The 72089-nt window shown below is 39.2% G+C and overlaps 1 protein-coding gene across 2 annotated transcripts; it reads right to left on the bottom strand.

Annotated features, from left to right (window-relative positions):
• Positions 1–4364: 4364 nt before the first annotated feature.
• Positions 4365–31477, bottom strand: LOC149005072 (protein SCAR3-like). 2 transcript variants are annotated; one of them, XM_089169372.1, is made up of 9 exons: positions 31067–31477; positions 24239–24402; positions 19393–19516; positions 19184–19316; positions 18398–18465; positions 14932–17440; positions 14734–14826; positions 4747–4848; positions 4365–4654 (listed from the first exon to the last, which is right to left on the bottom strand). In XM_089169372.1, exons 1-9 carry the CDS (start codon positions 31219–31221, stop codon positions 4604–4606), a joined length of 3399 nt encoding a protein of 1132 aa, XP_089025498.1. In that variant the 5' UTR covers positions 31222–31477; the 3' UTR covers positions 4365–4603. The 2 variants fall into 2 exon arrangements, with proteins under 2 accessions (XP_089025498.1, XP_089025497.1); XM_089169371.1 differs by having other exon boundaries at positions 14932–17494.
• Positions 31478–72089: the final 40612 nt, after the last annotated feature.

Genomic DNA, 72089 nt, shown 5'->3' on the forward strand with positions numbered 1-72089 from the left:
TGTAGCTGACCAATAGGGTTGATGAGTCCGTTTCACCATTCGAAGGACTACCTCTACCTTCCCTTTAGTCCGAGTTGGTTGTAGCCATAGGATATGCTGACTCTAGGGAGAAGGATACCGGAAAGGATCGCCCGGGGCGAGGAATGGAAGTTAATATAACTAAGACCAAATGGAGGCGTGAGAGAGTGTTGACCTAAACCCCAGCCAAGGTTGTCCGAGAAGGTTTCATTACCCATTGCCAACCGGAAGAACCCAATATACCGAGATGGTTGAGGGAGAGTGATATGGACCCTACCCATGGGAGTATGGTGCTATGACTTAAAGCATGTCTGCCAATAGAGACCAGGATATATAGAGTTAGAAGCATATCTGCATTGTCTGTTTCATATCATATTGCATTCAGTATGATTTGCTATCATGTGTTATTATGTTATTATGGATTGAACTGCCTTGTTGAATTCTTTTGAACTCACTCCTTTTTGCAACATCTTTTGTTAGACTTACCTGCAAGTATTGTTGATTATGATGGTCAATACTATGAAGACCAAGTTGATGACTCTTACGGTACTCAAGGTACTAGTTATGGTGACTATGATGGTGAAGACTACCAGTATGAGACTGGAGCTTATCTGGATTAGTTCGACTCTAGCACTTGTGTGCCAGCGATGGGACATCGTCTCATTCTCTTTTTTTTATCTTTATTAGATTCGTTAAGACCTTAGTTTAGTTTTGTTTTCCCTTCATTTTGGGAACTGGTTGTAATCTTTCTTTTTTATCTACTTTTCCGCTGCTACTGTAGAGTGATTTCCGCCTCACTCTATACTTGATTGGTATCATTTTCCGCACTCTGATGTTCTTTAGTGATCCTTCTGAGATCCTTTCTTGACTTTTATTATTAAATTACTTGAAAACAGTGATTTGTTCTTGCTTTTAATTATATTATTGTGCTAAGTGGATATGACTGTTCTTAAACTTGATCTTCGGGGCTGTGGATCACACACTCAGGTATTCCAGATAGGGTACCGGCTGGGTGGATGTGACAATTGTAGATTTGGCATTCATGATCCGCAGGTATATTCCTTTGCTTTAATGCTTTTCCAATCGCTAATCCTTGTGCATAGGCCCCTCCAAAGAAAATTTTGAATTTTTGGCAATGAGGGACTAGACTAGACCATTCTCCATACCTACTCATCTATCTCCTCCCAAGCATGAGTGTGTGGTGATGATGCTTTACTAGCTTTCCTTGCCATGAGAGATTCTACGATCAGATTGTACGCCAACTTGACGAAAAACTTTCCATTCGGAGACGTTGCCTAGAATAGCTGATTTCTGAGTTGAATAGACTAAGTGGGATCTTGACGATTTCCTTTTGATCTGACTCATTGAAGATTTGGGCTAAGAGCAATTGATTCCACGATCGGGATTCGTCATAAATGAGTTTTGATACCCATTGAATATTACAATTATTGAGCTTTGAGAGGTGGGCTTAAAACGGCAATTGATGGTATTCCACGGGTCATCCCAGATATGGACCCTTCGCCCAAGCTTGTTTTAAGGTCTTCCTTTCTTCCAACAAGCTTGCTGCGAGCCCAACTTGGCATTGGAGAAATCACTTTGAGGAAATAAATGCTTTTAGGCTCTTTTTGTTATCAATTATCATTCTCAATTATAAGATTTTTTTTTTCATTACTTTAAATAGTTTGGCATCTATTATCAGTTTTACTTTTAAATAATAGAAAAACTTCCAAAATCCATGATAGACTTTTTATCTATTATGGATTATGGTGAAAATTTCATTCTCTTCATTTATATAAAAATTTACTTAAAACATTATAGTTAAGATGAGGGTAAAATAGTCAATATACATTCTTTTATAAAAATCATACTTTTTCCCTCTTTTTTCACTTGCTTACTATCATTTTCTAATAATATTTTATTTTGACACCAAACTTAATTTTCATTTCATAATTTATTATCCACAAAATTCACCAAACCATTTTTCATTCTTGACCAATAATGAATTCTTGTACTTATTCTTTTAAATAGGCATAATAGAGAATGAGAATTGATATAAAAAAGAGCATAAATAATCACCTCGGGCCATAAACTTCCTGGTTGGGCCCATATGCGCCACGCTAATTTTGTGTTGCCGGATCTTTCGTCTTGGGTTTGCAAACACGATCCCACGAGTAGGGGTGTAAACGGACCAGATTCGGATCAGATAGTGGAAACACCATATCCGCATCCTATTATATTCGGACGGATTCGAATAATATCCTATAGATTTTCGGACAAATTTAGTCGGATTCGGATGATAATCCGATAGTTATTTTCTTAAGTAGATTCTTCTAAATGGGCATGAATACAAATTGAATATAAGTTTTCCACTACCCGTTTACATCTTTACCATTTTATTTGAGAGGGTTAGGTTTGAAATTTAAGAATTTATAAACTTTGGTGGTTATTAGAGTAGAAAATCTAGAAAAATAGTCACATATCATAGGTAAAAAATTTATAAAAATAAATAAAAAAAAATCTAAATAAGTGACCCAATCGGATAATTTTAACGGACGGATAATAATCTGTAAGAAAGGGGTATATCATATCCACATCTTATTAGGAATCAGATGGATTCGGATACCCCTAAATGGATGTGTATGCAAATTCAAAAGCAAATTTCGGTTATCCATTTACGGATTTATATCCTCTATAATTCCTTTATCTGCAATTCCCTACAATTCCCTCATAGGATTGTGCCATGTGGCATTTAAGTAATCCATCGGTTACCCAACAAACTAGAGTTTCAATAAAATTCAAATTTATGGGTGGGTTTAAATACAATTCAAAGTTAGTTTAAATTGGATAACCATTGGATTACTTAAATGCCACATCATGCCACATCGCACAATCCTATGAGGGAATTGTAGGAAATTGCAGAGAAAGGAATTACAGAGGATGTGAATCCGGATTTTACACCCTTACCCACGAGATACAACGGACCTTGTTTCCTTTTTCACCTTGACCAATAGGAAATTCCTAGCTACCCTTTTCAAGTCCTTAGAAAAGCTGCTGGGACATCAAATGTGAACAGATGTAATTTGGCAGCGCAAATCCCACCGATTTCAGAAGAGTTTCTCGCCCTGCTCGTGATAGAATTTTATGCTTCCAGCTTTGGAATCTAGTTGCCACCTTTTCCTTAAGCTCAGCGAACGCCTGCTTTTTCGAGAATCCAATTTCTGTCAGCAATCCGAGGTATTTTCAGGCCCGTCACCATACGGAACTTTAAGCATTTTTGAGAACCACCGTTTGAACTTTGAATGCGTGTTTGCGCTGAAGCTGAGGATTGATTTTTTTCAAATTTATATCCTACCCGCTAGCCTTGCAATAGAGTTTCACGCATGCTTTAGGTTGTTTATCTCCTCCACTTCGATTTCCGCCAACAATATCACAAACATTAAATGTGTGATGCTCGGGCATCTATTTCTGACTTCCATGCCTTAGATAAAGCCAGTTTGCTCCGCTTTGATTCCGATATAAGGATAGAGCCTATGCGCACAAAATAAGCAAAGCCGGAGACAATGTTGAACTAAAGAATTCCTCTGATGAATAGAGGGATAAAGTGGAAACTCACTGAAAAATCAGGTATCTCAACTTTACCTAAACTTGATTGAGGGCTTGTGTTTATCAATCCTAATCCATACTTAGGGTTGAAAAAACCACTCTATTGTGACTCAATGCTGGCCAGGGTGGGTTCGGATTGTCAGGGTCTACACCCCTATTACCAAAGAGCCCCTGCTTTTACAAAAGACTTTCCAGAATTGATTTGTGTCGCGACAATACAACTTTAACCATTGCATTGAGCCCACCCTCTACATTAGCCTTATTAGTCAAAAGTAAGTTACCATTATGTTTATTGGCCTCAAGTTAAGGCGTACACAAAAAACCAGGTGAGAAAACCACTTAAAACCCACCAAGACATCTTGCCAAAATTTCAGTCACTAAAATTTCAGTCACTCTGAGTTGAAACAAAATTTTAAACCTTGTCCCATGGTCAAAAGAACAGCCTTATCTCAAACAAGGCTTGTTACCAAAATCTGTTATTCAGTTTCAGACGTTCATTTCCAACATGAAATAACGTTAGATCATTTAAAACATTTGACTATTAAGACTCTAAACCAATATCTACAATCTTCTTACTAGAGAAATCCACAACCAAAATTCAGCAATTTGATTTTCCCACGAGAATTATTTATTTATTTTGGGGGGGGGGGGGTGTTTAAATTTCATGACGGCCAGCCCATATTTTGCCATTATGAAGAAATTATTTGGCTACTTAAAACTTCTTCTCAGAAAGAGAGGGGGGGGGGGGGGGAATATCCACAGAGAATTAGAATACATAAGGATGGATCAGGCATTTTTGGCTTGTCTACAGCCTAGTCTGATATTAAATGTTAAAAATCGTATAAAATACAATATGCACACTATGAACTTTGACTACAGAAAGGAACTGACCTTATAAACATTTATATTACAGGTTCACCTGGAACTCATCAACTGCAAGATGCAAGAGGGTGGTGGCCCATGATTTATTGTCCTGATAAAATTAACTATCGCTCCACTTATCATCTTCTCCCTCATCACTTCCCACACAAGCCTGAGGTTTTGCAATTGTTGTAAAATCAGATCTCACAGCGCCTCAATAGCAAGATGAAAGAAAATAAGGTGAAAACAAACAGGGAACACTACCTGGCGGATGGCATTTGCCTTCTTCAAAATGGCAGTTACATTGGCTGGTGGATCTGGCATGACAGACTGCCTTGGAGGTATTGTGCGTCTGAGGCTGAATTGCTGAATGTTTTACAAGAAAAGCAAGGAGCAATATTAGACATAAGCAATATTTTGTACAAAGGTCAAGAGCAGGGAAAAGAAAGATCTGATGAAAGCCATAGGGAAGTTGGCTCTTGATTGATAGTTATTGAATTCAGATCAGCTACCAATCCAAGAAAGAGCCCTATTGGCCTCAGTGATTTATGCATTATCATAAAAGAATGTTTATATGGATTAATTTCTTCCTTGTGTATAATTAACCTTATCTTGTTGCACATTAACTTCACTCCACCCTATGTCATGTGAAAAGAGCTAGGATGAGCAATGGAGGCGTCGAATGCATGAGCACACAGAAATAGCAAAGACAAGCAATGATAGCAACAGGGTGATCAGTGTGCAGAAAAATTGCAATGCCCATCTCTCGCACGCTTTGACAACCATGTTAACCGCCATTCGTCTTATCTATTTTCTTTTTTTTCTTTCTTTTTTTCTCATGGAATATATAAGTGGAGAATTTCCTTTTTCTTTTAATTGTTGAGAAACCACCCGGAACTATTGGGAACCCCATCCAGTCAAAGACAAATCCTCAAAACCTTTCTTTGCAAGCCAGCCTTCCCTTGTTAGAGAATAGCCAAGTAGTTGGTTGGCTAAACAGTCAGGATTGTTCAAGGCCTAACCACCATCCTAAAAGTGTTGGTATATGTTAGTGCAGATTTTGTCGAGGTCTGTGAACCGAGAATCTTGCACCAAATCTATCAGATCTGATTTGATCAGACCGGAACTCACACTCTCCTGCAAAAGGAACGAAAGACTGTTAGAAAGGGAGCTGATCCGCTGGATCGGCGCTCCGTCTCCAACAATCAAATCAGTGATTGCTGAGAATTAGGGTTGTAGAGCTCTCTAAGAGCTTCTAGAGAGCTTCAATGAAAATAGGCGGGAAGAGTGTAAGTTCCAGTAATGGGAATTGAATGTCTTACCTCTTGTGAGTGTCATAACCCTATTTATAGGCTCCTTCTGTCATCTTGTACCACTGGTGACCGTCGGTTGGATGGTTTAGATCGAATAGCCAAGATTGGATCCTTGTTTGGCCTTAGGGCGGACCTGTTAATTGAATTGATTCACATCATTAGTTGATTCTGGTTGAACCGGTATGAACCGGAGTCAAGGTGATTTATCCACAACACGAGCCTCCAAGTCTGCTGATCAGGTTGAAATCAAATTGAGACTCTGATCAGGAGGCTTTGACTTTTCTTCTGATTTGCAAAATTGTTTTTGTTTGATCATCTTCGATTCACCTCTTCGCTTAGCCTAGGCTGTGAGAATTCTTCAGTACTTGAGCTCATCTTCAGTTACAAGGAATCATTTGAACGCTGAGTTCATCCTTCAGTTGAGAGAGTTCACCAGAAATTCTAAGTTCAATCTATTGCACCGTAAAGCTCATCGTAATCCTGAGCTCATCAGCCAACCTGCGGAGCTCATGAGAAACTTCTGAGCTCGTCCTTCGATCAAACGAGTTCTTCAGAAATTATGAGTTCAATCTATTGCATTGTAGAGCTCATCATAATTCTAAGCTCATCGTTTGATCTTGGGAGTTCATCGAGTATCATCAAGTTCAACTCAGCTAAAGAGGTCATCAATGGATACTTGATTCAATCAGAGCTGTTCTTTTTGCATATGCTCTTGGAGTTGATCGCTCTCATTTAAGTACCCAACTTTGAATGTTGATTCTCGATTTTACCATGGTAAAGTACGGATTTGTCAACGTTCGAACTTTCAACACCACCAGAATTAGTTTTTGAAACTATAATTTTGGCTTTTCAAAATCTAAGTTATGGTTTATGGCTTGAACTCCATTGAAAATGAACTTTTCTCATCTCGGGAAGATATTTAATCATTATAATCATTAATCAACTGACCTCAACCCCCAAACCATTTCGAATATCTGCTAAAAATCTTCGTCTGTCAACCTTTTCCATTCCTTCATAAATGCAAGCTTTCAATTTTTCACAGATGTTATTTTCCCTCTGATGCACAATTCCAAATGTTACTTATCCTCCAACACACAATTCCAATGTTTTTTCTTGACTTTCCTGTGCCTTCCACTTGTCTAGTTGTACCGTTCCAAAATTAAGTGATTAATTTCAGGCGTTGATTCAAATCAATCATAGCCGTTGATTTTAATCGTGTACCTTCCCTCCAAATTTCAAGAGTTTCCAATCACGTCACCTTACTCCCTATATTTACTTGTCCCTTGTCACCTCTCTTCTTCCATATCCTTCTTTCGACCTTCTTTTATTTCCTCAATTGTCTGCAATTTGTTTCACCATTCTACTTGATCAATACTTGAACCTTTATTCTTTTCCTTTTTTCCTTTCTCATGGATCACTCTCCTAATCCTTCTAGTTCCAATTCTTCAACCAAGGCGGGAGCCTTCTCAAAGGTTAACATTGAAAAAACCTTAACTGTTCGTTCTTCTGACCAGACTCCGTTAGATTGGAAGCCTATCCCTTATGCTCATGATGAGGTGATAGTTCCTTATTACCTTGTAGGCGTTGAAGTCGAAAAGAAGAACCCAAAAACTGCTGGGCCAGAGTGGTAGCCTTTTAAAATAAAAAAATCCAAACTATCTTCTAATTTGCGACCCCCCCCCCCGAAGTTAAAAGTTTGGATTCTAGAACCTTCTAATCGTGCTTACATGACTAACCCTGGAGTCATTGTTGTTTACCTTAGCCATCTTGAAGCCGGTTTCAGAATTCCCTTGATTCCTTTAGTTCAATCTCTTCTTGACTACTACCGAATTTGTCCATGCCCATGCCAACTTACTCCAAATAGCTGGAGACTTGTTTACTGCTTTTTTGCTTTTGTTCAGAAAATGGGACGCAATCCCTCCATTGATCTTTTCAGGAATTATCACACCCTGAAGGTTGGACGTGAGTGTGGTTATCTTCATTTTTCTAGAAGAACCAGCATTAGCACTAAGTTGGGCGATTGCTCCATCTTCGCTGACTCCTCCATCCCACATGATAATATGGGTTGGAGACAGAAGTATTTCTTATGTGCCATTCGATCTCCAAATTATTGCTCTCCACACTCTAGAATTTGTGTTCCCCTTGAATTAGAGACCTCCTCTCAGTGAATATGACCAACATACCTAGAGTTTACTCCCCACTGGAGAGCCAATTAATGTGAATGATTTCAAAACCAATGAAGGGCTGGCCAGTCATGGCCTTTTACTAGGTATACTCCTCTTCTTTCCTCCTTTTACAAGGTATTTCTTTTATCTCTTTCTTTGTTCTCCATTTTGACTTGGCATTTTCTTCAAGAGTTAGGGTTTGGAAAGCCCCCACCCTATCTAAAATTCAGAAAGATGATCATGATGAAAAAGAAACTGGATCCAAGTCTAGAAAGAGGAAGAGAAAAGGAAAACATTCTTCGAATCATTCGATTGATGACAACAATTCTGGTGAGGATTCGGACCAATCCAAGTTGGTGAAAAGGAAAACCAGGAGTACAAAGAAGAAAACTGTGGAAGAAAAGGATCAGGCTGAAAAAGAATTTGCTGATGTTGAAAATACTGATGAGAATTGTCGAAGTAATAACTGATGAGGACCTTGCAAGAAAAACCAGGACCTCAAGGAGGAGACTTCAATCCATGGGTCCCTCTTCAGGCCAGGAATTGACTGTGACAAAGAAAAGCAAGAGTGGAAAAGTTTCTACCTCACCCTCCATCAAGGAGAATGTTGAAGCTGGGAAAAAGAATACAAAGGGGGCAGCTAAGTCAGTCCAGCCGTCTGGACAAGAAGTCTCTACTCCCCTAGCCCCAGTTCATCCCTCCGATGGTGACAACCATTGCTCTGAAAAATCGTTGAATCATAAAAACAAGGTGAGGAAATTTCTGACAATCTGATTAATCAGTTGAAGAAAATGGCCGAAGAAATTGTTGTTCATGTTGCAGGTGAGATTATTGAACAAATAGCTAATTAGTTATTTGATGAAGATAATCTTGACCAATCATTTTCCATTCTTGACCCTTCTTTTGAAAAAGTTCCTGATGAAAATGTTGATCTTGATGATAATACTTTTGATGTTGTTCCCCCTACTTTGGATGTTATTCCTCTTGTTCCAAATGTTATTCCAAATGTCATTCCAGGTGATATTCCAAATGTTATCCCAAATGCCATCCCAGATGTCATCCCAGACCATGTTCCAGTGCAGTTCCAGATGTCATCCCCTTAGCCCCCGTCATGCAGATGAACCTTCTGCTGGGACTGGAAGTCAAGAAAATCTAGCAGCTGAAGTGGTTGACTTACAGGTCACCTCTAATGGTGCTGCTATAGCCCCCAATCCCCATGTAATAGTTGATAATGCTGCTAATCACCCTGCTGATCCTGCCATGCTGGAAGATACCCAGAGTGTTGCTGACTCTGGAGATCACTTTAAGCCTTTCCTGGAATCTGAGAGAAAACCATACAGCTAAGCTAACTAGAATTGGGAGGTTGCTCGCGAATGGGGAACCAAAGGTAGGATCCCCCGTGACAAAAGAGAAACAGCTACAATGAGCGACTTTGGTCTTTACCCTCATGCTTGGGGGTAAGAAATAAATCTCTTCTTCTCTTTTGAATTTTTCCATCAATCTTCTCTTTCAATCTCTTCTCTACTGATTTTCTGATCTTACTTGCAGATGTTTTGGTGCTGCCTTTAATGCTTTTTCTAAAGTCTTGGAAAGAGAAAAAAATTCTTTCCTTAGAGAATCAAGATCTAATCAACAAGAATTTTGAGCTGATCGATGAAGTACAAGATCTCAAAAGTAACTTGAAACTTTCAGAGAGAAGATTAGAAGCTGCACAATTGAAGGAAGAGGAATTGTGTTATAAGATTGATGGCTTACAAGATGATTTTGCCTTATGTTCTGACCTCTGTGCTCAATTGCAGGAGGAAAATTCGAATCTGAAAGCTTCTGTTATGTAACAGAGAGAAGAACTCTTACAAGTGGAAATGTTGAAGAATGATGCTCTAGAAAGAGCCAGGTTTGCCAAATGTGAGAGAGAAGAAATTCAACAGAAGTTGGAAAGAGCCATTGCATGGTCTCATAGTATTGAGAAAGAAAAGAATGAATTACTGATTAGATCTCACAAAGCTGAGAAGAAAAATTCAAGCCTGGCAAAAGAGGAAATAAGCGGCTACAAGAAATTATTGACTCTCTTTCACGAGAGAAATCTGAATTGGAAACGGAAAGAGACAACTTGTATGTCAGCTTAAATAAGACCTTTCAGGAAAAGGCGGCCTTAGAAGAAACTTTTAAGAAAGAAAAAAGCCAAATTGAATTTGAGAAAGAAAATCTACAAAATGATTACAAGAACTCCATCAAGGTCGTTACCGAAGCTATCGACCAAGCAAAAGATAATCCAGCCTTCATGGGATTCTGCAGGAACATGTTAAAAGTTTGTTCTGATGAAGTTTGGGGTGAAGTCCTAAAGATTTATTCTAAACTGGATTTTAAAGTGATTCCTTCTCGTTTTCTTCCAACTAGGAGGTTTTTTGACCTTCGAGAAATTAAACACCCTAAGGATGATAGTTCTTCAGAGGAATCTGAGAGTGAAGAGTCCATAGAGGAAGAAACTTCTGGCTCTGACAGTGGCAATTCTGTCGGCAAGAACTCTGCTGAAGAAGAAGATACCAGTCATCCCTCTTAAAGAGAAAAATGTTTCTCTGTTTCAAAAAATTTTCCTGATCTCCAAGATTTCCTTTTTATTCCTAATCATCTTCAACCTTTTGTTCCTTTGACTAGTCATTCTCCCTTTTTTTTAAGTACAACCTTTAATTCAATGTCATCTTTTGTTCAACTGCTTACTGCTGATACTGATTTTGAAGAATTTGTACAACTGCATAATCCTTTATTTAACAGGTGGTTGATCAGGAACTTTAACCAAAACTTGCTGATGTGATGCTCTTAGAAATGAATAGTTGATGTGGTCCTTGAGAAAATGACTGATGATGACCTTAACAGTTGAACAAATTTTTATTTTTTTTTATTTTATTTTATTTTATTTTATTTTTTTTTTGGAGAAAACAGCTGATGAGAGCCTTAATGGTTGATCAAAAACCTTTATATAACTGAGGGCAGGCTGACTCACGGAAAGTCTAGATAGCTTACAAAAAGCTTAGTTTATAGAAATCCTAACTTACATAAAGTCTTTGATCAACTTCGGAAAGCTTGGCTTACGGAAAGCCTGACTTATGAAAAGTCTTTGATCCGCTTCGGAAAGCTTGATCAGCTTCGAAAAGCTTGGCTTGTGAAAAGCCTAACTTATGAAAAGTCTTTGATCAGCTTCGGAAAGCTTGGGTTACGGAAAGCCTGACTTTTAAAAAGTCTTTGATCATCCTCTATCTATATGAAAAATGGCTGATCAGAAGCCTTTAGGGAAAACACTGATGAGGATGATTCGAAACAAACAAAACATTCTAGATAGCAAGAACTCCTGTTTTTATTACTGATAATACTTCTTGAGATGAATTACATTCCATGGTCGTCTCAAACAACTTCCATACAAGTCCTTGAGCCAATAAGTATTTGAACTGACGACTTTAACTACCACATAAGGTCCTTCCCAATTTGCACATAGCTTTCCACAATTTCTAGGATCTGATACTGATTTCTTTCTCAAAACCAAATTGCCAACTCAAAAGAACCTGAGCCTTATCTGCGTGTTATAATATGCTGTTGTCCTTCTTTGGTATTCTATATTTCAACACAATGCACGCTCTCTAACCTCATCTATGAATTCCAGGTTTGCTCTCAGACCATCTTCATTCGCTACTGGGTTGAATTCTTCTAATCTTTTTAACCCTGCTATCACCTCCACAATAGCTAGAGCTTTAGATCTATAAGCCAGTTTGAAAGGTGTCTCCCCTATTGGAGTTCGAACAATGGTTCGGTATGCCCAAAGTACATACGGTAACTCATCCACCCACAGAGTGTTTGCCTCATCCAACCTCCTCTTAATTCCTTGCAGAAGAGTTTTGTTTATTATTTCGATCTATCCATTGCATTGAGGATAGGCTACAGAAGAATTTTTGTATTCAATATGATAATATGCACAAAACTCTTTGAACCTTTCATTGTCAAATTGTGTGCCATGATCTGTAAGCAAAACTTTAGGTAGACCAAATCTGATATGATTTTGTTTCTAGAAAAATTTTCCATTTGACTTGTGGTAATTGTTGACAAAGCTTCAGCTTCAACCCATTTCGTAAAATAGTCAATTGTTGCTACCACGTACTTCCTTTCTCCTGACACTACAGGAAATGGACCAAGAATAACCATTCCCCACATAGCGAAAGGTATAAGATTCAAAATTGGAGTCAACTGATCAGTAGGTTGTTTCTGTATTGGAGCGTGGATCTGGCATTAATGACACTTCTTCACGTAATCTATTGCCTCATACTGCATCCGTGGCCAATAAAATCCTTGCCTTAGAACTTTGTAGGACAAAACTTTTTCTCCTAGATGACTCCCATAAATTCCTTCGTGGACCTCTGCCAGTGCATATTGTACATCAGTTGGTCCAAACATTTCAGAAGTGGTCCAGAAATTGTTCTTTTATAAAGCAATCCATTTTTCAGAATAAACTTTGCTGATCTCCTTTTCAAAGTTCTAGAATTTTCTTTGTCAGTAGGCAGAATGTCATCTCTAAGATATTCTACTATAGGATCCATCCAGGATGACTCTCCATCTATCTCCGACTCTTAAGTATGCCAGAGCACTTAGTTCGTTCTTCAATGTATACTGCTTGTGGCAAAGAGGCAAACTTTGCTGAGGCCAACTTTGCTAAGGAATCTGCCATCATGTTTTGGCTTCTTGGTATTCTTACTATCAGAAATCGTGAGAACCACGCTTTGCATTCAAGCACCTTTTTGAGATAATTGATCATTCTAGCATCTTTTGCCTCATATACCCCTATCATTTGACTGACCACCAGCTCAGAGTCATTTTTAACTTCAACATCTTGTACACATAAAGATTTGGCCAGACGAAGTCCTGTAATTAGAGCTTCGTATTCTACTTCATTGTTAGAAGCACAAAACTTGAAGCGGAGTGCACTTTGAATAATAAAGTCAGCTGGGCTTTGAAGGATTAAACCTGCTCCAGATCCCTGAGAGTGACTCAAGCTGTCTACATGGAGAATCCATCTACCAGGGATTTCACTGGGATTTCCTTGATCCATGGGTGGCGAGACACTCTCAGCAACAAAGTCTGCTGGGCCTTGTGCTTTTATTGCGGTTCTAGGCTTATAATCAATATCACGTTCTGTCAACTCTACCGCCTAGGATACCATCTTCCACCAAGGTCAGGCTTATGAAGAATTTTCCTCATAATCATGATGTTACTATCTAAATGCAACATTGGCATTAAAATTTAGTAATCAGTAAGTTACATGCGGCTTAGAGGTGCGGGCATAGGTCCAGCTTCCCAGAGCCTCAAGTGAACGTCGAAAAGCTTACATTTCCTTTCACCCAGATCCCTTTCCAACTGGATCAGCATTGAATAATTCAACTTGCTTTACCAAAAGATTTTATCAAATAAAATGGATGATTTTATTTGTGTATGTCAGCAGCTGAGATCTATAAAGGAAATCTGAAGTCAAAAACAAAAGAATCAGGAATAGACGCTGCTCTTGGAAGTATATGAAAAATGGATTCAACATTGGGGGTTTTCGTGGATGCAGAGCATCATATCAAGTTGAAGAACAAAATTGTCAAGATAGAGCCCAATAATCACCCTTTTTATCCTTATGAGTATTCTAGAATCCCCATATTGCAGAGGCCAAACTTCTTAGTTCTGAAATCTGATTCAGTTTGCCAATTTTAGATTTATCTGGATAAATTCTCAAAAATAACTACTATGTCCTTAAATATAGTATTGAGTTCTCCTACACTAAATTACAAATTGTGTACAAAAGTCAAAAGCCCCCGTAGTAGGTAGTGTAAAAACCCAAACCATCAGGCCGCCGTAAAAACCATATGTCCCTTTCCACAGTAGTCAGTGAAGAACTCTGTTGCTTTCTGGTGGATCAAAGCTCTGATAACCCCCTCTGAAAAGAAAAAAGACTCTATGATGTCTTCCCTCTTTCCATTGACTTCTGTAACATCTCTTCACTTTGGTAACCACCACCATCAATATGAGAAGAAACTTCTTTCCCACAGCCATAAATCTAGGCTATCAAACCTTGTAGCTTCCATTGAAGACCTTATCTAGCCACCTGATGCAGTAGTGTTGTCGTGATTGTCCCACTGCAGAAGCCTAAGCCAAGATGGAATTGACCCAAACCCAACTTTAGGTCAAAGAAGTATTTACTAGATAATCATGTAATCTCTTCATGTTTTTTGGTTAGTTAGAAGGTCAGGTTTCCCTATTTGAGTTTACTTCAGCGAATACCATATTTTAGGTGTTCAGTTTTCCTGTCAATATGCAGTATAACCTCAAATGACAAGAACAAACTGTGTATTGATAAATTTGAGATTTAGTGCTGTGGACCTTCTCCACTTTCCCTCTGACTCCTGAACTGTTCTCAGGTACCATCTTCCTTCCCTCCTTTTCCTTCTTAGTTAAGCCTTCCTTTCTCTCCCTCTTATTCTTCTACCCTACTTAAACCAATTCTACTTTTCCCTGTTATTTCTTCCATTCTTTGTCTTATTTATTTTCCTTAGTCTGAAACAAGAAAATGAACAAGAATAGTTGCTTAATGTAGATACTTCAAATCGCACAAGCATGCATGTATTTGACTGCAATTTTCTGCACCCTACTTAATGAATATAACTATTTAAATCAGGTACTATGTACCAAATATATTTTTATTTCCTATATTTACTGCCAGCTTTATCACCATAAAATAGAAATTTGCTCACCTTTGTTCTGATCTGATGCAGAAAATCACCCCTCTCATCAACTTCCTTTGCATTTGTTGCATGACTAACTTCTCTGTGTCCACTAATCTTCTCCTGATACAGCATTATACGTGGATTAGAAACCAATTTGATTCTTGTAACACTACTTCTCAAAATGAAAAAGGAAAAGAACAAAGGGTTGAAAAAAATCCTGATCACCTTGTTATTCAGTGGGTGTTCATTGCCCTCCTTAACATGTGGTTGCTTCGGTGAGGCTGGAATGAGTTTTAGCAGATCATGTGAATAATTGACAGCTTCAGTGGTCTCCATTTGTTTACCATCCACTACAGCCATGTGGTGCTTCATTGTATGCCATCGCGGTGGAGGTAGTGGTGGTGGTGGTGCCAGTGTGTCATTATGGTATGTTAACTGTGGTTGTAGGAACTTCTCTGAAATAGAATTGCTTGTACTCACATGCTGATATTTTAGAGGACTCAAAGCATCGTAACTTGGAAGGTCGAGTGAACTTGAATGAAAATTTTCAGGGCTATTCTCAGTCAGTGGGTCTTTTAATCCACAACAAGGATAAGAAGGTATCAGCCCCTGCAGTTCTAAGTAGGCAGGGATGGATTCAGTTGATGAGACTCTATCTAAAGCATCTTGAACTTCATGGCCATTACTTCTAGTGGAGTCACCAGAATCCCAGTGCTCAGAACTTGATATAGAATGATGGCTAAGCAAATCCTCAGGCATACACGGGGATGATCTACAGAATGTGTCATCATCAGATTCTGAATCAATATTCTGCTTTGGAGTGGAAGGCTCTGGAAGTAGCTGGAATGAAGGAAATATAACATCTCTACCATTTTCATGGAAATAACTACTATCAGGAAATTTTAATTTCAATTTGGAAGTCTCAAAGCCATTTATGGAGTGAAAAGAGATGTTCATATGTCCCAATGGTGGTGAGGAAGGTGAGTTTTCCAGGAATTCACAATCAGTCTCTTCAGGTGGAGCTGTTTGATGTACAACGCTGACTTTCCCATTCATCTGATCATTGTGAAGATGTTCATGCAACATTACTGGACCAACTTTCACCGAACAAGCAGGTTCAGATGTCTCAACTGATGCTTTCCTTTGGAAACCATTTACCAGTAATCTGTGGCCAAGGTCAAACATATTTGATGGACTCTCGGTATTTTGTAGGTGGGCTTCATCAAATGGGATTTTGACAACTGGTAGAACTGGCAACTCAGGTGCATGACTAGAGATGTTATGGGGTGAACCTTCAGATTTCTCAAGATTGGTTTCTGGGACAATGGATTCACAAGGAACTTTTATCCAGGAATCACCATCATTTTGGTTATTATTGCCTATTTTGGAGCTTCGATATTGATTGATGGTTTGGACCATGTTCTTCTCCACATTTCTGACCAACCTAAGTGGGGCAACAATATTGGGTGATCTAAGTTCTCCTCTGGCGGACTCCAGCTCCTTTTCTAGTTTTCCTACAGATTCATCAGAATGGGATCTTGGCATAAAACCATGTCTTGAAACATTACATGACCCATCATTCATATCACCTGGAGATCTCTGACTTGGATCGTTTGACAAATTGTAGTCTGGAGGTTTTGATGGCTCAAGCCCTAACAAGCCACCATTTGTCCAAAACTTATTTGGAGGTCTACTTGGAGCTTCAACATGTGATTCTGGAGAGCCACAATGGCTGCTTTCAATCTTATCACCAGAAGGAGCATGTGAATTGGGAATGCTGGAGAGTGATGAATTAGGGCCAACTGATTCAGACTCATTTTCTATTGAAACATTCAGAATGTCATTATTTTCAAAAAAGTTGGTTCTCGGTGGGCCTTCTGGACCAGGACAAGACATCCCAGTAATTCGCAGTGCATCTTGATGGGGTACACATTCCACAGCAAACAAGTTGACAGAGTTCTGAGGCACTTTTTCATTCAAGGAACTGTAATGACATTCATTATCAAATGAATCAGAATCTTGACCACTGCTCTTTTCAATTTTGGCGGATCCACATTCCAATACAGTACTTACAAAGTTGGATGGGGTTAAATCTACTTCACATTTGGTCTGGCCCTCAAAATCACTATCAGCTTCTGACTCCATGGTATTAAGTGCATCCATATAATTGTCTAACTCACTTTCAATCTCATCAAACTGATTGCCGACAGATACTGATTCTGGCATCTTTACATCAATAATCAAAGTATCATCTGAATCAGGATATACAGGGATCAGAGTTTCCTTTGCAAACTTACTCATTTCAGAGCTCACTGGGTCCAACTTTGAAGCTTCAAACTTTTCATCAACAGTATTTTCACATTGTTGAATCTCAGATTTTACTATTTCTGACTTTTCATCCCAAGTACCAATAGATTCATTCGCAATGCCTGGCTGTTGCACTGAGCTATGCGGCAAGTCACCAACCGCATCTCCATTTTGTTTAGGAAGAATAGAATCAAGGGTTTCAGGGCACTGCATCTTCAACCTTGAAGTAACAAAAAAATTGTTTTCTTCTTTTTCAGTTCGCATAGAAGAACTTCCATCATAAATGGAGTCAATGAAACCTGATTTATTTCTTGAATCAAAAGATGAAGAATGATCCTGAGGTTCCGAATTGGATCTCGCATCAAACAAAAAGACTTTCTCAGCATCAGAGCTTTGGCCATATACTGTTGGGGAAGCAAGTTGCATGCTGCTCGTCCATATCAACTTGTTAGCTTCATTTAATTGATGACACAAGAGGCAACTATAAACCAAATGTCCAAAATCAGCAGCCTGGATGGATTTAATATAGCCTGAGCAGATACTCAAACTATGTCAAATAAAGCAAGAAATCCCATAAGTACCACTTGATGCTTTAAGGTTTGGTTGTACCCCAAGTGTTATTTTGGGCTTTTCCACTTTATTTAGCATGGTATCTGAGCCAGGTCAGTGTTTTGTCTTCCATAAGATGTATATCCACTTGTATGCAAAAACTACGAGAGTACCAGGAAGTCAAGATATGCAAGGCTGTATGGTTTTTCACATGTTTTCCCTCTTTATTTAACAAATGAAAAGACATGAATTGGTCATACAGTTCTGAATGTGATCTAAAAAAAATCATAAAAGGGGACAGTCTGGTTCACAGAGCTATGGCTATATTCAGAGATTCAACTGGGTTCTGTTCATTCAGATGCCAATTTGCTTGTTGTATTGACTGAAGGAGGAAATAGTTACTCAGGGTTACATGTTCAAAACAATTCCTCATTCAAAATAGGGGTGTAACATGTTCAAAACCATTTCCCTCCTTTTTATGACTAGAGCCCTTTTAGGCATCAATATGAAATACTGGATTAAAATATTTGCTAATTCACAGTATATGAGTCATTATATGTGCTAAAGGACCCACAACATGTCTGATTAAATGAACTAACCCATGTATGGAAAGTTGCAAGTGTCATACTTCACCAGGCATTGTGACTGGGAGCTTTAAAATCCTACAACTGCTCTATTGTACCTCTACGTATGCCTCAGTCATATAAAGAAAGGAATTTCTGTACCCATACTTCAGTTTATACAAAGGAAAGGAATCTCTCTACCTATCTTCTGTTTATACGAATAAAAGGTAATCTCTTTCTTTCTAACAACATGCAGAGACACAGAGACATACCTTCCATTTTGATGGGGCATTGACCCAATACGTGAGACTTCTCCATTCCTGTGCCTTCTTCCTCTTTTCTGCCAAAACAATTTAATAGCTTACAGACAGAAGCTTCTATATGCAGGAATAACAAAAAATAATAGGTGACTTTTTCCACCGAAGATGCACATTGCAGTGGGATAAACAATGTTAACATAAGGAAATCATCTATAGTTCATACTATACAATTTATTGAAGTTCAAAATCGCAAAATACCGATGCTTCCATATATTGTTGGAAGACTACTCTGACATCAGTCACCCCTAAAACTTTTACCCAATTTACATGGTATGAAAGCAGGATTTCCAGCCTCCACATGTTTTTTTGTCTATAGTCTTCTCTTGCCTATTGATGACTGGAAGTATTGGGAGACTAGTCTCACAATGGTTACTGCTAAAACTTAATATCATCTCATAAACCTGAGTTCCTCTGCTCAATAGTTCAAAGTTTCAGGTTGGATATTTATACATATGTTCAAAAAAAAGAATTGAACATTCCTTCAGTTGAAGCAAAGACAATAAGGAACTCCAAGAATTAAAATTCATCACATACAGAAGCAAGATGTACAACCATGAAAGTTAGCACATACTTCCCCAAAAATATGGCAATTAATCAGAGATTGGAGAATCCACATCATCCATTTCATTAAACTTAAAGTGGATTTAAACTAAGTATTTCCAGATAAAACTGATGAAACACCTCAAATCATCTCATAGATTTTAATTTTTTTCCTCTCCTCAGCGAGCAATCTTATACCTTAATTTTATGGGCCTCGTTATCTGTCTGAATTTTATCAGCATCTGTGGATACAGAACGAGCAAGTACCCTCTTAAAAAAGGATGGATCTGAGTATCTTTTCATGCATGCTCCAGAACCACCACTGTCAAATCTGGAAACAAAAACAAATGCTTTCAAACTCTACCATGACAAAAAATAAAAATCCGAATTCTAATAAAAAATCATACTTGTCAAGCAAGTTGAGACACGGTGGATCATGGCATTCTTCATAAGAATCCACAATGAATTGTGGCAGGTCACTGTAGATAAGATGATTTTGTTCTGTTTGAATTTTGCGACGCCAGTAAGAACCTGCAGAATAACTGTTCTGTTATGAAAGTTGATCACTACAATAAGTGGCAATCAACCACATGGCATTTGAGACAAAATCCTAACTTGAACCTATATAAAATTGTTTACATACGTCAAACATTTGTTAGTTGTAGTATTGTGCAGCATAATATTCAATATTCTTCATGCTTGATTATGTAAAAGAAAATTAGCAAGCTTCATTTAGAGGGATAAAATTCAAAGTCAAGGTACTTATAAAAAAATTACAAGCATCATGAGCCAGCTTCAAAATCATGAACAAGCATGGTAAATCATCGGCATACTTTTGAGTGAAAAACTAAAAAGCAACATCTGCCAAAAGGTTCAAGTTACTTTCAAAATTCATTGTCAAGGCACTTAAAGAACACTTACAAGCATCAAGACGCATCAGAATCATGAACAAGCATACTGAAGTATCAAAATTGAGGGGACAGAAAACTAAAAAGCAATATCAGCCCACATTCTTCAAAGTTTCATCAAAATTTGGCAAAAAGAAACAAAACAGCCTGCAACACTGAAAGATAACAATGTTTAGCTTGAAATTTCAGCAAAACATCAATTTTGGTTTGATGTTTCATTGCACCAATATTTCAGTTGAAGTTATTTAAATCCTTTAGCATAAATTCCACACACAAAGAAAAATGAATTGAAATTTTGACCAGTTTCTTTCATTACATCTGGTTCTGAACCAGTTTCACCATTCTATCTGGTTCCAACGCAGAATGTTGAAACCTCAATTTTGTGCTTTCTTGGTAAAAATTGTTTCAAGGTTGGAACAAGTGCTCATTTCACATGGTTTCGGCACATAAAAGTTGAACTCCCAATTTTGTCACTTTCTTGTTAAAATCACTAGTGTGGAAGGTTGGAACAAGCACTTGGGTAGTAGAGGGATGCAGCAGAAAGGACAAATTGATATGTTGTGGGAAGAAAGATACATGCAAGATTTTGAGTTGGAGTATTACTTTTCCCGAACTACCTTTTGGAACATTCACAGTTCAAAGATCTATAATCTAGGTTAGGAGGTCTCCCACATGTTAATGATTCTCTTTATAGGGTTGTTGTGGAGGACTTTGATTGTTTCTCTAGCCATACTATGACATGCCCAAATTTTGTTATACAGCTGGAGGATAGCTTGAGGTGGAAGCAGCAGCACCATTCTAATTGTTTTCGTCCAGGCCAGAGTTCATTTTCATGCTAGAAGTGATGCAGATAGGGATATGAAGAGAATAATGCCAAAACACTGTTAACATGAACAATGTCACAGCCCATATTTGCCTTGTGCATGGATGTCTTTTTGAAGATCTTGGAGGGCCATCAAGTGGCAAAAGCTTCAATCTAAATGCCCCCAACATTTAGCCTCTATTTTCAGTTTTTGAAAGTATATGTTAGTTACTTGGCAGCTTCTAATTTCAGTTTGTTACTGCTTTTGTTTTTAGGGATTTCTATTTTAATGTATATGAAGTTCCTATCTTAGTTTGCTTACTACAACTCTCTATTTTCTTGAGTTTCTATTCTATGAAACTTAGGCCAAGCTATAAATATTCCCCAACATTACACACGTGTACCTGAATGGAGACTGATTAATGGAATTTCAGTTGCTTGCTAGCAAGTGCTTGGTCCAAGAAAAATATGTTCAGTAGCTGAGATAGCTGCAGGTGAAAGGCTATGGCTGAGATAGCCTACTATTAGTAGCCAAATAGATTTCTTCCTAACTAGAAGGTCTGATGGGTTGTTATGTAGGGACTGTAAGGTGACACTAAAGGAGAAGCAAAGCATGCTACATAGACTAGTGATTATGGATGTGTGCTACATAGACTAGTAGAAAGACGAGATAATTTAACTTGAGATCAAGTTGGTGGAGCTTAAAAGGAGATATCTTGAAATCATTAACTAAATGAAGTAGTCAAACAAGTAAAGTGGGATTTTTAGGGGCACACTAATGCATGTGGAATAACAACAACAAAAACAACCATAACCTTATCCCAACTCAATGGGGTTGGCTAGATGGATCCTTAAGGGTTATGTAAAATAGTCAAGAGAAGTAACAACAATAAATTTATGCATACATGAAGATAATTAGGAGACCCAGTTAAGGTAGCATTCCAAGAACATTTCTTTATCAGCCGCACAAGTTCTAGTCTTCCAGACAACTCTATTAGCACACATATGGGTGTCTAGTCCTTGCACATGCACATCTTTGCTTACTACTTCAATAGTCAATTTAGGCCTACCCTTACCTCTTTTAGCTCCATCTAGTTGGATCTGATCAGCCTTCCTTACAAGTGCCTCTAACGGCCTCCTTTGGAGATGGCTATTTGTGTTAGTAAGGTTGCTAAGGATGTCACAAGCAAAGAGAAAGGAAAACATCATTCCTCTAGAGAAACTTGTGTTACAAGTGGTAGAAGTTATGTACTAGGGGTGTATCATTCACGATTTCTCTATCATCTCTTCTTGTTGTTCTCGTCTCTTCTCCTTATTCCTCTCTTGGTCCTCTGCTACTAATCCTTGTTCTCTCTGGTTGAATCATCTAACTACTTTTCCAACTACTCAGCGGCAGGAAGATGAGGTTCAAACAGCCACTACTAACTAAGAAACCTAGTTTTAAGACATGGCAAAGGTTTAAAAATGTAAATTATCTACAAAGGTATAAGTTTGGAAAAGCAAGGAAAGAGAAATATGGAGATCTCCATGGTAATCTAAACAAAAAGGAAGGGAGACAAGACATCAATATGAGAGCTACCAGAGATACAGGAATACAATGGATCTGAACCATGTTAGATGCATAAAATGTCATGATGGTGTATTAGAAAGGATGAGAACATCAAGAAGAGATGGGAAGCTTATTTCTTTAGTCTACTAAATGAAAATACTTCAAGAATTGGCACCTTTAAAAACTGCACTCATCAAGACACTAAATTTCATACATGCACACAAAGATTTAATGTCTGAAGTAACAAAAGCTTTAAGTTGGATGAAAGTAAGCAAGATATAAGGCACGAATGAAATCCCAATAGAAGGGAAGAAGAGCTTAGGAATCTAGTTTATCTTAGCTGACCAAGTTGTTTAATAAGATTATAAGCACAAGGAAAATGCTTAATTAATGGAGGAGATCAACATGGTTCCAATTTACAAAAAGTAAAGATGCTACTTAGAGTTGTCAACCATGGAGGATAAAACGGATATAAAATCATGGGAGAGTTTGAAGCCCATTTGAGATAGAAGACTGCTATCACGAAAAACCAATTTGGTTTTACCCCTAGAAGGTCCACAACAGAAGCTACTTAGCCAATTAGAAGACTCATGGAAGGATTTAGAGTTTGTAAGAAGGATCTTTGTATGCTCTTTATTGACTAGAAAAAGTCCATGATGGAGTTATTAGAGAGTTAATCTCATACAAACTAGAGAAAATAAAATTTTGAATTAAATATCTGGACATAGTAAAAGTTATGTATGATCGTGCATGACAAGTGTAAGAAAAGTGGTTTTTTTTTTTTTTTTTTTTTTGGGGGGGGGGGGCGCAGGAGTGAATTCCTGATTAGAATTGGGTTATATCAAGGATCAGTTTTAAGCCCTTATCATTTGCGCATATCATAGATATTTAACTAGAGACACTATAGATGATGTTCCTTGCTGTACACCTTTTACTAGTGACTACAGACAGTACAGATGATGTTCCTTAGGCTTTCTACATGTCTTTGAAGCATTTCCATGTTATTTCATAGTCTAGACTGTTCAGGAATTTTTTTGGGTTTTCTATTTCCTATGATCCTATCAAAGTTGTCATGTAGACTCTTATTCTTGCATAGTTGCACTTGAGGCATTTGATATTTGACACTTTGACGTATACTAATGTCTTTATGTGTTTCAGTTCATTATCAATTGAAACTGCTCATCATTTCTGTTAATTTGTAATTCAAGAATTTACACATGTGGAAATACAATCATATTCGACCGCATATAGGCAAGAATGAGTGTGAATCCAAAATACCATTGTAGTTATTTTTAATCAACCCATGGATGTGTTTATAGGCCTTAAAATATGCTGTCTGAGAATAATCAAACCCAATAAGAATGTCTAAAACCCACCTATACATGCCATCAAAATCTGGCAGACCTTATACCAGCTTTCGGCTGACATCTCAGTATCTTGGTCGTCTGTATAGGGTCAAGATACAGAGACAAGACAATATTTTGAACTTTGTTTGCAAGCCTCCTGGACAATAGCATCACCTCTCAGGGCTCTGTGGCCTTCATAAATATTAACTTGCAACAGTACACTGAATCGAATATCGAGGCTGGATCCACGTGGCCAGTTAACGACAGGAATAGGTAATGTGTTTGATGGTGACTACCCTGGTAATTTCAGATTGTTCTCCCATATGCATGTCTATAAAAGTTTCAATAACACATATTTTGTCAATTATTGCTTCAACTAAATGAATAAACTTATACCTAAAGTAAGCTACATGATATCTAGAATGACTAACATTCCAAATAGCTGCTTCCACAAATAGTATTTTTTTTTAAATAATACAGGATTTCCTTCTTTTTATACATTGTCCAAGTATATCTTGCAGTTTATAAGTTGCCTAGCTTTACATGTTAGCACCAAATAAATTCAAACCTGGAAATTCATCATCAAAACATACTAAATTGTTGAAATTGCCAGAACAATGCTCTGAACCACAGATAAGAGAAACTCACCAGTTGTATAAGCAAAATGTAAGTGGCTTGATTGGGACATAACAGCCTTCTCAAGAGGAGGAAGTGCAGCTTCTATTTCTTGTACACGAACCATCATTTTATTGTTCCTAGCAGCAGTGGCCAGCACTTGCTCCTGTAAGTCGTGAAAAACCTCCGATGCAAACCTAGAGACATCAGTAATCATACATGATATACCACATATATGTGTATCAGTACGGATATGTATGAAAACAATACTACAATAACTGTTGGGGTAATTGTGTTACAAATTCTACAAAACACAAAAAATGAAATTGCAATACAATTGAAAGATGAAGATCCTTAGCCAATCCGGAGAGCTTGATGTTGCAATCGAACGAACCACTGATCAATGAGGTTGAGTCACACCTTGAGTGTTGTCTTTAAGGTAATTGATGCACCCTACTACCAAGGGTTCTTCGCACCACCACCTCCAACTAGAAGATGAGATAGTTCTTCTAGTCCCTTCAAGGAGCCAAAAGCTAGAGCACAACACTTAAGACAAACTCAAAGAAACTTTTAAAATAAGTAACAAATAATGCAAGTGTGAGGAGTGTCTCGATTGCACCCCACATACAAGGAAGGGTTGGGTTTATATAGGCCCAAACCACCCCTTACACCCCTTGAGATTCCCAAGGCAATGTATTGGGTCATTGAATCACAATGACTCACCTCCTCACAGGGGGGAGAATCAATTCCCTACAAATGGAGAATCAATGGGCTTGTCCCTTCTCCACTAATGAAAATAAACCACCTTGACCTAACCTCCCCACTACTTGGAGAATTAACTCTCATATTCACCTATTTTGTATGAATTGGATTTAATCCATTCAATAACCTTAACCCCACTCATGGTAATGGCCATGAATAGTCATGAAATTGAATAAAAATTGAAGGTCAAGAGTTAGAATTTAAGAAAATTTCACCCTACAAGTAAGCCCACCTCATCACCATGATTAAGACCTTTAAGACCCATGACCAATGTCACGAAAAGCCTCAACCAAGGTCATGAAGGGCCTCTTTTACTCGTGGGTGCCTCGTTACCACCCTTACCTCATGGGTCCCACACACTAACAAAACAATTATATAAAAGAAACGTAAAAACTAATTTTGAAACTTAATATAGATTTTAATAAAAAAACCTAACAATCCCCCACAAGTTTCAAAATTGCAAAAAAGGACATGTGTTGTGACTGTATTAGACACTAAAGGACACATCGTTGTAGGTGTCTTCCGGACTTGAACCTACACTAGGCCTAATGAGTTGTGCTACAAAGTACGGTAGAGTCAAACTCCTTGAACCTTTCCTCATTAGCGTCGCTGACCGTTCCATCATTATGATGTCCTAGGGGTCGACTTTTGGAGCTACCCTTTATATTACACATTGGACTTTTGAACCGGCCATGTCCCTTATCTTGGATTCATGAATGTTTAGAGAACTCGCCTATAAGTTCTCATTGGCGGCGGCCAAACCCCCTACATCCACTTAGGTTAGTCTTTGATGTGCACCACAACTAACACACCCCCACATTCCTTGGGATTAGACTAATTAAGAGCTTTACTCAACATTACCCTTGTGGTAGTACTATTACCTTCATCTACACCCTAGAATGGAATAATTATAAATAGTAGTACTAAATCGGTCCTCCCATGACTTCGTTTGTACTCCTTGAACCTAATTCAGGTATTTAGCCTCTTCACATAGGTAGGGTATCCATCATGTGACCCAAGGATTAGGCATTAACCCCATTCTTGTAGATGCAATACACAAGTTTTTTACAGACATAGCCTTTGTGAACATGTTTGATTCCTTTTTGACTTCACATAATCGATAGCTATCATTCCTTCATCTATTTACTGTCGCACAAGATTGTGCCTAAGGCGTATATGCCTCCTTTTACCATTGTACACCTTATTCTTGGAATCTGGTAATAACACCCTAGCCAAACAGCCCCAAACACATAAATGTTTTATACTTGGTTTTCTCCCAAACCATTTTTCAAATGGAACCATACCGGTCTGGTTATGTGGGATTCTATTTTATAGATAACATGATGTCAACATGGCTTCCCCCCACATATCAAGTGGTATATTAGAACTCAACAACATAGAGTTCATCATCTCTTTAAGAGATCTATTTTTCCTTTCTGCTACCCCATTTGATTCTAGTTGGTACGGAGCTGTCGTTTCATGGATAATTCCATTTTCCTCACAAAACCTATCAAGATTAAAATACTTAGTCCCTCTATCGGTTCTAAGTCTTTAATCTTCTTGCCAAGTTGATTTTCAACTTCCATTTTGTAAGATATAAATGTCTTTCTGGCCTCATCCTTTGATTAAAGCAAATATACCATGGTGTATCTAGAATGATCATCCATGAAGGTGATAACATAATTGTTTCCTCCCCTTGACTCATATAACTTATAGTCATTTAAGTCACTATGGATCAATTCCAAAAGATCACTCTTTCTATCCATAGTCTTGTGTGGCATTTTGGTTAACTTAGCCTCTACACAAGTTTTACACTTGTCCTTCGGAGATTCCACCTTATCGGTGATCATGCCCAACTTGCATAGTTTGATGATATATTTTACAGTACTATGACCTAACCTATCATGCCACAAATCAAAAGAATTAGACAAAACAACAAAGTAAGTAAAAGAAGTACTAGTCTTTTCAATTACAACATTGGAAACACTAAGAACAAACAATCCCACACTAAGATATCCCTTTCCCACAAATACATTGTTTTTAGTGATAATTGCCTTGTCAATTTCAAAAGCCAACTTCATTCCTACTTTATTAAGCAAATGAATTGAAATTAGATTTCTCCTAATATCCAACACATGGAGAACATTGGTGAGAACAATAGTCTTCCCCGAAGTGATTTTCAAAGTCACCTTACCTTTTCCTATAACAGGAGCACTTTGGAAATTTCCCATAAACACCTTTTCATCATTTGAGCTCATGGAATAGGAGGAAAACATCCTCTTCTAGTTTTGTTTGTTGGTTTCCACCAAGTTCGCTTTTAGGCGACTTTCTCTAAGGTCTTTTTCACCTTGTCTTTGAACCAGTTCCTTTCTTCAATCTTGATCCTTACAACCAACTGGTCTAAGGTCAATCATGTCTTTTTATGTTTCATAGACATCTTGAAAGCATTCCATGAAGGTGGAAGTTTCTCAATCAGTTACAAACTCTTCAGGTAGGACCATTTTCTTTTTTGCTAGCTTCCCAACCACAATTTGAAATAAATCAATTTGGGTTAATACGGTGTCACTATCCTTCATAAAAAATTTTAGAAAGCTAGCCACCAAGTATTCTCTTTGAACCAGCATCTTCAAGAGAATACTTCTTAACCAAAGCATCCCAAATCAAATAAGCATATTCTAATGAACTATACACATGGTATAAGTCATTAGATAATGCATTCAAAATTCGACTATTGCATTGGTAGTTTCCTTGAATCCAAGCCACCCTTTTGCCCTCCTTTATAGGATCATTACTCTTTTATGGCATAGGTTCAGTTAAGGCAAATGCCACCCCAATTTGAGCTAAGGCAAACAAATTTTCTTCCACTGTTTGAAGTTTTGACCTCCAAACTGTTCAATTTTGTCAAACTCAGTGACAATCCTCATCTTACCCAAATCCGAGATAAGATCTGTCACTGTCGGGATTACATTGGTGGGGATTGAATCATTGGTGGGATAGAATGGAAATTTCATACCATCTCGGCCAACGAATGTGTCGTCTCCTTGTTTGTTGACGTTTTCTTCAATGGTATTGTTTGAAGGATCTCCTCCAATGTTAACTCCATCAACAACCTCAATGTTGTTGTTCTCGTCTTTGTTGAAGTCACCATCTCCAAGACTTGCCATTGGATCTTTCAGAAATCAATTACCTTAAACTTGTTGGGGTAATTGTGTTACAAACTCTACAAAACACAAAAAATGAAATTGTAATACAATTGAAAGATGAAGATCCTTAGCCAATCCGGAGAGCTTGATGTTGCAATCGAACGAACCACCAATCAATGAGGTTGAGTCACACCTTGAGTGCTATCTTTAAGGTAATTGATGCACCCTACTACCAAGGGTTCTTCGCACCACCACCTCTAAGATAAAGAAACCTCCAACTAGAAGATGAGGTAGTTCTTCTAGTCCCTTCAAGGAGCCAAAAGCTAGAGCACAACACTTAGACAAACTCAAAGAAACTTTTAAAATAAGTAACAAATAATGCAAGTGTGAGGAGTGTCTCGATTGCACCCCGCATGCAAGGAAGTGTTGGGTTTATATAGGCCCAAACCACACCTTACACCCTTTGAGATTCTCAAGGCAATGAATTGGGTCATTGAATCACAATGACTCACCTCCTCATAAGGGGGAGAATCAATTCCCTACTAATGGAGAATCAATGGGCTTGTCCCTTTTCTACAAATGAGAATAAACCACCTGGACCTAACCTCCCCACTACTTGGAGAATTAACTCTCATATTCACCTCTTTTGTATGAATTGGATTTAATCCATTCAATAACCTTAACCCCACTCATGGTAATGGCCATGAATAATCATGAAGTTGAATAAGAATTGAAGTTCAGGAGTTAGAATTTAAATAAAATTTCACCCTACAAGTAAGCCCACCTCATCACCATGATTAAAACCTTTAAGACTCATGACCAATGTCATGAAGAGCCTCATAACCAAGGTCATGAAGGGCCTCTTTTACTCATGGGTGCCTCATTACTACCCTTACATCATGGGTCTCACACACTAACAAAACAATTAAATAAAAGAAACATAAAAACTAATTTTGAAACTTAATATAGATTTTAATAAAAAAAAACCTAACAATAACTCAAAATTAGCATGGTTGCTCAAAATACAATGGTCAAAGGAGTCAAATTTAGAAGAAAGTGTGATAACTGCCAGTTGAAGATGTCAACCCTCCCACTAATTTTCTTTCTAGTGTAGTAGCTATTAAATTTTGCTGCACAAAGGATTACCATTTTTTAATTACTTGGAAGCCAGATTCTCTCTCATACATGAAGAGTCATAAATTTTTGTAGCCAGTCATCATATACAGATACATAACAAGTACTATGAAAGCGTTTTCAGTTCCATGATTCTGACCAAATTCTATATCTTCTTCACAGTGAAGTCAGTAGCGAGTGTCCTGAAAAGCAGTATTCCGTGGTGTTGAAGCTACTCGCGGGCCTTGGTGAAGCCTTGCCTTTGATCATATCCTCTTCTCAGCTCTCCTTCCATCTGGTATGTTCTTCAAATGTCAAGCATATCTCAAACCTGTGAGGGTGATTACTGTGGTGATTGGAAGTTGCCACCTGATTCTGCAAATCCATCTGTTGGTTCAATTTGAACTTCAGTGCATATCAATATCAGCATTACTAGGTTGAATTCCCAGCCCCATTCAGATAGATATTGAGTAATTGGTCTCCTAACAAATCTGTTCTATTATCCACCTATTCTCAATAATTGTGATTCTATCCGTATTTTTTCTTTTCCTAGATTTGTTCTAATCATTAGTGGAATTCATCGACTGGTATAGGATGTTATGGGTAGAAGTGATCCACAACCTTCAGGATTCCTTAAACCAGCTTCTGAAATGATTAAATAGTCACCCATCCTGTAGCTGCCATAGAAAAGCAGCATATTGTTTCTATGGTGGAAAATTACTCACCATCAAGGGCTCGTAAAGAAGCACCTGAGTATTACACCGCTAACAACAGAGGCAAAGATTTTCTGGAAGGGAACCGCAAAGAACCTTTATGCATCACACTATTGAGGACCATGCTCTTCTTTACTTTGAGACTGTCACTCCTAATGGATGATTTAGGGATGATCTGATAAAGTTGGAGATAAGAATAGAATGGCTCCATGGGTATTTTTGGTTGGTTTGATTTGACAGAACCAAGGAAGCTACAACTAACTCAAGACAAAATGATTCCAATGCCCACCCTTTCTCATTTTAATCGGTCTGTTAATCTAGCAAATTTTCAGACCATGATTTTTATAACCTTTGAATTATTATTTCATGCCCACATGGGCATACCCTATGTTGTTCTATTCTAGCTTCATCATCTCTCCCTCCCCCCCCCCCCCTTCCCCTGATGGCTGCATTTCTAATTCTCTTGTCATGGCACAGGCAATGACAAATCATTACAAAGAAGGCATCTTTATTGACACCAGGCAGGTTATCATGCTTCTATTGAAGAATTTTGATAACTGCTCTTCTTAATGTAATACTTCACTCTAGATGAAAAACCAAGATTTTTCCTGACAACTATAACTTTTCGTTTTGCAAAAGTGAACAGAAATCCAGGCTTGTTATTCCCTAGTGCATTCCGACGCAGCATGATTAAAATGCAGACAGAAACATTCCATTTTCATTGGTCTTGTTAGCAAACTTCTGTATCTTCTAACCGAAAACCCCAAAATAAACAAAATTTTAATTTGAAAAATCCCGCACGGCTCGTACACGGAGCCTCTATCCCATCTTCATCAGTAAATCAAGGATACGTTCTCTGTTCCCCTTCTGATTACCATAGAGCAAAGACTTCAACCGACGAAAACTAAGAAGAGACTAAACAACAGTCAAACAGCAATGAGTGTCACTGCAGAAGTCAGATTACAAACCCATTACGAACTTAACCACATTAGACCATCACATAACCACAAGAATTCTCTGAAATCGAAAATTCAAATTTTTATACCGTTATACTTAATCAAATAGTGAACTAAGAACTCACATTGTCAACAGACTCAGAGTTCAAAGTAAAGCATCAATAGAAAACTTACTCAGCAAGATCGCCCAACTGACGCAAAATCCCAACAAGCCCTGAAATGGCAACACCATTAAGAATAGCCTTTGGATCATCCCTATTAGCTGTTTTGTAAAGTTCTGGAGTTCCCAAACCATACTCATTCCTCACACAAATCCGAGTAAGCGGCATTCTCTCTTTTGCTTACTCTTTCCTTCGTTTATTCCTTAAATCTGAAACTAATAGAGAGGTCTCCTCATCTTTGCCGTCATCAACAACAAACAGACAAGCAGGAGAGAGCTCAAACAAGGCATCTAATGACGTACATAAAAAAGGAAAAACAATGGAGAAATGGTGAGAGAAGTGGAGGATTAGGTGAAGAGATGTAAGCAGCTTAACTGCCGAGCAGGCAGAACTGATCGAAGACGACGACCCTTGCCAACACTGCAAGCCATCATGGCCGGAAATAGAACTGCGAGGTTTACTAAATTACCCATAATATTTTAGTGAATAACTTTTGTGTCCCATCGTGGTTCGGATGTGGATGTCAGTAGACAAGCCAAAAGTAGATCTGGTGGATGTAATGGTTGCAAACGTGGCACGTAAGCGAAGGGTGTGGGTCCAAATAATAAGTTGGGGACCTGTCCCACTTTCTGCTTGACCCTTTATCAGTCTTAGTCTTACCCTTGGTTTCAGGGAACAATAAATGAGGTGACTTGGTGGAATCTTTAAGTGCTTTTGATCGGGTTTGACAAATTGCAAACGTTGGTTAAGTTGTTTTTAAATAATTAAATCTGTGGCAAGTCAATATCGTTGCCCTCCGTGAACCAGGACTTAGAGTCGGTGATGGTCTAGTCAACTGAATTATCGATCGGTGGATCATCACTCTAGGTGAAAACCTGGATTCATCCTTTTTTAGGTACCCTCTCAAGAACAGAATTCATGATCTTTTAATAGCAAAGTGTAGAGTTAAAGGAAATGGGTTGACATGACAAGATTCAGTAGAGAAGATATGAAGGAGAGGGAAAGAGGAGAGAAAGAAGATTTAAGCTTAAAAACTTATTTTTATAATATTAATTTTTGCTTTGGATTTAAACTTGAACGTGTGATGCATATCTGTGACCAAATGGATGAAAATAGAAATAAACAATGATGGAAACTCCTTAATGAGCCACATTCGTTTGGGCTACCATTCGGAAAGTCAAATACTTTCTCAACTCGAGTTTGTTCAACTCCAAAATCAAACTCAAAAGTGGTTCTTGGCCTTGACAAAGCTTGTATGGCATCACCCGCGACTTGAAGAAAATGATTTATAGACAAGTAGGAAATGGCAACGACACTTCTTTCTGGTATGATCTCTGGCTCTATAATGCCAATAATGTAAGTGAAAAATCCCTCAGTCTAACATTTGGTCGCACAACACCACTGTTGCCCAAATGTCACAATACACTTCAACAAATAGGGAGTATCTCTCAAACATTAATCTTCCTCAATTCCTAGGGGTGCAAGTTCGGCCCTAGCGGCCCTGATTCTAACCCTAATCTTGGCCCTAATATAAGCCATAATCTTGGCCTTGATCTAAGCCCATGATTTTGGCGCTGATTTGAGTTTGGACCCTCCACCCATATGTAGAGGAATTAATTATAATCCACATGGGTGAATATTTGACACGTGTCAAATCTTAAAAATATGATCATGTTTTGTAAAAACTTAATAGAAATAAATTATATCTTCATTACCAATGTAGTAAGCATCTACCTGATTTCGGCTCTAGTCTTAATGTTAATTTGACCCTAATGATGTATTAGATTTTTACCCTAATCTTCACATTAACATTGATATAACTATAAGTCTCGACTTTGACCTTCAGTCATTTTGATCATACTAGACTATAAGTTCACTTTTTATATTATTTTTAAGATAATTTTTATTTTTCGAACTAAGTTATTTTTAGTTCCAAAAAATCATTGATTTGTTTTTTTGCTAAGGCGAGATTAATATAAGTATATAGAGAATTAATATCTAACAAATCTACACCCCAACTTCTTATCATGAATATTGACATCTTTCTTTTGCCTACAATGTGATATTTTAGGAAACAAAAATTTAAAAAAATAAAAAAAAAACTTATTAAGGACAGATAGCTATGTTTGTAACTAAAATATAATTTTTTTTAACTACGAAAAAAATATCAATACTAAATTATCGTTGATTTACTTGTTAACAAAGTTTTGAATATGATTTTTTTTGTTGAATAAAGATATTAATGGGAGGGGTTTTCAATTTCCATCACCGAAGTAATGGGAGAGGTTTTCAATTTCCATCATCAAAGCAATGAGAGAATTTCAGAGATCATATAGAATTATGGAGTATGAATTTATTTATGTTTAAAGCAATACTATCAACTTATTGACTATTTTATCATTTTATATGAACTTGAATCATCTTATATTTCTATAAATTTTATTTTTAATTTACTTCATGATACTTTTATTTTTATTAATAATAATAATAATAATAATAATAATAATAATAATAATAATAATAATAATAATAATATTATTATTATTATTATTATTATTATTATTATTATTATTATTATTATTATTATTATTATTATTATTATTGTTATTTATGAATTTACATTTGTTATTTTAAGTCCAAGGATAGAACCATTAAGGCTAGGGCCAAGATAAGGTCCACCCAGCCGGTACCCTACCTGGCAACCCGAGTGTGTGATCCACAGCCCCGAAGACCAAGCATCGAGGTAATCAACCTCCCACATAGACAATAACATAATCATAAATATAAATAATCAATGTGCAAAAGATAAACAAAAGATCCAAATAAGGAAAGAGTAAATCATATATCAACAGAGTACGAAATACAATCAGAATGTCTAAATCAATAAAGTAAAGTGAGGCGGAATCCCACTCTACAACCAGCAGAAAAGTAGTTCTAAAAGAAAAGGAAAAGGAATGAAAACTAATCCCAATAGCCGGTATAATAAGTAATTAAATTGTTATCAATCTTATAGACAACATCTCTATAAGTATAAATCTCAAAAATGGCACAAGGGCGCTTCCACTCTATGGTCGGACTAAGCATCGTACACAGCATAACCACCCGCGGAATCTTCAGTGTAATTGTCGTAACCGCAATCACCTTCCTGGAGATATGCCTCTTCTCCTTGCGCTTCTTCATACGAGCAGTCATGATACTCAAAACCTGTAGAGAAATCTAACCATACATTGTACAAAAGGAATGAGTTTCAAAGAAACTCAGTAAGGCAGTTAATCCATAACAACATAAATGGCAGGATTTCAAAGCAGAGTAAAATGCTATATGATATGAAACACATGATGCAATATGATTCTAACTCTATGTATGATGGTCTCTATTGGATGACATGCTTTAAGTCATAGCACCGTACTTCTTTAGGAAGGTCTCATCACACAACGCCTTTTGGTAGTGGGTTCGGCATCCCTCGGGACATTCCATGGCTGGGGGTTAAGTCACCACTCTCTCACATCACCATTGGTCTAAGTACTGGCGCATGTCAAGGTCAAAGCCTAGCCAAATGCAAGTCTCCTACTCAGTTACATCAAGTCAGATCCAGATACGTCCATTCCTCGCCCCTGGCGATCCTTTCAGGTATCCTTCACACTAGAGTCCTCATAGTCCCTGACTACGGACTCATCAACCCTATAGGTCATCCACATATGGTAAACGGGAAGCTCTCACGTCCCCTCACGGGTTGGTTAGCAGTCTTGAGCGCCCATGAGCCCAAGTCTATCCATATGCAACCCTCCAATAAATGGTCCCCACAATGTGAATCCTGTCCTCTCACAGGTTGGTTACCGGTCTTGAGCGCCCATGAATCCCCATTGCTACCACGAGTCGTTCGGTCTCAATACCCCTCCGATTAGGGTCTGACATAACAGGACATCCTAGCCAAACACTACTAGACAGCCCTAAATATGTCATCCAACAGTTTAGGAAGGTGTCCAAAGGGCATCTCTGGAAACATCCCATAATATTCTCGTAGTTGTCCAAAGACAGAAGTGTCAAAAGGACACCTTTCCTTTCCAAACCATACTTAATCATACACAAACATAATTCCATAACATCACATATATGGTAATTTCTTATATGGAAAGAAATCAATAATAACATCCAACTTGCATATATTTGGTAAGTAAATCATACATGAATCAATTTAATATAAACAAGTAATGCTACTGTAATCAAGGTAGTGCATCAGTAGTATATCAGTATAAGCATCTAATTAAGGAAATAAACCAAATATTCAAATATAGAAACTAGAACATGCAATCTATGTAGTTAAGGAAATAACCATCATTACCTTATATAACTTGCAAAGGAATCTTAGGGAATCAAGTAAGATCTTGACTAAACTTGGGAAGAAAGTCCTAAACAAGTATATACAACATATTAGGAAAGATACCTAGAAGGAAAGATATCAAAACATCCAAAACAGACCAAATATGAGGTTGCGGTACTCATTGGTTGATTGGATTGGTCTACTGCCTCAGTCGACCAATGAGTCGACCAACAGAGACAGTGGCCTTCAAAAATCAGAGTTTCTAGAATATAACACCGAATTTGGTGGTTCAAAAGGGTACTAAACAAGGGAGAAACTACAATGGCAGTATACTAGTATATAGAGGACTCCAAAACACTAATCAAATCAAGTCTTCAAGTTACAAATTAGGAAACAAAAAGTTACCATAATTAGATCAATCATGGTTCTTGAAGAATTCATAGTAAAAATCATGGACAAGAACAATAAGATGATGGATCACTGTTTGTGATAAAGGAATAATGAATAGCATGCATAGATCTTCAAGAAAATTAGATCTAAGACTGAAGAACATCAATCTAAATAAGGAAAGTGAATGAACACAAGCTTTCCTTCAAAAGCGAGTGATGATCTTGATGAAGATCATCCACCAAGCTGTAGATCCTTAGGAAAAGAGAGGGAAAAGAGTATAGATGGTTGCAACAGAGATACAACATCACCACTACTGTCCTCAATCAGAAAAGGAAAGAAAAGTAACTAAGAATCAAAGATGAAACATGGAAGAGGATGATCACATACCTTTTTGTGTAAAAGCACGAGTTTTGACGAAGATCCGTCAAGATAATCACCAAGGATGCAAGGGAGATGACTTGCAGAGGGCTCTGGTACGTTCCAAAGAGTTTGGAGGCAGAAAATACGAAGTAGACTCGAAATTGGACTTAAATAGAGCAAACAAAGACCTAATTAGCAAAATCAGATCCCATTGGTCAATTGGATTGGTCGACTGGTCCAGTCGACCAATCAGAACAGCAAGTCCAAAACAGGGAAATGAAGGCTCAGATCAAATCCAAACATAAAGGGGTTTTGCACACACACCAAGTGACTTACCTAGTAGGTAGAAATGCCTTCGAACCATGACAGAGAGCACTCCAAGTCCATCAACTAATTCCATCTTAATCAGGGTGCAGTTTCCATAAATGGAACACTGACATCAACACTCATGGATTCCAAGCCAGCCACCAAGTCTTCCACTAGTATGACCCATAACTGACTTCTTGCTTTACTTCAGGTTGTCGGACCTACAAACAACAGGGTTTCCGGGTCAAGGTTAGGGCTAGGTTTCACACCAGGGCCAATCAGGGTCAAGGCCAATCAGGGCTAATCAGGGTCAGGGCCAATCAAGGTCAGGGCCAATCAGGGCTAACCCATCCTGACCCGACCCAATTAGGGCGGTAATGGGCTTGGCTTGGCCCTATAGGGCTTAGGGCTAAGGACAATAATCCTTGGCCCTGAACTAGGATCAGGGCGGGAATGGGCTTAGATTAGAACATATAGGGCTTGGGATTGCAAAAGCCCGGCCTAGTTGCAACCCTATCAATTCCCACTCTCTCATTTAAATCTCAATATGTCACAGGATACTTGGATATCCTACATATCCACCAATGGTGAATCTTCTTCCAAACTAGCAGGAAAGGCGTTGATGAAACAAAATTTTGATGCAATGCCCAATGAGTTCACCAATTGGTGGAAAATGTTCTAGAAGTTGCCACTACATCCCAAACTCAAAATCTTCTTTTGGCGTCTACTGCATGCTGGGTTACCAGTTAGAGCTACACTTTCTCAATGGACAGAAATGCACGATCTTTGTGAATTGTGCGGCAATAAGTGTATTTGGACGTACCGGTCCACTGCTAGAACCATAGCTCGAGCCAGAGCTAAAACTAGAACTATCACCTCTAGGATGAAAAGTAGATGTAGGATATGGAGCAAGCCTAGAAAATCTCCAATTACGGTCCACCAGATTGTTCCGATTAGCTATAGATCCCTGGAGCTGATAATTTTCTCTCTCATTATCCTCCACTTTCTTAGCATTCTAAACCATCTCAGCATAATCTACAATCGGCTGAATGGCAAGATAAGTCTTCAGCGATGGTCTCAAACCCTTGAAGAATTTCTTCACCTTCTCACGATCACCTCTAGATGCTTCAAGGGCAAAGAAGAATAACTCTTCAAACTTCTGTTGATACTCCAAGGCAGTACTAGGTCCCTGTGTGAGAGCCATAGATTCAGACTCTTTAGCATCTCACAAACTCTGGAAAATAGTTCTTGCAAAAGGCTTCTTTGAAAATTTCCCAAGTAAGAACCAGGTGCAAAGCTTCCAGAACAGGTCAGGTAGCATTCCACCAAGCATCAGCTTCATGCTACAATCTTTATTCCGCACACAGATATTCTAAGCTTCATTGCAACGGAGGTTGCGAAAAGCTTTCTCCATCTCTCCAATCCACTTGTTAGGGAACAAGACATCCTTTGAAATTCCAATGAAAGCAGGAATTTGAAGCTTCAAGAAATGCTTCATCAGTCTCGCATTAGGTCCAAGGGCAAAACAGTCAACATAGGCATCATCCTTAGCGGTACAAGCTCCAAAAGGATTTTGAGCTGCTTGAGTATTCTATTAAGTAGTCACGAAACCTTGCATCATAGTGTTAAACTGAATTTGTTGTTGATGCATCATGTTTCCCAAAGTGTTCATCACATCCTGAATAGAGACTACAAGAGGCGGGTCTGGAGGAGTAGGGTTTCCACCAGGAGGAGGCATTTCAGTTCTCAGGATCTCAGTACCCACATTTCCAGTAGGAATTTGAGCATTTTCTTGATCATTAACTCCGTTGTTCTCACCATCCTGACCATTCACTACAGTGCGATTCCTTAACTGAACCATTCTGTGAAAAGAAATCCCAAAATTAATAACACTGTAAGGTCAAGTCAGGAAATTCTTCAAGCCAAACATGCACCAATTCAATGCAATTACTAATATATAGAAGTAATATTTAGCTCAAAAATCAAAAAGAACCAAAACAGGGCCAAAAATCCAAAATTTTGTGCAACAGAAATTGGGCCGGTCGCTTGGGTCAATCGACTGCCATAAGTGACCGCCCCATGTACCACAACAGAAACGAGTTTAAGTACGGGTTTTGGGTCCCATTTCACTTTCACACTTCTCAAAACACAAAAAGGGCTCTGGGATTTCGTTCTTAGGTCCAAGAAATCATTTGGGGAGTCCGTTGGCTTCGGATCTACTTCCCACACGATCTTTACACATTACACAGGTAACCTTATCTCAAAACCCTTCTTTTCCATGGTTTGGATGAGAGAAACAATAATGTGCTTCCATTTCTAGGTTTTCTTTGATGCAAAACATTCCTTTTGTTCCATAAAACATATATAGGTATAGATCTACTATTCACTATACATTTTTTTACACTTGTGGGTATCTCGTAGACAATGCCCTAACTCTCATTTTCTCTCATTTTCACCCAAAAATCAGGTTTTCACACTAGATGGCTGCTTCAGAGGTAGGAGAGTTCCTATTTGCGGCCGTGGTCGTGGACAAGGTCAAGGTGACGCACACGATCCAGTATTCCCAGACTACTTTAGGACTCCAAAGGCACAGGAGCTCTACTTTGGTCACTTCAATCATCGCCAGATTGAGTTAGGACGACCAGTTGTGACTTTAGAGCTCAAGCAATTCCAGATAGAGGACAGGTTCGCTGTGGTAGGTTGGAGGCATACGCTTTTCTTGAATGAATCCGCCTATCCAAAACTCGTCAAGTTGTTCTACAGCAACCTGACCTTCCATGAGGAGCCAGTGGGAGAGAATGATACTAGGCTCGTTGTAGAGAATCGGGTAAAGACTACAGACATTTGCTTCACCACTGAGGAGCTCGCTCACATCCTCGATGTTCCTTACATCCACGGCGATCAAAGATGGTTCAAGCCGGGGCAGAGTTAGACGATGTCATTCACTGGGAGGAGAGGGCTCTCATCTACTCAGGCATTTGCATAAAGGGAGTGCAGCGGGGTTAAGTTGGTGACCGAGCTGCTTCCATCATGTCGAGTCATCTCACGGATCATTGCACTGAATCTGCTGCCTAAGGCAGGACATCAGAGTGAGATTTCTCTTATGCAGGCTGTGATGACTTTCTCTATGTACACTCGTTACTAGATAAACTTGGCATATATTATCCAGAATGCCATGATCTACAAAGTGACACATCTGGGGGGGGGGGGAGCAAACCTTGCATACAAGAGACTTCTTACTATGATTTTTGAGCACTTCGGGGTCGACTTCCAAGGAGAGGAGGCTATTCCAGTCGGCCATGGCAGTACAATCGATTACAGATTGGTTGCTCAGATGCACTTACTGGGCGGACCAAATTCACCAGAGATGCCAGTCGAGCCGGAGGATATGGATGTAGAGGCTGATGATGTTGATCATGCAGGCTCACCACCACCATCTCAGTTCGAGGTAGGGGGTTCATCGGGGGCTCAGGATTCTTCAAAGGTCACGCCACCTTGGGCTAGAGATCTGATCACTCAGGTTGGTCACTTAGAGCAGGGTCAGGCAGAGATGAGGGGCCAGCTAGCAGAGTGCTTAGATATTCTCTGCCAGATGAGGCTAGCACCACCACCACCATAGGAGTAGATTAGACTTAGGCTTTTCTCTTTTTGACTTAGTACAGACTAACTTTAGGATTTAGATATATTTATTGTAGTTTTTATTCAGCACATGTTCATTCCCTACCTTTTTGTAAAGTGTATATTACGCTCCAAATTATGTAAGCCTTTTTTTTTTATTATTATTAATGAAGTACATTTATGCTTGTTGCATTTTCATTATTGTCTTTATGCACCTCTTGATAATTGTAAAGTAAGAATATGTTTCACTTTATTTATAGTAAGTTATGCAAGAAGAAAATTCACTTACTTTGTTGGTTTGTTTCTAGCAAAAGATTTTCCTATTATTTACTTCTATTTCTTTCGAGCCACTTCTGGATCTATGACTCAAACTGCTCATCTAGTACTTGTATTAACTATCATTGACTTTGTAAAACTGGGGCTTTGATACCATCTCTGTCACACCCCACCCTCCGGTCTCAGTTTCCCGCCCGACAACCTATGGGTGCAATCCGTCACAAGATCCACGGTCTTACCATCAATAATAATAAATGCAAGTAATAGATAATCATGAGCAAGAATAAGTGCCATAATTAATAGAAAGATTACAGGAGTCCAAATACTCCAATTAAAATAATCAAGGAAAGAATCAATGATCAAAAAGAATAAAGAGTTCAGCGGAAGCAATCAAAATAACTAAATAAGTTTCTTTCCGGTTTCTTTCTCTAAAGCTAAAAATTGTGACTCAAGTTTAGCAAGGAAAGGGGTTCTCCAATTCTTCTCCAGACGGTCAGTAAAATGTCTGGCAACCTATCTCCTCTATCCATCAATGGGTGCTATAAGCGCACTCCATGCGTCTACAGGAGCTCCCGCACAAGCTATCTCCATCACACATTGACGGTGCCACATCTTCTTCATACGAGAGGGGTCTTTCATACGGATCCATTCCAACTTCCGACGTTGGGCCACCATCTATGCAGTTTATATAATATATACAAGAAAAAGGAATGAGTTCTGACGAACTCAGTAAGGATAACATAATTCTCATCCATATTGTGAAATCCAGCCCAAACCTAACCTGGACACCCTATATGTTTTGGGAGAAGAAGGGCTTGTTTGATGTTTGACCTTGAAGTTGGACCTTAAGTACTGTGTTTTTATCTTTGGAAAGTCCTAGGAAGTCAAGTCAGACCTCTCCCTTAGTGTAGATCCAAAGACCCAAAGTGAAGGAAGAAGTCTTTGTGGTCCATCTCAGTAGAAGACATGGTGTTTGACCCGAAACCCATGGATATTGATGATGGTGTTCCCTTATGGAAACTTACTTGATTTGGAGTTGAACTTCTCATTGATGAAGGAAAGCCTGGTTGTTGGACCTAAAGCCTAGTTGGACATGGTTTGAAGGCATTCCTTCATGCTAGGTAAGTTGTTTGAGGTGTTGTGAGAAGCCCATCCAAAGATATTGAAGTTAGGCCCATCAAATCCCATTCATGGAGTTGCTGACATGGTTGGATTGATTGGTCGACTGGCCAGTCGACCAACCAATCGACCAACAGGGGCAATTTGGTTAGATTGGTGAAATCCTGGTATTTTTAGGACTTCTTATGCTATTTAAAGGGGGGGGGGAACTCCGTGTTTTTCACTCACAATCAGTTCTAAGCCCCTGGAGAACAAGGGAAGAACCCTAAAACCTCTCCTCCAAAGCCAAGGAAGGTCCTCAAGCATCCGTTCGAGTTTCTTCATCGATTCTTCTTCAAAAAGGTTAGTAATCGATTCGTTTCTTCTATTCTTTTGATCTCTGGATAATGAGAAAGGTATTACACTACTATAATGGCCTCTTCTCTAATTCTATTAGCCCTAGAGTGAATTCCCCAATTCACTCTATGTTCTTGAAGCCATATGGCGATTATTCTTGAAATTGACTTTACTTAAGATCTTGATCACTCCCTCATTATTTTTCTAATGATCTTTGTGATTGTGGGAAAGATCTCACACCAGTGTTACAACCTTTCCTTGGATCCCCATGACTGGTTGGGTGGATCCCTAATTTTCCTTGGACCATGAGAAACCATAGTAGTTGATTTTGGGAGGGAACCCTTTCGTAACCCTCATGAGAGGTAACCAAATTAGGAAACCCTAATCCTTTATTAATTGTTAGACCCTACCCAATACCTTTCTTGATTTTAAAATGCAATTCTTTCTTTCTTAGAGTGAATCCCCCATTCACTCTATATTCTTGAAACATATGGTAATGTTCTTGTTTCTTGACTTTACCTGAGTTCTTGATTTCTCCCTTGTTATTGTTTTTCCTACCAAAGTTGGTGATTGTGGGGATGGTCTTAGACCATTACCATGACCTTCCCTTGTGTTCCCATGATTGTGGGGTGGATCCATATCTTTCCCTTTGCTCTTTCGTGAGCTACCCTGAGTTGTTGTTAGGGAAATTTCTTTCGCTTTGCTCTTTTGTGAGCTACCCTGTGCGTGTTGTTAAAGAAATTTTGGGTTATCTTCAAGAAAGGTTACCCAATTGGGAACCCTATTATTTTTGTTAATTTAGTGGATCCTCCCCAATGCCATTCTTGATTTTGAATTACTAAACCTATGTTTCCCTTACCCTCTGTGAACCTACCTTGGGTTACTTTGAGAGCCAATCTAGGGGAACTTTCAGGAGAGGACATCTAACTGAGAACCCTAATTTTCTTTTATCTGTTGGAACATACCCAAAGCTTTTCTTGATTGTGATTTCTTCTTCTTTATTCCCTAGGGTGAATCTTTATTCTCCCTAGCCTTTCCATGAAAGCCATAGACTATATATGATGAAACCCTAATGTTATGGCTCAATCAAGATCCTATCTTTTAACCATGATTTGATGGTTTGACCTTCTTAGATAGTCTTAATATGTTCTAGGAAGCTCCCTTTTGAATTTCTGTACAATCGGACTTCAAACAAAGAAGTTATGACCAAATTAGGTTTTGCAGCCCCGTACTATTCCATTGGTCAACTGGTTGGTCGATTGGACCAACCTACCAACCAATCGACCAACCAAGATAGTAGCCTCAGTTTTGCTCTATTTTTATTCTGTTTCATCTCCGATCATTAGGGTTTGTTCCTTATGTTCAATACATGTTTGTTTAGGGTTATTTTGGTGATCTTGGACTTGCCCATTGATTTATTTCTCGAAGTTTACGAAGTCGAATACGATGTGAGTATTCCACTCACAATATGCATATTTACATACCTTGTTATGATATGATTCAAATGCATGATTTAGCTACTGTTGATTTACCTTCTTTATATTATGTTACCTCTACAATTACAGTAGGTTATTTATATTGTGATTACATATTGGAATGAATCATGAATGATGTTGAATGTGATTTGGACTATGGTGTGACATGTATGGAATTACGATTTTGATGTGATGTGAATGCCTAGGTTGTGATTGGGGAATTGGGAATGCCCTTTTGGTGTTCTTGCCTTTGGACACCAGTGGAGGTGGTATGGGACATTTTTCTATGGTGCCCCTTGGCGCTTTCCCTGATTACTGGTTGACATACCTAGGGCATGTCTAGAAGTGTTTGGCTAGGATGTCCTTGTTATATCAGACCCGATCGGAAGGGAATTGAGTCCAAGCAACCCGTGGTTACAATGGGGATTCGTGGATACTTAATAGCGGTGCGTAATATTCGTGAGGAGGACATGAATCATATTGTGGACAATCAATACTGGTGCGTAATATCCGTGAGAGGCCATTCATTGGTACGGTTGCAGAAGTGGAACAAGGGCCCTTGAAATCAAGACCGGTGAAATGATCCGTAAGAGGAAACGGGAACTACCTGTTAACTTGATGTAACTGACCAATAGGGTTGATGAGTTCGTAGTCCGACTTGGTGGCTACCATAAAGATACACTTACTCTAGGGAGAAGGATACCAGAAAGGATCCCGGGATGGGAGGAATGGAAGTATCTAAATCTAAGTTGATATAACTAAGTAGAAGACTTGCATTTGACTAAGATTATCCATGTACACGCACCAGTACTTAGGCCAAATGGTGATGTGAGAGAGTGTTGACCTAAACTCTAGCCAAGGATGTCCAGGAAGGCTTCAGGACCCATTTACCAAACGGAGAACCCAAGATGCCGGGAAGGTTGAGGGAGAGTGATTTGAGACCCACCTAGAGGAGTATGGTGCTATGACTTAAAGCATGTCTGCCAATAGAGACCAGCATGCATATGTAGAGTTAGAAGCATACTTGCACATATTGTCTCATGTCTTTGCATTTATGTTTTCCTTGAAATGTGTGTAAAGATGTTTATTGTGATTGAATACTTACTGGGTTCTTTTGAACTCGCTCCTTTTTGCAACATCTTTTGTTAGACTTTCGTTGATGATTCATATGGTACTTAAGGTACTGGTTATGGTGACTATGTCGGTGAAGATTGTCTGTACGAGACTGATACATATCAAGAGTAGTTTGACTCTTGTACCTGTGTGCCAGCGATGGGACATCGTCTCATTCTCTTTTGATCTTTATTAGATTCATTGAGGCTTTAGTTAGTTGTTTCCCTTTTATTTTGGGAACCGGTTGTAATCTTTCTTTTGATCTAATTTTCCGGCTCTACTGTGGAGTGAGTTTCTGCCACACTCTACTTTTTTATTTATTCTATTGGTATCATTTTCCACACTTCGATGTTCTTTTGTGATCCTTTTGAGATCCTTTCTTGATTTTTATTATTAAATTACTTGAATACAATGATTTGTTCTTGCTTTTGGTTATATTATTGTGCTAAGTGGATATGATCATTCCTAAACTTTATCTTCAGGGATGTGGATCACTCCTCCGGGTATTCTAGATAGGGTACCTGTCACGCCCTCCCATCCGGTACCCTATCTGGCATACCCGAGAGTGTGATCCACAGCCCGAAGATCAGGTATCGAGTGATCAACCTCCCACATAAACAATAACATAATCATGAACAATCATAACAAAAGTGCGGAAGATAAACCATAGATCCAATAAAGAAAGAATGAATCATAAATGAATCAGAATAATAGATATAATCAGAGTATCAAACAGATAAGTAAAGTGAGGCAAAAATCCCACTTTACAACCAGCGGAAAAGTAGCTCTAAAGAGAATAAACTAAATAAAATCTAATCCCAGTAGCTAGTACATTGGGTAACTAAATTGTTCTCCACTTTATAGACAACATCCTTATAAGTGTAAATCTCATAAATGGCACAAGGACGCTTCCACTCGATGGTCGGACTAAGCATCGTACGGAGCATAACCACTCGCGGAATCTTCAGAGTAATTGTGGTAACCGCAATCACCTTCCTGGAGATATGCCTCTTCGCCTTGCGCTTCTTCATAGGGACCGTCATAGTACTCAGTACCTGCAGGATAGTCTAACAAACATTGTACAATAAAGGAATGAGTTTCAAAGAAACTCAGTAAGGCAGTTAAAATCCATAATAACATAAATGGCAGAATTCCAGAACAAACATAAATGCAATATGATATGAGACAAGCAATGAATGAATGAATCTAACTCTATGTATGCTGGTCTCTATTGGCAGACATGCTTTAAGTCATAGCACCGTACTTCTTTAGGAAAGTCCACTCACATCCTCAACCATTTAAGATATCTTGGATTCTCTCACGGATCATTTCACCGGTCTTGAGCAGCCGATTGGTAATGGGTCCTTCATCCCTCGGGACAAACCATGGCGGGGGTTAAGTCAATACACTCTCTCACAACCATTTGGTATAAGTATTGGCGCATGTCGGGGTAAAACCTAGCCAAATGCAAGTCTTCTACTTAATTACATCAAGTCGGATCCAGATACTTCCATTCCTCGTCCCCGACGATCCTTTCCGGTATCCTTCACACTAGAGTCCTCATAGTCCCCGACTACGGACTCATCAACCCTATTGATCATCCACATATGGTAAACGGGAAGCTCTCACGTCCTCTCACGGGTTGGTTACCGGTCTTAAGCGCCCGTGAGCCCAAGTCTAACCATATGCAACCCTACCAATAAATGGCCCCCACAATGTGATTCCTGTCCTCTCACGGGTTGGTTACCGGTCTTGAGCGCCCATGAATCCCCATTGCTACCACGGGTCGTTCGGTCTCAATACCCCTCCGATTAGGGTCTGACATAATAGGACATCCTAGCCAAACACTACTAGACAATCCTAGATATGTCATCCAACAGTTTAGGAAGGTGTCCAGAGGGCATCTCCGGAAACATCCCATAATATTCCCGTAGTAGTCCAAGGACAGAAGTGTCAAAAGGACACCTCTCCTTTCCAAACCATACTTAAGCATACACATGCATCAATTCATATCATCACATATATGGTAACTTCATATATGGAAAGAAATCAATAATTACAATCACTTGTATATAATTGGTAAGTAAATCATACATGAATCAATTCAATATGAATAGGTAATGCTACTGTAATCAAAGTTATGCAACAGTAGTATATCATTGTAAGAATCTAATTTAGGAATCATATCTATGATATTCAAATATAGAAACTAGATTCATGCTATCTATGTAATTAAGGAAATAACCATCCTTACCTTTTATAACTCGCAAAGGAATCCTAAGAAATCAAGTAAGATCTTGGCAAACTTGAGAAGAAGGTCCTAAACAAGTATATACAACATATTAGGAAAGATCCCTAACAGAAAAGATACCAAAACATCCAACACAGACCAATTCTGGAGTTGTTGTACTCATTGGTCGAGTGGATTGGTCGACTGGTCCAGTCGACCAATCAGTCGACCAATGCAGACAGTAGCCTAAAAAAACAGAGTTTTAAGATATGAAATCCGAATTTGGTGGTTCAAAAGGGTACTAATCAAGGGGTAAACTACATCGGTAGTATTCTAACATATAGGGGACCTCAAAACACCAATCAAATCAAGATATCAAGATCCAAATTAGGAAACAAAAAGTTACCATAATTAGATCAACCATGGATCTTGATGAATTTGAAATAGAAAACAAAGACAAGAACAATAGGAGGATGGATCATTGCTTCGGAAAAGGTATCATGAAAACATACTTAGATCTTCAAGGAACAAGGCTTAGAAGCATAAATCTAAATAAGGAAATAAAACCTACCATATATGTAACTACCATGCATCATGAAGAACACATAGTATGGTGGAAGAGAACAACTAGAAATTTATAGATTATGGATCATGGAAGGAAAACACAGTAATTAACTACTAATATGATCAATATAGAAGATCCAAAGAGATCAGAATTCAAATTGGAAGTTTAACAAAGATTAGATCATGGTTTGATCATGATTCCCTCAAAGCTTGCAATGATCATAGTTAAGATCATTGTTCTAGCCCAAGGGTGAGAAAGACACCAAAAAAAAAAAAGACAAAAAGGGAAAGGAGAGTTTATGGAGTTGACTTAAATAGAGGAACAACCAGCAGACAGAGGAGGGGAAGGAAAGTAAAAAAGGGAAACAAAAAAAAGTACTACCTAATAGAAATGAGAGTCAAATAAATGAATGAGGGGAAAATTATCCCACGCTCAAAGAGGTAAGAACTCCATTCTTCCTTTAGAGCTGGAGAGAATCTAAAAGAGGGCGCATCAGATCAAAGGAAAGAAGGGGAAAAGTGGGTTCTTATGATGAGCATGAAAATGAAAGGAAAGAGGAGGTAAGAAAAGGCAACAAAAAAGAGAAAAGCACGAACAACACTTGAAACCGAAAGACTCAGAAATAAGGCTCTTAGAAAGAGAGAAACCACAACAGGGCTAATCATCTGGGACTAAGAGAAGGGCAAAGGAACAAAGCAAGGAGAGCCAGTGGATAAGGAAGAAACAACAAAGCTAGGTGTTCATCCAATACACCATACAAGAGAGAGTAAGGAATGTGGGTGAGGTGGATGAGAGACCAAGTTCAATTCCAAATCGGGAAGGGAAGAGAAAAAAAGGAAGGGGAACAATATCCACATAAAGCCTAGCAAGAGAGGATCTATAGGAATGAAATGGTAACCACAAGGAGACGAGAAACTAGTCACAAGTGAGTTCCCAGATAAAAAGAAGAGGAGAGGCTAGTGAAGTCACAGGCAACAAAATCATCAACATGCAGACCAATCCACCAAAAAGTCCTAAGTCCTGAAGGGGTATAGTAAAGCGTGGGGAAATTCAACGGAGAAGAGTCTTCCTCTAAAAAACAGAAAAGTGGTTAAAATCTTCTAAGATAAAAGTCTGAAGGAGAAAATCTATCTCAAGAGATCGCATGGAAAGAATAAAATCAATTCTGGAGATTTCAAATCAAAACTCTCAAGAGACACAATGGTAAACAAGAAATAAAGGGACAAGAGAAGAAAAGCGGATGAAGAAACACAATCAAATGAGACTAGTTCAACATCTCCGCTAACCCGTAAAAGATTCAAACTATGATGTGAAAAGGCAACTAGTAAGGAAGTAACTAAAGAAAAGTTCAGATGGAGTGGGAAGAAAAGAAGGAACGAGGAGAAAAAAAAAGGAAAGAGGAAGGAAGTGAAGGGGTAATCTATCAACTCGAAATTCTAAAAACAAAGAAAGTAGAGGAAGAAAAATAAAAACGGAAAAGAAACAGGACGGCAAGCCAGAAAGAAGGAAGACAGAAACCACGAAACACACGCAACAGAACAACGAACGAAGTGAAACAGAGAGGCTTCTCGAAAGACAAGATGTCATCAAGAAAAAAAAAACAAGAAAGGATGAGGGAAGGGAAAAGAAAGGGAAAGGAGAAAAGACCAAAGGGATACAAGCAACGAGAACAAGACCACGATAAGAGACACAGGGGGATACATTGATAGTCAACAAACAGGAGACACAAAGGGCCCAAAAGGCAAGCGGAGGGAAAGAAACAAAGAAAAAGAGGCACGGACAGAATCAAGGAGAAGAAGACCCAAAGGAAAGATCATACAGGGCGAGAGGAACCAAAACCTAAAAAGAGACTAAAATAGTGAATCTTCTTTGAGGAAAAAGGAAAGGCTGTGGGAAAATCAATTCAAAAAACAAAGTCCAGAGAACAAAAGGCTCCAAGTTCTCAAAAAAGGACAAGAAACCTATCAGTTCAAAGGAAGTGGTGTACTAATCAAAAACAAAGACAACGGGATAGGTAGTCCGAGAATGGAGAAGAAGAGAGAGAGACAAAAAGAAAAGAAGAAAAAGAAAACAGCGAGAAAACACAGGGAGGAGGAGCACCTACAGGGAGGTGGGGGGGGGAGAGAGAGAAAATGAAGCGCGGAGAAACAAACGGGATGCGGATCAAGGGAACGAGGCGAACAAAAGGCCGACGCACTGCACGCAGGGTGGGGTGATCGAAAGGGAAAAGTGTGACCACACCTGCTGAAGGTAGGAGTGGGGTAGGGTGTAGGTCTCACAAAACGGGTCATTACGATCCACCAAACCAGAATCCTGATCGCCAAGGCTTTGCACACGAGCACTTTCCTTCTCTGTTTCTTCCAACTTCTTCGAGTTCTGCACCACTTGAGCATAGCTCACTATAGGCTGGACGTGAGGTAAGCTTTAATGGCGGGGGATCTTTGAAGAACTTCTTTGCTTTCGCGAGGTCATCCTTGAGAGAACTGGAGCAAAGAAATGAAGCTCCTCGAACTTCGTTGGTACTCCAACAGAGGAGTTCCTTGAGTCGAATCATGAACTCGGCTTCCTTGCATCTTTCACCGCCTCGGGAAAGTAGTTCATACAAAAAGCCTCTTTGAATAACTCCCAAGTTACAACTCCGCATGCAAACCTTCCAAAACAGGCGAGTGGAGATCCACCATGCATCGGCTTCTTGTTGCAACTTCGTTCAGCAAACAAAATCTTCCGAGCTTCAGAGCATTGCGGATGTGGAAAGCCTTCTCCAACTCAGAAGCCACTTGTTAGGAAACAAGGGGTCCTTGGTAACTCCGGTGAAAGTGGGTACTTGCATCTTGAGAAAACTCTCCATCGACGAGTATGAGGAGTTCAGCTAAACCTCCCGCATTCGGGACTGCGGCATGAGGATTCACATTAGCACCAGCCCGGGTCTCATTATGCGAGTCATGAAACCCACCAACATCTGGTTGAATTGAGCTGCTTGTCTTTGCATCATATTGCCCATAATATTGGCAATATCTCGAAAACTTCCAACATTCGGGGCACCGGGATCTCATGAGTACCCGATCAACATTTGGTATCTCACCACCTCCAGAGGTACTTCCACCACCTCCCCGAGGTATTTCACCACCTCCAGACCACGGATTCACCACGCCCACTTCTCGAGTAACCATTCGCAAAACCAGAACATCAAAATACCGAATTTGAAGTTTCAACATAAACCACAAGTCCAAATGATTTGAAAACTTAAATCATGCTCAAATATATCCATATAGTCATCAAACAATAATCCATAAGGCAAAAATCACATTTTCCAAAAATTCAACAGCAAAAGAGGTCTCGTGACCATTGGTCGAGTGATTGGTCGATGACCCGTCGACCAATGAGTCGACCAATGCACCAATGCGAAAATTCGCATTATAAACCTCACTTTCACATTCCAACCTCATTCTAACTTCTTCCAAAGGTGAGAGAGCTCTAGGGAAAGTCTCCAAGAGTTCCCACAAGTGTTCTTGAGGTGATTTAGTGCTTCAACAACAACACCACAACACACCATCTTCACAAACAAGGTAAATCTCTCATTCTTTCTTCCATTTTCATCTTCTCATGCTTGCATTTCAATAAAACCATGCTTTACTTGTATCCAATGCTAGAAATCATGCTTAGGAATGCTTAGAAACATATTCCCTAAGTTTTAAATACAATGCCATGCATAGACAACAAGTTTTAACATAATGGTGCTCATCTCGCAAAGTTTTATACCGAACTCGATATCTTTAGAAAAATTCCGTTTTCTCTCAAACCGCTTGAAATTTTCGCACGAGATCAAATGCTACATGCTCAATATGACATTGTAGATAGGTCCATACAATTTGACTTAACCAATTTCAACTTTTCAAAAATCCAATTTTGACCTAAATTGCAAAATCCCCAAATTTCCTTCTTGCTGAATTTTTCGCTTTAATCCAAGTTTTCGATCGATTTTCATCAAACAAACTTCATAGACATGAAATTCCAAGTATTCGCACATGCTAGTATGTTCAAATCAAATTTCCCCCAAATTTGAAATTTTCCGAAAATTACGAAAATACCCTTTTGGCTCAAATCTTAAGATAGCACTAACTGGAATTGTCTCTTGTCTCTTTCACAGATACACTATGCAAAGGGGAGGGCGAGTTCCTGTACGAGGCCTACTTCAGCTACTGCAATATCGAGATGGGACGTCTACTTCACTTACGCCAGCTCAGAGCCTTTAGGATTCGGGAGAGGTTCGACACATTGCGGTGGACTCATCTCTTCACCGAGGATCTGCCGGTATACCCGGAACTAGTGAGGTTGTTCTTTAGCAACCTTACTACACGAGGAGGCTCGAGGCCAAGGACATCCACTTAGACTTGTCCTCGGAGCGAGGTCTTCCGGACTCAGATTCGCTTCTCTACCCGAGCACCGGCTGAGATCTTGCAAGTTCCTTACTATCCACGGCGGGTGTGTGGATACCTGCAGAGCGGATCCGGACAGCCATCGATGCCGTACGAGCTACGCGAGATATGCTCTACGCTATGGGATAGCCATCGATGCTTCACACCGTGGACTAGCGGACGGATGACGGATTCTGCACGGATTATCGGTCGCATAGTCGGCCGAAACATTATGCCGAAAGCCGGACATCACCATCGGGTCACGGTGATGGAGGCCTTAGTCATCTACCGCATCTACATGGGCTTCGAGATCGATCTCTCCTACATCATTCAGCGGGTCATCTTGGACTTAGTTCTGCGGCCTAGCATGCGGAACCTTTGCTATGGGAGGCTACGACTTTGATCTTCGGGCATTTCGGGGTGAGTTTCGAGGATACACCAGGTGGACACTGGATCACGGGGATACTCTATTGGGACTCGGACCATTCGTCGGATGAGACTACAGCGATCGGAGAGATCTCCTGGTCCGGAGGGTGAGGATGATGATGAATCGAGAGGATGAGGATCGGGGATCGAGAGGATGGAGGAGAGGATATCGGTCCGATAGTGATGATCGGGCCGGAGATGATGCGAGATATGCACGAGGCTGAGCACTGTGCATCACGAGTTTCCTTCATCACACTTCGAGGCGGTGGCCCTTCACATGCGGTTCCGGAGACTTCGGATCCGGGAGCACGAGATGAGATCGATGACTTTCATGCTAGTGAGAATGGAGGTCGGACGGGAGAGCAGATGTACGAAAGGATGGAGTCACGACGGGATAGGATAGAGCATCGGGTGACTCGGCTAGCGGAGGAGTTCAGAGCATACGAGAGATCGAGAGAAGATCACCTAGATAGACTGTACCTTAGGATTTCCATTTATGCATTTCAGATGTAATCGTTGTAAAAAAAAAAAACTTTTGAAATTAGTGAAGTTCATTTTGTTTCACTTAATTATTGTATGTTATGCACTTTTCTTTTCCTTGCATTAGTGACATTTGTTCAAGTATAATTATCGTATGTTATTCGGAAATGTTCTGTTATGCCTCAAAGGTCAAGTTTCTAATTCAGTGTTCTATTATTCACTTCTAAGAGTAGAAGAGTCATTTCAGATCAATGACTCAGGAATGTTCAGTTGTTGTCTTTTGTGGTTAGGATCTCCTCGAACCTTGGGCTCTAATACCAATCATCACGCCCTCCCAGCCGGTACCCTATCTGGCATACCCGAGAGTGTGATCCACAGCCCGAAGATCAGGTATCGAGTGATCAACCTCCCACATAAACAATAACATAATCATGAACAATCATAACAAAAGTGCGGAAGATAAACCATAGATCCAATAAAGAAAGAATGAATCATAAATGAATCAGAATAATAGATATAATCAGAGTATCAAACAGATAAGTAAAGTGAGGCAAAAATCCCACTTTACAACCAGCGGAAAAGTAGCTCTAAAGAGAATAAACTAAATAAAATCTAATCCCAGTAGCTAGTACATTGGGTAACTAAATTGTTCTCCACTTTATAGACAACATCCTTATAAGTGTAAATCTCATAAATGGCACAAGGACGCTTCCACTCGATGGTCGGACTAAGCATCGTACGGAGCATAACCACTCGCGGAATCTTGAGTAATTGTGGTAACCGCAATCACCTTCCTGGAGATATGCCTCTTCGCCTTGCGCTTCTTCATAGGGACCGTCATAGTACTCGGTACACGCAGGATAGTCTAACAAACATTGTACAATAAAGGAATGAGTTTCAAAGAAACTCGGTAAGGCGATTAAAATCCATAATAACATAAATGGCGGGAATTCAGAACAAACATAAATGCAATATGATATGAGACAAGCAATGAATGAATGAATCTAACTCTATGTATGCTGGTCTCTATTGGCGGACATGCTTTAAGTCATAGCACCGTACTTCTTTAGGAAAGTCCACTCACATCCTCAACCATTTAAGATATCTTGGATTCTCTCACGGATCATTTCACCGGTCTTGAGCAGCCGATTGGTAATGGGTCCTTCATCCCTCGGGACAAACCATGGCGGGGGTTAAGTCAACACACTCTCTCACAACCATTTGGTATAAGTACTGGCGCATGTCGGGGTAAAACCTAGCCAAATGCAAGTCTTCTACTTAATTACATCAAGTCAGATCCGAGATACTTCCATTCCTCGTCCCCGACGATCCTTTCCGGTATCCTTCACACTAGAGTCCTCATAGTCCCTGACTACGGACTCATCAACCCTATTGATCATCCACATATGGTAAACGGGAAGCTCTCACGTCCTCTCACGGGTGGTTACCGGTCTTAAGCGCCCGTGAGCCCAAGTCTAACCATATGCAACCCTACCAATAAATGGCCCCCACAATGTGATTCCTGTCCTCTCACGGGTTGGTTACCGGTCTTGAGCGCCCATGAATCCCCATTGCTACCACGGGTCGTTCGGTCTCAATACCCCTCCGATTAGGGTCTGACATAATAGGACATCCTAGCCAAACACTACTAGACAATCCTAGATATGTCATCCAACAGTTTAGGAAGGTGTCCAGAGGGCATCTCCGGAAACATCCCATAATATTCCCGTAGTAGTCCAAGGACGAAGTGTCAAAAGGACACCTCTCCTTTCCAAACCATACTTAAGCATACACATGCATCAATTCATATCATCACATATATGGTAACTTCATATATGGAAAGAAATCAATAATTACAATCACTTGTATATAATTGGTAAGTAAATCATACATGAATCAATTCAATATGAATAGGTAATGCTACTGTAATCAAAGTTATGCAACAGTAGTATATCATTGTAAGAATCTAATTTAGGAATCATATCTATGATATTCAAATATAGAAACTAGATTCATGCTATCTATGTAATTAAGGAAATAACCATCCTTACCTTTTATAACTCGCAAAGGAATCCTAAGAAATCAAGTAAGATCTTGGCAAACTTGAGAAGAAGGTCCTAAACAAGTATATACAACATATTAGGAAAGATCCCTAACAGAAAAGATACCAAAACATCCAACACAGACCAATTCGGAGTTGTCTTGTACTCATTGGTCGAGTGGATTGGTCGACTGGTCCAGTCGACCAATCAGTCGACCAATGCGAGACGATAGCCTAAAAAAACAGAGTTTTAAGATATGAAATCGAATTTGGTGGTTCAAAAGGGTACTAATCAAGGGTAAACTACATCAGTAGTATTCTAACATATAGGGGACCTCAAAACACCAATCAAATCAAGATATCAAGATCCAAATTAGGAAACAAAAAGTTACCATAATTAGATCAACCATGGATCTTGATGAATTTGAAATAGAAAACAAAGACAAGAACAATAGGAGGATGGATCATTGCTTCCGGAAAAGGTATCATGAAAACATACTTAGATCTTCAAGGAACAAGGCTTAGAAGCATAAATCTAAATAAGGAAATAAAACCTACCATATATGTAACTACCATGCATCATGAAGAACACATAGTATGGTGGAAGAGAACAACTAGAAATTTATAGATTATGGATCATGGAAGGAAAACACAGTAATTAACTACTAATATGATCAATATAGAAGATCCAAAGAGATCAGAATTCAAATTGGAAGTTTAACAAAGATTAGATCATGGTTTGATCATGATTCCCTCAAAGCTTGCAATGATCATAGTTAAGATCATAGTTCTAGCCTCAAATCCTTAGGATGATCATGAGAACATGTTCAGAGATGTTTGCAACAGAGAATGCAGCATCTCTTCTACTGTCTCAACTCAAAAAGGAAAGAAAAACAAAGATGGAGGAGAAGAAAAGAGAGTAGACATACCTTTTGATGCAAAAGAAGAGTTTCGACGAAGATCCGTCAAGAAAACACCAAGGATGCAAGGGAGATGACTTGCAGAGGTCTTTGGTTCGTTCAGAGAGTTTGGAGGCAGCAAATACGAAGTGGACTCGAGATTGGACTTAAATAGAGCAAGAACAACCTAATTGCCAAAGACAACACTCATTGGTCGAGTGGATTGGTCGATCGCCCATCGACCAATCAATCGACCAATCGATAAAGCAAGTCCAAAACAGGGAATTGAAGATCCAGATCAAATCCAATCTTAAAGGGGTTTTGTACACAAGTCAAGTGACTTACCTAATAGGTAGAAATGCCTTCAAACCAAGATAGAGAGCACTCCAAGTCCATCAACTAATCAGATCTTCATCAGGATTCAGTTTCCATAAATAGAACTTCATCATCAACTTTCATGGATTCAAAGCCAGACACCAAGTCCTCCACTGGGATGGCCCAAAGCTGACTTCTTACTTTACTTCGGGTCATCGGACCTACAAATAACAAGGTTTCCGGGTCAAGGTTAGGGCTGGGTTTTACAGTACCGGCTGGGTGGATGTGACACATATGTCAGCACAATCACAAAGGCATATATAATATGTATGATATGCGAAAGTATGAATGCTACTAAGATCTAACTATGCAAGTCTCTAACAGTTGACATGCTTTAAGATATACACCAGGTCCGCTCCTTCGACGTCCATGAGCCCAACCCTAACATATGCAACCCTACCATTGCATGAACAACAGTGCACCACTGAGTCTCCGCACGGACTGGTTACCACTGTAGGATGAAACAGAGTCATGTCACCATCGTCACAGGCCATCCGGTTTCAATTCCCCTACCGAAAGGGTAGTAGTATGCGGTGTACCTAACCATGCAAATCTAGACTCCTTAGGTATGTCAATCCAGCAATCAAGATAGTGCTAGAGGCATCAGTGAGCATGTGTCCCATACCACAACCCTCTGATATCTCAAGCCAAGATATCCCAATGGAATACCTTTTCCATCTCAACTACAATACATTAATCATCATCATACCACAACTAGTTGTTCAATATAATAAATGATAAAGTACATAAAAGAACATCACAAAGAACAAGTATACAATAAGATCAACATACTTTATACAGTCACAGCAAGATATACGATTGAAGAATAGTAAAGAAAAACACTGGTCTAGCATGTTCAAGTCATTGCATAAAGACAAGAATGTATATCCTTACCTATAAATAAGTAGAAGTCGTCTAGAACACAAACCGAAAATAATTATAAGACTTTCAGCAAAGATAGAGTCCTCCTAAATACAACATTACATGATCATATAAGAGAAATGAGTCAAATCGGATAAAAGCCAAAATCCACATACTCATTGTAACCCAGCCAGTCGCTTTGGTCAAGCGACCGCCACTAGCAACCGCCCCAAAAACAGAATGTTCAAATCTGAAACTCAAGCTTTTGATCATCCGATTTCAATCCGGTTTTGGGATGATCTCAATCCGAATTTCGAACCAAACAAGTCCATAATCAAGGGGTAGAACGAAACCCTAAAAGTAATGTAGATCTGTCACCCAAAATCCTCCCTTGATTAGATCCATCCTTTATTTGAATGCAGGGATTCGTTTTCGGACAAGATCCTATCAAGAACATTAAAAAGGGGATACCGTAACAAGGAGGATCACAAACAACCAAAAAGGAAACAAAACTACACTATTCAATAGCTGAAGAAAGAGACTGAGTGAATGGGGATTCACTTACCTCAACTAAATTAGCAAGAATAGAAGGGAAAAGGGTCTAGATCACTATCAACACTTCACCCACCTTCTAGCACGTCTCCATTGCCGCCTAATTGCCCAAAATAGAAATCCTGAATATACTAATGCATTAATAGGACGAGGGTTGCTATTTATAACGAACATGGGGAAAATTATGGTATTTTCCCGAAAGTAGAACATGGAGGTCGCTTGGGGCGGTCACTTGGTTCAATTAACCGCCTCAAGCAACCACCCCCTAGTACATTGCTGTACAAGGGTGCTTTGCTCAAGGGGTTGAAACCCAAATACAACCTAACCCTAATCAACACATGGGGGAGGTCTTACCTTCATTCCGAACATCTCCAGACACCTCATGCCTTCTACCAGAGATCCAACTACCTAGCAAGCCAGGTTCTTCATCAAGAGAATCCAAATCCATGGGTTCAGGGTATGGATCATGGACTTCTATCCAGACACTCCACAAATTAACCCGACTAGAGCTTCGGGTTCTCGGACCTGCAATACGGACTCTGGGTTAGAAATACGGGGGGTTTTTACAGCTTACTCAACAACCGGATGAAAACATAGACCCAGGCAGATGTAGGTAAGGTCAAGATATCTTCTAACCAATATGGTTTGTCAAGCCTTGGTACACATATCATCCTTGTTTGTAATTTTTAGGAGACAAGGTCTTCATCCCTTGGTCTAACTTGGACATTGCATCTCCTCTATGTCTATGGTTGATCCAATCCTAATGAGAATCTCTAATGTTGTTTCCTTGGTACTGTTTGACTTCCATCACAAGGGCCACTCCTCTGAAGAGGCCTCCTCTATGTCCTGGGGTTGAGCCCTCGGGTCTGGCTTTATCTTGTTTGACTTGGTTATGGTTTGGCCTAGAGTCAAGGCCTTGGATAAAATCCACATAACAACCTAGTTTGACTCTGATTCTGAACTTATAAAGCCATGATGGGTTGGGCAGCGCCAAGCCAAACTAGGTTAAAAAAATCAGCCTTGACCTTAACCTTTAGTCCTGACCCTAAACTCGAGTACCTTCTTGACCACAAAGCAATCCAATAATGCATTGTTGCCTTTCATTTACCAAAAAAATGCTACACGATGATAGAATGGGCTAGCCAAATGAAATCAAACACTGAATCCTAACCTTGGCTTGGCCTTAATTTTTTTTTATGGTCAAATTTTCAAACTCAAGGCAAGTCAAAATGAGTACGGGATAAACTTGTCCTCCTAGTCGTAGTCTCTACTTAATTAATATTCCATGGAGCATTCAAGTTAGGTGGCAAGTTCTCCTCATATTAGAATGGCATCTCCTAAAGAAGTGATCATTATTTCTATCAAACTAGTGTGGGAACCAATGCCCTTGTGGAGAAGACTGCTATTAATTTCAAAAAAAAACAAAAAAAAAATATATATATATATATATATATATATATATATATATATATATATATATATATATATATATATATATATATATATATATATATATATATATATATATATATATATATATATGTATGTATATATGTATGTATGTATTTGTAAATATATTTTTTTAAATAAATAAAAAAAGGCCTATGTATTGGAGTCTGACCAGTGCAAGTTATCAAAATTACATGGTTCAGAGAACCATGGGGTGGAGATCGCCCATTTGGTCCTACATTCAATGGACATAATCCTCCCAATCGAGGAGTCTGTTGTTAAATTGAAGTCTATTGAAACATTTAGGGAAGAACAAGAAGAAAAACCAATAGGTAATTCTAAGTTGTCTTGCACTATACCTCCAATCCCCAAGGGGATGATGTGCATTTGGCATAGTGATGGCAGCCTTCTATTTAGAGATAGTAAAACCAAGGAGGACTTAAGTTCAAACCTCAATCCCTTTACATGTCGCCCCCCCCCCCCCAGACCCCCTTGGCCTATGGGACCCCATTTCTTGTGACTAGTTTGATGAAGACCATAAAAAGAAAATCTCTAATGGGGCCATGATTATTTTTTGTTGTGGACCATCATCTACGTCTTGATAGTGATTTTCTATGATAAGCTTTTAACGAATCTAGATTCATTTTTCTTTATGTTCTGTTGGTTCCCAAAAAAATTAGCAATATTGGTTAGGCCAGAGATGAACCTGATTCAACAAATTTGGATGAGGTTGAGAAAATAAGTAGAAAAAATTAGGATTACATTAGTGCTAATCCAGGAGGAAACTGTGAAATCCCTCACAAACGTTAACCCGAAAATCCATGTTGTAGGTCCAAAGACCCGAAGTCAAAGAAGAAGACAGCTGTGGGTCATCTCATTTGAACCCATTGGATCTAACCTAGAACCAATGGAGGTTGATGATGAAGATCCTATTATGGAAAACCTGTCTGTTTGGAAGAAGATGCAATTTGAATGATGATGGACTTGGAAGATGGACCATGAGTGCAGTGATGATACCCTTGGAAGGTCCTATAGAACTAGGTAAGACTATTTCTTAAGTTGGAAAAGGACCCAAGTGGAACTTGTGGCTTTCGGAGGCCAAAAGACCTTTTTTTTTTTTACCAAAAGGCATTGGTTGGTCAATTCCCTTGGTCGCCCCAAGTGACCAAACCATCTTTCGAGACAGATTTGGTATTTTTGGAAATTTAGGTTTTTGAAGCCCTATATATTCAAACTTCGATCCAATTCAAGCCACTTTGCCTCTAAGCTTTTGGAGAACATGAGAAGAACCCTAGAGCACCCTCTCCTAGAACAAGGAAGATCCCCAAGCATCTGTGAGAGATTCCTCCATCGAATCTTCTTCTTCAAGGTTAGTAATCACTCTCATTCTCTCTAGATCTATTCTCTTTTCTGTTTCTACCTATTGTTGTGACTGTGAGAAGGGTCTTATGCCACTTTAATGACCCATTCTTCTATCATCACAGTCTTAGAGTGAATCCCCATTCACTCTATCCTTTCCGTGGACAACACAGTATGATTTCGGTATTAAACCTAGCATGACCTTCATGATCTCATTCTTACTTGAACTATTGATTTCTAAAGCATGCTAGATCTATTCTTAGGTTATTTTTTTACCATGATCTATTGTTTTCTTATCTCTAAAGTGAACTCTCAACCACTCTAGTCTATCTGTGAAATCTATGGACTGATTTTGGATCAAGCCTATTATGTGATTTATTAGATCTTCGCTCCATTGACCATGTTAGATGCTTAGATCTTTATAGATAGTCTCCTTATACTATTTCAGAATTTTCCTATTAATTTCGGAGTGTTTGGAACTCAAACGATGAGTTTTTTTTTATCAAAACTTGGGTTTTCTGCCCATAAATAGAATGCTTGGTCGACTCCACCTTGGTCTCCCCAAGTGACCAAGCCAAGCGACCAAGGTGTCCTGTGACAGCAAGTTTGCCTCGTTTGACCCCGTTTTGTCTCCGATCCTTTAGGGTTTGTTCCTTATGTTCAATACTTGTCTATTTAGGACTTCTCTGGAGACTTTGGACCTACCCTTTGATCTTTTCTTCGGAGTTTATGAATCGAGCTTACGGTGAGTACGTTCACTCACAATTGACATGATTACATTCTATACTATGTTAGAACTTGTATGCATGAGTTAACTACTGTCTTAGGACTTTCTATAATTGTTATACTTCTATAATTTCGGAATATGTTTCATTATGTCAACTTGCAAACTTGTATGAATGTACATGATTCTATTGTGATTGGACCTTGATATAATATATTTGTGGAATCATGTTGAGATGTGATTGCCTAGGTTGTAGTTGTGGAATGGGAAATTCCCTTTTGGTATTTCTATCTTGGGACATCAGTGGAGGTGGTATGAAAAGCTTTCCTACGTTGCCCCTTGGCACTTTCTGCAATTATTGGATGTCATACCTAGGACTTTGTCTAGATGAGTTTGGCTAGGAAAACCTGTCATATCTCACCCCATCGACAAGGGTATTGAGACCGAGTGATCCGTGGCAGCAATGGGGATTATGGGCGCTCAAGACCGGTATCCAATTTGTGAGAGAACATAATCACACTGTGGGGGCCATTCATTGGTAGGGTCGCACATAATAAACATGGGCTCGTGGGCACTCAAGACTGGCAGAAAACCCATGAGAGGACATGAGAGCTTCTCGTTTATTATATGTGGATGACCAATATGGTTAAGAGTCCATAGTCTGAGTTGGTTGGTGCCATAAGATACGATGACTCTAGGGAGGGAGATACTGGAACGGATTGCTTAGGCACGGAAGGGAGATAAAGTTACCAAAATGGACTGTCTAAGGCATGGAAAGGAAGTATTCAACAGATGACTTGCATTGGGCTAGGTATAACCCTGACATGTGCCAATACTCATACCAATGGTGGAGTGAGAGAGTGGTGACCTAAACCCCAACCATGGAAAGTCTAAGAGGGATGCCCTGACCCAATTACTGTGGAGAACCCAAGATAATGAGATGGTTGAGAGAAGACTTACTAAGACTACCTAGAGGAGTATGATGTTCTATCTTAATGTGTGTCTGCCACTAGAGACTAGCATATATAGAGTTAGAAGCATACTTGCAATACTGTTTCATATCATATTGCATCATGCTTGTTCTGAACTGTTTGTAATTGTTATTTGTGATTGAACTACTTGCTGAGTTCTTTTGAGCTCACCCTTCAGGGACAATGTTTTTAGACCTTGTGGTAGGTACTGATGACTTTGAGAGCCAGAACTAGGAGGCCATAGTGAGTGACCCGTATTGTGTACAAGGTGCTGGCTGTTACAAACATCACAGTGAAGATTTCCAGTGTGACGATGGGTGCGTACCAGGATTAGTCCTATTCTGGAGCTGGAGTGTCCCGTATTAGATATGGATGTTTTTGAGTTTAGACATATAGTTTTTGATACGGAGTTGTATTATGATTAGACTCACATTGATTCCTAGACTTCCTTTATATTTATTCGGTTGTAATACATTAGTGTTTTGATCTATCTTTCCGCTTTTATAGAATTATTTCCAATATACTCTATACTTTGATTATTGATTGGTATCTTTTATTCCACACTCTGAAATTTGTTGTGATCTATCTTAAGATCCTTTTCTGATTGTTTCCTTAATTATATTTATACAATGATTTTCTCTTGCTCTTGATTATACTCATGTGCTACGTGGGAGGATGATTGTTATGAACTGATCTTCGGGGTTGTGGATCACACCTCCGAGTATTGCAGTTAGGGTACCAACTGGGGGATGTGACAGAAAACATTTTTCTAGGCAAGTCAAAACTCAAGGAGGACGAAACAGTTGCAACAGTTCTTAGCAGTTGCTTGTTTGAATTCAAATTTCCGTTCTCCAAAGCTTTCGGGAGATTTGGTAGTTATGAGGGACTAGTTATGGAAGTTGTAGTAGTTATGGACTTATAGAAGTTATTTGTTAGTTATGGTGGTTTCCTTTGTTCAAAATTTAAGTTGTAAAGTGGTTATGGTAATAATTAACTACCTTTTGTGACTATTTAAGGAGAAGAATTGAAGAACAATAGAGGACATCAATCAAGTCGGACTTCAAAACTCTACTTAGAGTTATCTTTATCTTTTTAGTGTTAGTTTCATTCCTTATCGGATGATGGAGACTTGTTGTTTCGATGCATCTTTGGCCCATGATTCAAGGAGCACCTATGCTATCTTTTGGCCCTTGTTTTAGAATGTAGTCATCTTCACCATCAAGTTGTAGGCCCAGAAGTTCATGATAGTCACAACATGAAGGTTACAACACATTTGATCAGCCTACCATGCAGATTCGAATAGTAGAGGCTTTACAAGTAGGGTGAAAAAAATTAGTGTAGATGGGTTCAAGTCCATCATCGAAGGACTCTAGGAGTTTTTGTTGCTTTCTCCCAAAAAGCAATAATTATCTTAGTTTAGAAGGGGTTCAAATTTGTCCTCAAAAGGCTCCATGTGTTTTTCAGTTGCCTTGTCCCAAAAGGTAATAAAGTCCCTACACTAGGACAAGGCTAAGACTGGAGTTTTGTGGAAAGAGCCCCTTATCGGATTTGAACCGATGACGGACATGGGGTGTGTCACATTCACCCAACCGGTACCCTACCTGGCATACCCGAGTGTGTGATCCACAGCCTCGAAGATCAAGTATCGAGAAAACCAACCTCCCACATATGCAATAACATAATCATGAACAAGAAGTAATCAAAGTAATATTATATAAATAATGAGATCAAGATAAGAAGAAAATAGACAAAATAATCAGAGTGCGAAAAGAAATGATACCAATATATAAATAATCAAAATGAAGAGTGTGCGGAAAATCACTCCACAACTACAGCGAAAATGTAGCTCGAAAAAAAAGGAAGATTACAACCGATTCCAAAAGAAAGGAAAGAAAGAAGTAATAAAACTAAACTAGAGTTTCTTCTACTTTATAAAGGACGTCTTTATAAACATAAACTTCAGAAATTAAGCACGGCCGATTCCACTCCACGGTAGGTGTCACACCCCACCTAGCCTGATCCGGCCATACCCAAATACCCGTGGGGAGTGATACACCGCAGGACCTAGGTTTAGTGACAATTCCATACAACACAAGATATAGCATAATTAAAAGGACAAGAATAAATCAAGTTCAAGTATAAAGTTATTAAACTTGATTGATCAAAAGGTTATAGTCATCCATTATCTAAAGTTAATCAAAATGGACATCAGAGTTTGAAGGAAGCATAGTTTGTTGCAGCGGAAATTAAACTAAACTGATTCCCTAATGGAATCCAACCTCATAAGAATAGTCTTTGCACGGGCATGAAGCTCCATGCAAGTCTACATCTTCTTTAGTCACTCCTTCGAGAAAGCCTGCCGACGACGAATCCTCCACTTGGAAGGAGTCCTCATAGCCAGCAGAATATTCTAATAGAAACAAACATATAAAAATGAATGAGTTCAACAGAACTCAGTGAGGTCAACTCAACATCTTATCATACATTCGTCCACAAGATTCCACATCATATCATGCATTCGTACACAAGATTCCACATCACACATATAGCTTGAGTATCGATAATGTAATTAATGATAGTGATATGATGTATGAATGATTATGATATTATGCTCCTAACTCTATCATGAGGTCTCTATGGTAGAGACACATTAAGTTTGTACACCAATTTCCTTTGGGCGGTCTCAGTCACTCTCCCTCAACAAAAGACGTCTATTGGGTTCTCCGCGGTTGTTGGGTAAAATCCTGTCAAGCCATGGTTGGGGTATAGGTCACCACTCTCTCACATCACCATTTGGTATGAGATTGGCACGTGTCAAGGATAATCCTAGCCCAGTGCAAAGTCATATGGTCTCGTACTACATATGGTCTAGAGATCTCCCCTCATGCCTAGTGCCCTTTTGGTTCAATACCTTTCCACCTATGAATGGAATCCTCAATGGGAGGCATCTGTTGGATCCCATTCCTTAACCCAGTGGTCATCCAAATATAATGGACAGGATGCTCTCCATGTCCTCTCACGGATCATTTCACCGGTCTTGAGCGCCCAGGAGCCCTTGTCTATTATATGCAACCCTACCTCTCTATGATGATAGTGGGCCTGCTTGACGCTCAGGACCCAGCCACTAACATCACGAGTTAACCGGCTTCAATACCCCTGCCGGAAGGGTAGTAGTACTCGTGAGGTTACCTAGCCAAACACTTCTAGACACTTAGCATTCATGTACTTAAGTCTAGATGCATACTCATGTAAGTTCACTAGGGTAATGGGCGAACTCACAACCCTAGTTTGAAACATAAAATAAAATGTAAAACCCAGCCCTAACCTTGACCCGGAAACCTTGTTATTTGTAGGTCCGATGACCCGAAGTAAAGTAAGAAGTCAGCTTTGGGCCATCCCAGTGGAGGACTTGGTGTCTGGCTTTGAATCCATGAAGGTTGATGATGAAGTTCTATTTATGGAAACTGAATCCTGATGAAGATCTGATTAGTTGATGGACTTGGAGTGCTCTCTATCTTGGTTTGAAGGCATTTCTACCTATTAGGTAAGTCACTTGACTTGTGTACAAAACCCCTTTAGGATTGGATTTGATTTGGACCTTCAATTCCCTGTTTTGGACTTGCTGTCAGCATTGGTCGACTGATTGGTCGACTGGGCCAGTCGACCAATCCACTCGACCAATGAGTGCTGTCTTTGGCAATTAGGTTGTTCTTGCTCTATTTAAGTCCAATCTCGAGTCCACTTCGTATTTGCTGCCTCCAAACTCTCTGGAACGAACCAAAGACCTCTGCAAGTCATCTCCCTTGCATCCTTGGTGTTTTCTTGACGGATCTTCGTCGAAACTCTTCTTTTTGCATCAAAAGGTATGTCTACTCTCTTTTCTTCTCCTCCATCTTTGTTTTTCTTTCCTTTTTGAGTTGAGACAGTAGAAGAGATGCTGCATTCTCTGTTGCAAACATCTCTGAACATGTTCTCATGATCATCCTAAGGATTTGAGGCTAGAACAATGATCTTAACTATGATCATTGCAAGCTTTTGAGGGAATCATGATCAAACCATGATCTAATCTTTGTTAAACTTCCAATTTGAATTCTGATCTCTTTGGATCTTCTATATTGATCATATTAGTAGTAAATTACTGTGTTTTCCTTCCATGATCCATAATCTATAAATTTCTAGTTGTTCTCTTCCACCATACTATGTGTTCTTCATGATGCATGGTAGTTACATATATGGTAGGTTTTATTTCCTTATTTAGATTTATGCTTCTAAGCCTTGTTCCTTGAAGATCTAAGTATGTTTTCATGATACCTTTTCCGGAAGCAATGATCCATCCTCCTATTGTTCTTGTCTTTGTTTTCTATTTCAAATTCATCAAGATCCATGGTTGATCTAATTATGGTAACTTTTTGTTTCCTAATTTGGATCTTGATATCTTGATTTGATTGGTGTTTTGAGGTCCCCTATATGTTAGAATACTACTGATGTAGTTTACCCCTTGATTAGTACCCTTTTGAACCACCAAATTCGGATTTCATATCTTAAAACTCTGTTTTTTTAGGCTACTGTCTGCATTGGTCGACTGATTGGTCGACTGGACCAGTCGACCAATCCACTCGACCAATGAGTACAAAGCAACTCCGGAATTGGTCTCGTGTTGGATGTTTTGGTATCTTTTCTGTTAGGGATCTTTCCTAATATGTTGTATATACTTGTTTAGGACCTTCTTCTCAAGTTTGCCAAGATCTTACTTGATTTCTTAGGATTCCTTTGCGAGTTATAAAAGGTAAGGATGGTTATTTCCTTAATTACATAGATAGCATGAATCTAGTTTCTATATTTGAATATCATAGATATGATTCCTAAATTAGATTCTTACAATGATATACTACTGTTGCATAACTTTGATTACAGTAGCATTACCTATTCATATTGAATTGATTCATGTATGATTTACTTACCAATTATATACAAGTGATTGTAATTATTGATTTCTTTCCATATATGAAGTTACCATATATGTGATGATATGAATTGATGCATGTGTATGCTTAAGTATGGTTTGGAAAGGAGAGGTGTCCTTTTGACACTTCTGTCCTTGGACTACTACGGGAATATTATGGGATGTTTCCGGAGATGCCCTCTGGACACCTTCCTAAACTGTTGGATGACATATCTAGGATTGTCTAGTAGTGTTTGGCTAGGATGTCCTATTATGTCAGACCCTAATCGGAGGGGTATTGAGACCGAACGACCCGTGGTAGCAATGGGGATTCATGGGCGCTCAAGACCGGTAACCAACCCGTGAGAGGATAGGAATCACATTGTGGGGGCCATTTATTGGTAGGGTTGCATATGGTTAGACTTGGGCTCACGGGCGCTTAAGACCGGTAACCAACCCGTGAGAGGACGTGAGAGCTTCCCGTTTACCATATGTGGATGATCAATAGGGTTGATGAGTCCGTAGTCAGGGACTATGAGGACTCTAGTGTGAAGGATACCGGAAAGGATCGTCAGGGACGAGGAATGGAAGTATCTGGATCTGACTTGATGTAATTAAGTAGAAGACTTGCATTTGGCTAGGTTTTACCCTGACATGCGCCAGTACTTATACCAAATGGTTGTGAGAGAGTGTGTTGACTTAACCCCCTGCCATGGTTTGTCCTGAGGGATGAAGGACCCATTACCAATCGGCTGCTCAAGACCGGTGAAATGATCCGTGAGAGAATCCAAGATATCTTAAATGGTTGAGGATGTGAGTGGACTTTCCTAAAGAAGTACGGTGCTATGACTTAAAGCATGTCTGCCAATAGAGACCAGCATACATAGAGTTAGATTCATTCATTCATTGCTTGTCTCATATCATATTGCATTTATGTTTGTTCTGGAATTCTGCCATTTATGTTATTATGGATTTTAATCGCCTTTACCGAGTTTCTTTGAAACTCATTCCTTTATTGTACAATGTTTGTTAGACTATCCTGCAGTCTCGAGTACTATGACGGTCCCTATGAAGAAGGGCAAGGCGAAGAGGCATATCTCCGGGAAGGTGATTGCGGTTACCACAATTACTCTGAAGATTCCGCGAGTGGTTATGCTCCGTACGATGCTTAGTCCGACCATCGAGTGGAAGCGTCCTTGTGCCATTTATGAGATTTACACTTATAAGGATGTTGTCTATAAAGTGGAGAACAATTTAGTTACCCAATGTACTAGCTACTGGGATTAGATTTTATTTAGTTTATTCTCTTTAGAGCTACTTTTCCGCTGGTTGTAAAGTGGGATTTTTGCCTCACTTTACTTATCTGTTTGATACTCTGATTATATCTATTATTCTGATTCATTTATGATTCATTCTTTCTTTATTGGATCTATGGTTTATCTTCCGCACTTTTGTTATGATTGTTCATGATTATGTTATTGTTTATGTGGGAGGTTGATCACTCGATACCTGATCTTCGGGCTGTGGATCACACTCTCGGGTATGCCAGATAGGGTACCGGCTGGGAGGGCGTGACATAAAAAGAGTAATTTATTCAACATCATCCATATATCTTCATATCAATAATTTAGAATTTGAAGATAAAAGAAAACACTCAATCCATTCAATCTCATCCATCTCATACATTCTCATATTCTTTTCAAAGAATATTGAAAATAGAAGCAAAGATATTTGCTTACCTTTCATTCGTGCAAAGTCCCACACATAATCACAAGATAATAAATATTAAAGCAATGCAATATATCAATAATGAAATTTAATTACATAATTAAACATGCAAGATAAGGTTGAGTATATTCCTCACCTTTTAGTTAGCATAAGCTCTCCAAAGATCCACAAAGTCACACTTACGAGTTCGTGATTATAATCAAAATAAACCTAATCATGTAAGAGGATCATTAGACATAAATTATAAGTCAATTGGATTTTAATAAGGTTCCCAAAATCACCAAACAAAAGCCTAATCTGCCCACTAGTTTCGAACCCACCTTTCTCAACCTAGTTTCGGCGAAAATCAAATTTCACCATCGATTCGAAGTTGAATCGAAACGAAAATTTGGGAATGTCTAATTGGCAGCAATAGGGTCCCAAGTATACCTTCAATTTGATCTAATTCCATCTCAGTCAAAAAGCCCCAATTTTGGGCTCTCGCGAGTGCTCTCGGCTGAGTTTGAGAGCCAAAATGCAAAATTGTTTGCAACGACTCACACCAATCACTTACAAACCAAAGGAAAACATAAATGAAACTATTTGCAAGCATTCAAAACACCTATCATGCAACAACTACTCAAATCTATCATTTATTGCGAAGAACTACTCCTAAAACTAAGCTTAAAGCAGAGGGTTTGATGAATCTTACATTTCCTAACCATTCCGCAAAGATCCGGGTGCCGGCACGCTTCTGAATGGTTAGGAACCTTCTTCTCCCTTGGTTTCTCCTCCTCATTGAGCCTCATCCTCGTACTAGCAACATAAAATGCGAGTACGAGTGAAAGAGAGCTTCAAAATAGGGTTTTAAAGGGTAAAACCCGACTCTGCCCCGAACTGGGTTGGGGGCGGTAGACCAGCCCGACTGACTGGCCCTAGTTTAGGAGCCAAATGAAGTCCAAATTGGGATATCTTTGGCTTGTTGGAAAGGTCTTTTGACGCTCTTCATTTTGATACCTTATTCGCGTCAATCGGATTCTCCATCACTAATCTATGGCCATTCCAAGATCACCCTTTTTACACCATCATAATTAATCTTCTCTCTTCAATTAAACTTTAGGAGAGTTGATGAGTCATCACCAGGGTCATCCACCAGCATTGGTTCCATTTCCAACCCTTCGGGCTCCACTTGAATGTCCCACATTTTTCGTCAACTCGAGGCCCAATTTTCTCGATTTTGAAGCCACGGGTTAAAGGGGTAGAAATTCGGGGGATTTCACAGTAGGGCTAATCATGGTACGTAGCACAACCACACGAGGGATCATCACCAAAATCTTCATAACTACCAATACCTTGCGTGAAGTATGCTTCATCAGCTTGCGCTTCCTCATACTCGCCGTCATAGTCTTCAGTTCCTGTAGAATAGTCTAACAAAGATGTTTGCAAAAAGGAGTGAGTTCAAAAGAACTCAGTAAGGCAAGTTATTCCACAACAACATACATAACATGATGACAAAACATGACATGATGCAATATAATATGAGACAGACAATGCATGTATTAATCTAACTCTATGTATGCTGGTCTCTATAGGCAGATATGCTTTAAGTCATAGCACCATACTTCTTTGGGAAGGTTTCAAATCACTCAACATCAGTTGGTAATGGGTCCTGCATCCCTCTCAGACATTCCATGGCTGGGGTTTAGGTCACCGCTCCCTCACATCACCATTGGTTTAAGTATTGGTTCATGTCAAAGTAAAGCCTAGCCAAATGCAAGTCATCTATTTAGTTACATCAACTCAGATCCATATACGTCCATTCCTCCCCTCTCGAGATCCTTTCTGGTATCCTTCTCACTAGAGTCAGCGTATTCCCTCTCGGACTACGGACTCATCAACCCTATTGGTCATCCACAAATAATAGACGGGAAGCTCTCATGTCCTCTCACGGATATAACTCACCGGTCTCGAGCGCCCATGAGCCCAAATCTACTATTTGCAACCCTACCAATGAATGGCCCCCACGATGTGATTTATGTCCCCTCACGGATATAACTCACTGGTCTTGAGTGCCCACAAATCCCCATTGCTACCACGGGTCGTTCGGTCTCAATCTAAGGGAACCTTCAAGAGATGATATTCAATTGAGAACCCTAATTTTCTTTTATCTATTGGAACATCCCCAAAGCTTTTCTTGATGTGATTCTTTATTCTCTAAGGTGAATCTTGATTCTCCCTAGCCTTTCCATGAGAGCCATAGACTATATATGATGAAACCCTAATTTTTGATGGCTCAATAAAGATCCTATATTTTGACCATGATCTGATTCTTTGACCTTCTTAGATATTCCTAATATGTTCTAGGAAGCTCCCCTTCGAATTTTGGACCAATCGGACTTCAAACGAAGAAGTTATGACCAAATTAGTGTTACAGCCCCGTACTGTTCCATTGGTCGATTGGTTGGTTGACTGGGCCAGTAGACCAACCAATCGACCAACCAAGCCAGTAGCCTCAAATATACTCTATTTGCTTCCGTTTAACTTCTAATCTTCTAGGGTTTGTTCCTTATGTTCAATACATGTTTGTTTAGGGTTATCTTGGTGATCTTGGACTTGCCCATTGATCTCTTTCTTGAAGTTTATGAAGTCGAATATGAAGTGAGTATTCCACTCACAATATGCATATTTACATACCTTGTTATGATATGATTCGAATGCATGATTTTGCTAGCTACTGTTGATTTATCTTTTTTATATTATGTTACCTCTGCAATTACAGTAGGTTATTCATATTGGAATGAATCATGAGTGATGTTGAATGTGATTTGGACTATGGTGTGACATGTATGGAATCATGATTGTGATGTGATGTGAATGCCTAGGTTGTGATTGGGGAATGGGGAATGCCCTTTTGGCGTTCTTGCCTTTGGACACCAGTGGAGGTGGTATGGGACATTTTCCTATTGTGCCCCTTGGCGCTTTCCTTGATTACTGGTTGACAAACCTAGGGCATGTCTAGAAGTGTTTGCCTAGGATGTCCCTATTATATCAGACCCGATCGGAAGGGAATTGGGACCGAGCAACCCGTGCTAGCAATGGGGATTTGTGGGCCCTCCGGATACCGGTTAGTTACATCTGTGAGAGGACATGAATCACATTGCGGATACTCGTGAGAGGCCATTCATTGATACGATTGCAGAAGTGGAACGTGGGCCCTAGAACTCAAGACCGGTAACCAACCAGTGAGATGAACACGGAACTACCTGTTAACTTGATGTAACTGACCAATAGGGATGATGAGTCCATAGTCTGAGATGGTTGTAGCCATAAAGATACGTTGGCTTTAGGGAGAAGGATACCGGAAAGGATCCCGGGATGGGAGGAATGGAAGTATTTGGATCTAAGTTGATATAACTAAGTAGAAGACTTGCATTTGGCTAGGCTTAACCCTGACATGCACCAGTACTCATACCAATGGTGGTGAGCGATAGTGTTGACTTAAACCCCAGCCATGGAATGTCCGGGAAGGATGCCTTGACCCAATTACCGTGGAGAACCCAAAAGATGTGCATCAGAGCCATGAGGGAAGAGTGACTGAGACCTACCCATAGGAGTATGGTGTTCTATCTTAAAGCGTGTCTGCCAATGAAGACCAATGAAATGATCCGTGAGAGGAAATGGGAACTACCTGTTAACTTGATGTAACTGACCAATAGGGTTGATGAG

This window comes from Hakea prostrata, chromosome 9 (genome assembly GCF_041222555.1).
Source record: "Hakea prostrata isolate BN-2017 chromosome 9, UWA_Hpros_2, whole genome shotgun sequence".
NCBI lineage: Eukaryota > Viridiplantae > Streptophyta > Magnoliopsida > Proteales > Proteaceae > Hakea > Hakea prostrata.

Bases quoted from the DNA above. Each gene is read 5' to 3' on its own strand.
- LOC149005072 (XM_089169371.1), bottom strand. From the start codon at position 31,221: ATGCCGCTTACTCGGATTTGTGTGAGGAATGAGTATGGTTTGGGAACT. The intron at 19,317-19,392 runs GTATGATTTTTT...TTTTGTTTCCAG, and splicing joins TGTCTCAACTTGCTTGACAA to ATTTGACAGTGGTGGTTCTG. The intron at 14,827-14,931 runs GTGATCAGGATT...ATGCTGTATCAG, and splicing joins AACACCCACTGAATAACAAG to GAGAAGATTAGTGGACACAG.